Below are 72,089 nucleotides of genomic sequence, written 5' to 3' on the forward strand. Positions count from 1 at the left end.
TCATAAATCAGAGTTTGCCCCCCTTTCTTGCGGGGTGCCCCAAGGTTCAGTGCTTGGGCCTATCAGGTTTACGCTATACATGCTCCCTCTCAGAGATGTCATCAGCAATTTTGAAGGTATCTCATACCATATGTATGCAGATGACCTCCAGTTATATTTTTCTTTTAACCCTGATAGGACCGATGGAATTGACTCACTGTACGATTGTATGAATGTAATTAAGGACTGGATGTCTTCTAACTCCCTTCAGTTGAACGCAGCTAAAACTGAGATTTTAATTATTGCACCTGATGCCTCAGCATCTAAAGTGGCCAGCTGCTTAGGGTCCCTCAGTGCAAATGTGCGCCCCAAGTTGAGAAACCTTGGGGTCACATTTGATCAGGCCATGCTCTTCGATGACCACATCAAAACTGTCACTCGCTCCTGCTTTTTCCACCTCAAAAACATTTCCAAACTCAGATCCATGTTAACTTATTCCAAGCTAGAAATGATCATCCATGCTTTTATTTCCTCACGTCTGGATTACTGTAATTCTCTTTTCACCTGTCCAGGCTTCTGTCCAGATCTCATAAGTTCACTCACATCACTCCAGTCCTGGCATCCCTGCATTGGCTCCCTGTTAATTTCAGGATCCAGCACAAGATTCTAACCATCACTTACAGAGCCCTTCATGGTCAAGCACCTGCATACTTGACAGATCTGGTGTCCTTTCACTGTCCTGTCAGGTCACTGCGGTCCACTGAAGGCCACCTACTTACTGTCCCTCACACAAGATTAAAGACGAAAGGTGATAGAGCCTTTAAGGCTGTTGCACCAAAATGGTGGAATGCACTACCTCATGAGCTGAGAGCGGCCTCTTCCGTGGACATTTTTAAAAAGCAGTTAAAAACACATCTGTTTAGGCTTGCGTTCCATTAATTGTCCATTGTATCATCTCTGTATTTCGCTGCATTTTACTTTTTATTTGTTTTTGTGTATTTTGCATTGTTTCTGTTATTGTATTTTTTGTATTTTATCTTGTGAAGCACTTTGTGAGTCCTCTCTGTGAGGAGTGCTATATAAATAAATTTACTTACTTACTTACTTACTTATCACACAGTGGTGACAGCATTGATTATTTCTATGTTTCTCTACATAGTGGTCCATGAAAGAACGGTACAATTTTGTCACTGAAAAAAAAAAAATCATTTGGCTTCCTCCAAGTAAATACAGTTGTTACTGTTTGTGAGATTTTTCTAATATTTATAGTGTGACATAAAAAGGTTTCACACCAGGACACTGATTTTGTTTTGCTAGGCATCATGTTCATTCTCTTAGTGAAGGGATTAACATTAATTTAAACACTTTTGAGATAATGGAAAGCTCTAATGTCTGAAATTAATACTTGGCGTAAATTTGAAAAGCAGAGGAGAGTACACAGAAGAGCTGCTTCAGTTACTGTCCACATTATTAACTTGAGGAAGGAAAGCTGCAGGTTTTTTCATGTATAATTGAATATCATCTATGTAGAAGATGATTTTACTATGGTGTTACTTGAAGAGGATGTTTGAGATTTTTATATGTTTTACATCTTTTTAAAGTTTAATTGTTTAAGTGTTCAGATGTTTCTATTTTATCATCTGTTCAATCTGCCCTCAGAAATATAGGTGTCACTTTTGAACAGACATTGACTCTTGAGCAGCATTTGAAGTGTTTGATACACCTCTGTATTTTTCAGTCAAGATACAATATAAAATGTTGTGCAGGTGTGCCTCAGGCTTAGATGAAGATTTCAATGCACTTACGTATTTGTCCATTTACTCTGTTGTTACTGTTTTGCCATGTCTTTCACATCCATGCATCACTAACCAGTGGTCCAGTGGGCTGTCATATGGCCTTTGACCAGGTCCTTAAAAAGATCTTATATCACTGTCTTCATTTTTGTTGCTCGCTTCGTCCTACAGAAAAAATCCAGTTCAAGAAACTTGTGATCACTTTTAGAGGTCTACACAGTCAGGCACCCTCCTACAGTATATTAATGATGTTATACAGGCCTTAACACTAGGAGGTCAGAAACGTCTCATGATCAGGGCTTGTTGGTTTTCAAAGTATTGTTATACAACAGTTTGTGTGGTGTCTTGTGAAAACTCACATACGATGGTCTGTATCATATCTAACAACTTAGTGCTTAATGTTAAGTTATGTACATTAGGTTTAGAAAAGTAAAGTTATGTAGGTTAGGTTTAGGAAAATAAATATGTTGACAATGTGCCTTAAAATATCTCAAAGTTAATGTAAGAGCCAAATATGTCATTCCACTCAGCAGACATGAATTGTATTTACTATGGATGTACACTGGTGGCGCTGTGTTGGCACTTGGAGCACTAGTGTGTAAAGGTAGGAACAACACTGTTTCTGTCAGGTGTTTCAGCCCGGAAGGAGCAAAAGGCTTTTGACCACTGTTGTGCAGTACAGTGTACAACGTGCTGTGTGTTCAGTTTGAATAAAGGATAAACAAATGGACATTTATTGAACCTGTGTTTTGTTGAAATGAATAAACATGATGGTTGTTCTGCAACTGGAACCTACACTTTATTGTCTGAACTCGACACAGCCAAGGAAGTTGTGGCATCAACCGTGCAAATTGCATCAGCCAGGTCAAGCTGGGTGAAACATCCATTTAGCTCCTACAGTTCACTTGGTTTCACATGATACTGAACACTGGTTTCCTGGAGGACCAGTTTAAAAATAAGTGTATTTGTAGTGTTATATAGGTTTCGTTTGCTTGAAAAACAAAAGTGTCATGTGAAAAGATTTAGGAAAGTTACGGTTTTAAATCTAAATGTGTGTGTGTGTGTGTGTGTGTGTGTGTGTGTGTGTGTGTGTGTGTCCTCAGTGAAGTGTATCAGTCTCTGCAGTAGCTTCCAAGCTGCTGCAGTCAGTCCAGTTTCTGTTCAGTCTGACTGAGGGAGGTTTTTGTACGACGCTTTTTCACTGTGTGAAACAGCTTGACTGTTGATTTCATGATAACTCTGACAGTAGTAAACTGCTGCATCTTCAGTCTGGACTCCACTGATGGTCAGAGTGAAGTCAGAGTTTGATCCACTGCCTGTAAAACGACCTGGAATCCCTGATTCTCTATGAGAAGACCTGGTAATTAGTAATTTAGGAGTTTCTTCATCTCTCTTTTGGTACCAGGCTAAGGCATGGTAGTTGCTCCAAATATAAACAAAGAAATGCTCTGACTGACTCCAACAGGGACTTGGATTACTCTGATGATGCTGATTATCAACAGATCATTCAATTTATCAAAGTATTGATTAGGAATGTATCAGTGCTTATGAAAATGCATTTTTGGTTTGAGTTTGATGGACAAATATTTTGAAAATTCCTCCTTGTTCATTAACAAACAAGTGAATATCACTGTGGGACATATTTACACAAATCCATTTTTGAATTTTTTATGTTTTTGTTCATAATATACAGATGAGTGAATGATAACCATTTGTGTCTGGTAGAATTTATGGACTGAAAGATATACACTGGATTAAAAGTGTACCTTTTTTTTTATTAGTACTGTAACCTGCTGTCATGGTTCAGCAGTGACGCCTGTCTGTTGCCATGGTTACTGAGCTCCGAGAGGGAATTGAAACATTAAAGACCAGTTTCATCCAGTCTGAGGGAGACCAGCAGAACTAGTAGTCACTTCTGCTACAACCAAAAAGACAGAGTTTAGTTTATCTCATAAAATCCTTATTAATCTCTCTACCTGCAGTGGATCGTGCTGCCCCCCTCCAGTGAGGAGCTGCAGCAGGGGAAGGCCACGCTCATGTGTCTGGCCAACAAGGGCTTCCCCTCAGACTGGAGTCTGACCTGGAAGGTGGACGGCAGCAGCAGCAGCAGCAGCAGCAGCAGCAGCTGGGAGGAGAGCAGGAGCCCCAGGGTGCTGGAGAGGGACGGGCTCTACAGCTGGAGCAGCACCCTGAGGCTCCCTGCAGACCAATAGAGGAAGGTGGGTTCAGTGACCTGTGAGGCCACCCAGGGCTCCCAGACTCCGCTCTCAGAAACACTGAGGAGAGACCAGTGTTCCCAGTCCTGACCTGACTCACTGGGACTCTGCTACTGGTTTTACTCTGATACTGCTCTCAGTCTGCACTCTGCAATTCAGTCTTTCTATTTTCTTTTTGCTGTCACCCACTCTATAGCCCCTTTTCCACCGCAGGAACTTTTATCAATTACCCGGAATTTTGAAAAACCTCCATGTGTTTCCACTGAAATTACCCGGGTTAAATTTTTTTCTCTCAACCCCAAATTTACCCTGGAAAAAGTACCTAGTAGGGGGGTAGGACTTTTCAGATTACCTGGAATTCTTGAGGGGCGGGGCTGTTTGCAGAAGAACACTGATTGGTGGAGCACACACTTGCAGCCGCTGCAAACTGTATTTCATTTCTACAATCTCCACTTCGTTTCTGTTTTGATTAAGGATGGGTACCAAAACCCGGTACTAAATTAGCCCCGGAGCTAAATTATTAAAGACCGTAGTATTGATCAGCACTAACAGTATCGATTCTTTTGGGCCAGCGCTGATCTCCTCCACACACATACACACACACACTGACGTGACACGGTAACCGGTGAACAGCTGAGTGGCCGCGGTGGAAACAAAGTGAAGATAACTTGAAAATGACTTGAGTTGACGGCAGCTACACTCGTTACTGTAAGTGACATTAACCCTTAGTGAGTAACAAGCCAATAATTTATCAACACGTGTTCAGCAAGCGTAAACATGTAGACAGCGATATTCAATATGCTCCGCCCACAGTCTCTCATCCACCAACACTAAGTCTTACACAAGGACAGCACGCTAGTTTGGCTGATAGTGAATTGTTAGTAATGAGCTCAAATGACAGCTGTCTGTATGTAGACTAACTTACTTTGAAACTTATCGTAAAATACTTTTAAACAAACAGCCCCAACTCTCTACCAGCACGTAACCAGCCAAGCTGGAGGAGCCAAATACAGGGCACACACTAAATCATCTACGTCATCACGCTAATTTAAATAAATTTCCCAGAACTTTGAGGTGCTGTGGAAACGCAAACCACACAGATTACCAGGAATTATTTTATCCAGGTAAACAAATTCCTGGTAATAAAAGTTCCTGGAAATATTGGTGGAAAAGGGGCTTATCATAATATGTTTCATTGATAAAGTTTTGCTGTATGTTGTAACTTATTATATCAAAATGATAAAGACCTTTTCATCAAATCAATGGTTTTCATGTGTTCTTGTACAAGAACAGACTTGCTGTCTAAACAGTACCCTAAAATACAAAAAGATTTATCTCAGCTGAGTTTAAGATGTAAATATTGCTTGGAAGTGTCTTTAAACTATGAGTGAATGTAATGCCACAATATTAACACGATAGTAACAAAATATTCATCTGGTAATCATTATCAAATTATGACCCACACATGGTAGAAGTAAATTCAGTCTTTATTCCAGATTCCTTAAAGCTTTTGTTACTGCAGAAACTGTATTATTATACTAACTGTAGAAATGGTTTTAGAAATGTCTTTAAAGTTTAATGAATCTGAGTAAACTACAAATTCTGAGAAGAATGAATTGCATTCGGAATATGAAGTAGGATATCATCAGCATATTATATCATCATAGTATCAGCAGTGTAATCTCAAAAATATAACATAAGTAATGTTTTTTCCTATGAACACATGGTCATTTAAAACATATGTGTATAGGATTGTTGACAACTAAACAACTTTCATGTAAACAAACTGATTTTTAAATTAAAAGTAAAAGATTAATTTCCCCATTGACCAAAAAGTAAACATCCATATTGACTGACCACCCCCCTGTATCTGCATGAAATGGTTTGGTCCTGCGTTAGCGAACTGACGGTGACGGTCCCTAGTAGCAGTCAGCATTTGCGCTAGAACGCTACAGTCATCATCATGCTACCTAGTACTACAAGAAAATCCGGAGAGGGTGTCAATATGTGAGCCAGTTTTTCTCCAAGAAAGGTGGGTAGCCTGTAGTCTGTGAGTGGTAGAAATGAACCTGTTAGCTTAATGCCCATAGTGAAATAAGCTAGCTACAGACTAGTGTTAGCCTACATTTCACTCCTTTTTAACGTACATTTAAAATCAATATTAAATCAGTTGTCCCTGCCCCTTTTACCAGACTCAACAACAGATGAGTCAGAAGCAGCAGCCCTGTTTCCCCATAACTTTACCCCTCCCCGTCCCAGTGAAGGTGAGCAACATTGTGTTGAATGACATGCCAGTTAGCACCATTGCAGGGAGTCTGTGGGAATTTCTCTCTTTCTCTTGCTCTTTTTTACCATTACAAAAAAGAAAACGAAACATTTTTTAATGACAGAAATTGAAACAAATTATTTTTCCACATAATGATTATTATGAAACAAAAACAGCCTACACCTGTCTGTACTGGATGCTGGACAGTTGGAAACATTAAGTAGCCAATATTAAAATAATCCAGTTAGATGCTTTCATTTAGATTGAATTATGGCTGTTAAATGACATCTATAGATAGATAGATAGATAGACTTCATTCCAGATTCAGTCCATATAAAATACATACAAAAACACAGACAATACAATAAAAACAACACAACAAGTAGGTTTAAAACACATACAGGCATCTATTCCAGTGCTTCCAGAAGTATGACAAATATTCTGTGTCACTTGTGCAGGCACCGCTAGGGCCATAATGACTCAATTTTTTGACTGGCTAAGTTGACACATAAAACTGTAAATAAACTTTCTAAGAACAGCATGAAAAGTGGGCACATCACTGCTTACAAACATATGGCTTGCACTTATCCATCTTGGATGCCTGAGTAAAATCCTAAATGCATCATTATATGCCACCTGGATTTTTTTCATTTTTGCAGCACTGTACCTGCACCACAGGTGTGCAGTATACACTGAAGTACAATATGACCTAAACAAAGCTATCTTGACATCATCAGTACACTTGTTAATTTTCATGCAAGCATGTTGGCTTGTGCATAGAGTTTGCAGCACTGACGCTGGATGTCATCATCGTCACATAAATCATCTCTGATTATGTGGCCAAGATATCTAAATTTGTTCACAACTCCAAGCACTTGGTCTGCTAGAACAAAGGAAGCAAAGTGTGACTTCTTATCCTCCTTGGTTTTCACAATTAACACTCTTTGTCGAATTAAACATAATATCATACTGCACACCGTAGCAGGAACAGATTCTAAGCAATTGCTGCATACCAACACTAGAGGGAGACATAATGACCAGATCGTCAGCATATACCATGGGTGCATCCCAAATCCCTTAAATTTACTGCTAACCACCTAACCTAGCCACCTTACCTAACTGTTAGTCCCCTCCCACTTAGGGAAACATTTAAGAAGTCAGGAATTAGGAGTGAGGAGCGAGGATTGCTGATAAGAGACATGAGACGGCCTTACTCTGAAGCGTCACGTAAAGTGACGTCCTTTTATGATGACGGCGGCACAACTGGATCTGCTGCATAACGGAGTCAGCATTTGGCGTACATCCCAAGTCACATTATATTCGCTGATCAAAGCCGTAATGTAATAATTGGGCTGTCGGCATCCCTGTGGGGGTGATCGGGAAGTCTGAGTCAGCTACTGCTGTGACTCGACACTGGGGAGCATGCTGTGAATTCAGATCTAGAAGGGAGACGTCCTGTGATGGATCTTTAGAGTTCATTACGATCTGAATAAGACCAGTGTGTGGAACCTGTGTCTGGCGGGACGGTAAGACTCTGAGTGAAGGACTCAAGAGCAAATAGTGGGCGCGCATTGGGTGTATTATTAAGGGAGACGTCCTATACACTCATTAAAAAACAGACCCGACCAACCAAATTCAAGATGGTTCAGAGCCAGGGACAAGAGATCCTAGCTGAAATCTCTGACAGAGCCGGTTTTTGAAATTAAACTTAAATGTTGTCAAAGAGCACTTTTTGGTGGCAAGGAGTAGCAGGAGTGATATAGGTCATCACGGCCTGGACCCTTGGCCGTATAGCTTAGGCAGCTACACAAATGTTCTATAGTTTGTTAACGATAATGACTGTGTATGCAGTGCTCTTAGATGCAATGTATTGAGCCTGTTTTTATTTTATGTTACTATATTTTATTATCACTATCATTCTCAATTTCTATTTCCATTTTTAATTGACTGTTTTTATTGTTTTAAATTGTGTCTTGTTGCTTTTAATGTCTCTGTAAAGCACTTTGAATGACCTTGTGTTGAATTGTGCTATACAAATAAACTTGCCTTGCCTTGCCTATTACTGCTAGGCAGGCAGACATTAAAGTGCCATAACAAAGTCATGTCAATTAAAACTATAGTGACAGAATATGAAAATGGAAACATTCAGTATTTTTTAACCTGCTCTGAACAAAAGTAGTGCAGTACTACTACTAGAAAGCCATCTGAATGACATCAAATTATGAGGATAGAGTAGTCTTAATATTCATCAAATATACAGAACTTAGAACAATCGGACCATGCAACAACAACAAAATTAACAAATCAGAAATAATGTAAACTCAGTAACACACATTCCCTCACTCACAGATACACAGAGAGACACAGAGAGAGAGAGAGACAGAGAGAGAGAGAGAAAGGTGGGTAGAGATGTGTGTAAAAGAAAACCAAAATAAATAAAGCCCAGCCATTTCCCTGGAAGTCATAGAAAAACTCAAAAACACACATTCACTCAGTTTGTTCACGCCAGGTTGATAATCTTGACATCAAGGGGACCCTAACACTTTCTCAGAACAGGAGATGAGGAGAGGAAAGCTCTGCTTGTGCACTTTCATGTGATATGCGTGGCATTTCTGTGCGATCCTGCTTTCGCAAGTAATCCATCCAAAAGTAATGTGTGTGCAAAGCTGTATGAATGCTTTGTTATACATCATTTTAGTGTAACTTTATCTTTTTTTTTCGCTGTGGAAACATTGGACTACCGACAAGTGCTTGGTCTTGTCGGAAAGCCATGATTCTGCTGTTTCACGTGATATGTGTGGCTTAGAACAAACAGGCTACGGTCGCGGAGAAAATCCACAGAGAAGAACAATCAATCTCTTTACTTTTATTCGCTGTTTCCTCCGGTCACGCACGGGTCAGAGTCGGAGGCTGAGAGGCTGAGCTGCACGAGTCTGCTCTCACCTGCGCGCGCAGTTGCATGCAAAGGATTATGGGGAATGTAGTCGCACAGTCATATTACTGGCTCTGTAGGAGAACGCAGCTATATAACTACCGTGGCATTTCCACAACGGTATGGAGAATTTATTTTATCGCGACACCGCTAAATTCGATATATTGTTACATGCCTAACTAATACTACAGCAAGCATAGAGTCTGGTAATATTCCATGCATTAATAATCCAGTAAAACATAAAGCAATCAACACTGAGACTCTACTGCTAGCATATTTTAGATGCTCTGCTGCTATTTGATCAAGGCCACATGCTTTATTCAGTGATAATTTCTCTATAGCATACAATACCTCATCCAGTCTAATAACCACACCATCATGGTGAGGAACATCTCCAACAATACATACATCACCTCTAACACAATTAAAAATATAGATAATAGATACAGACTTATCAAAAATCTGCTGTTTTCATTATTTTGAGATGATGATCTTAATTTATTTTGATTGAAAAGTTAATGTATATTTAAGTTATTTGTTTTAAGTCTTTCATTAATGTTAAGAAATTTTCCATTTTGGGATTTTACAATAAAAATTGCATTTAGACTGTAAAAGATGGCCATCAGCACATTTTTTATGGCAGCTTTTTATCTTGCATCAAATAGTGAATTGCATACTGTATGCAGACTGTTGCATGTACAACTCACTAGCAGTACATATTGTACTGGTACTATTGAACTACAAGAAGCAAGACAGTTGCAAGCCTTCAAAGTTAGAGTTATGTAAAGCTTTTAATGCATCAGTTAGGTCCTAGAGATGTGGTGACAACAGCTGCGCAGCAGGGGCCCAATGTGATTTTTTTTCATGGGGCCCAAAATTCCTGACGGTGCCCCTGGGGGTCTTTGTTTTACAGGTGTGAAAGAGAAAATAATGACCAAAAAATATTCACTGCACTCTTAAGAGAGTGTGACAGAAAAGGTTTCATACCATGACACCCATTTTATTTTGCTAGATGTCCTGTTAATTCTTTTGGCAAAGAGATCTACGTTAATTTAAACACCTTAGAGAAAATGTAAACTCCGCAGTCTGTAACTGATCTTTTTTTGTAAATTTAAAAGCAGAACAGAATAAACAAAACACTGCTTCAATAAATATTCACATTATTTACTTAAAGAGACAAGACGCAGGTTTTTTCATGTTCAATGTAATATCATCAGTGTAGAAGATGATGTGACTGTGGTGTTACTTTAAGAAGATGCTTTATATGCTGATATGTTTCTAACATCTTATAAAAGTTTAATTGTTAAAGTGTTCAGATGTTTTCATTTTATCATATGTTCAATCTGCCCTCAGAAATATAGGTGTCACTTTTGACCAGGCATTGACTCTTGAGCAGCATTTGAAGTGTCTGATCCACTTCTGTATTTTCCAGTCAAGATATCGTACAATGTTGTGCTGTACTGTACTGTCCGGTTCTGCCTTCCAGCTGTTGCTGCTTGTTCTTGTGATATTTCGGCCGCGCTTTGGAAAGCAGAGTTAAATGGTAAACAAACATGGCACAGTTCAAACTCAGTCCCATGCAGATATTTGCGAGTGGAGTCTTCTGACAGAGTGCCATCTGGAGTTCCTTATTTCCATAAGCGATATAACTCTTTTTCACCGTTTGTACACAGTTCAGGTGTTTAAACCCATCTGAAAATCTTTGAGGTGTGTTTTGCTGTGGTTCTATGGCATGAGTGTGGTTTAAAAAATGGCTTCAATGAAATGTTCCTTTTATAAGTTACTGCCTCGCTACACTATGACAAATTTTATGATGTAAACGTAAAGTGAGCTTCCCCTGTTTGAAAGACTGGCATCTGCCACTGTGTGTGTGTGTGTCTGTGTGTGTGTGTGTGTCTGTGTGTGTGTGTGTGTGTGTGTGTGTGTGTGTGTGTGTCCTCAGTGAAGTGTATCAGTCTCTGCAGTAGCTTCCAGCTGCAGCAGTTCAGTTTCTGTTCAGTCTGACTGAGGGAGGTTTTTGTACAACGCTTTTTCACTGTGTGAACACAGCTTGACTGTTGATTTCATGATAACTCTGACAGTAGTAAACTGCTGCATCTTCAGTCTGGACTCCACTGATGGTCAGAGTGAAGTCAGAGTTTGATCCACTGCCTGTAAAACGACCTGGAATCCCTGATGCTCGAGTGCTGGCAGAGTAAATGAGCAGTTTAGGAGTTTCTCCATCTCTCTGTTGGTACCAGGCTAAGAAGTTAGAGTTATAAACATCCTGACTGGTCCTACATGTGATGGTGACGGAGCCTCCCACAGCAGAGCTCACTGCTCCAGGCTGAGTCACTGTGACCTGACCTCTGGACTCTGAGGATACAGAGACACAAACATAAAGCAGCATCATGGTTTTGTCAGCTTCATTTCAGAGGGACAGATGTTGATAGAGGAGAGGAGTTTGATTCTCTGGACTTTACCTGTGAAGCAGCAGCAGAGGAGAGTCCAGATGAGGACGGAGATCAAAGTCATGTTTTTGATGAGGAGGATTTCTGTGGCTTCTGTTGTCATGAAGGACAGCTGTCAGTCATCCAGTGTTCAACTCTCAGGACTATAAACTCTCCCAGAGCACTGGAGCATGGTGCTGCTGATGCAAAGTGGCTCTCTATGGAAATGCTCTGACTGACTCCAACAGGGACTTGGATTACTCTGATGATGCTGACTATCAATGGATCAATCACTTTACCAGAGTGTAGTTAGAAATATCTCCAATTTGATAAAATTTTAACGACTTGATGACTTTTGTTTCAAAATGTTTGATTTAGGCACCTAAGGGCCAGCTGGAACATTTCAAAAAGTCATTTATTCCCTGTTCCATGCAGGCATTGAACACAGAACAGCTGCATCAGGGAACATTTATTTAATAAGAACTGCTTTCTTGCATTATTATAGAACTTATTTTCTGCTACCTCATCCATTTGCACGACTGTATATTGTATGCTGAACACTCTGTATGTTTTTAAAGGTGTGCTGTGTGCATTGTATCTACCTTTGGTGCACTAGAAGCCAAATAGAAATTCTACGCAGGTTGCCAATGACATCATTCTAATCTTATCAAGTCTAAAATTTTTTGTATTATTTTAATTAACTGCTGGAGAAAATTAACAAAAATTGCATTTGAAATTAAAAAAACATATCAAAAACATGCATTCTGGAATTCTGTGGCTCTGTGTTATTGTCAGCTTTCATGTTTTTGGCAAGATCTTACAAACAGAGACTGATTTTGGTGAGTTTGTTTGTGTCAAAGTCAGAGAGCCGTGTCTCTCTACAGTGAGAGGTTTTTGTACGGCGGCTCAATGGGTTTATATCACTGTGGTGGACTTTTGGTGGAGGAACCAGACTGGATGTTGGACGTAAGTTTCTGCACAAATACTAGATAAACTGTTTTTAAAGTTATGTTTAGAAGTCTTTTTTGTAATGTCTGCAGTATTTATGTTATGTCATTGAAGTCAGAGCAGCTTTAATCAACATTTCTTTTTACATTTTCGTCATACTTGAAGTCAAACAGGTTGAAATGTAAAAAGATAAAACTGCAAACCAGTTTTACAAATGTTTATCAAGATTATATTCTTAATGTTTCACCTCAGTGATTACTATTTTTTTCTAATAAATTCAGAATCAGCTTTTTAAGAATAAACTAACGGTGACTGATTCATGTGGTTTCAAATTTTGAAAATCTTTTGAACAGTTTTAATGAGAATTGACATCAACATAAAGAACATTTGATTGTAGGAAGTGCAGTAATATATGCATTTGTTATGGCTGCCCAAAACAAACTGTAAAATGCATTTTACTAAAGTAATGTATCGTCAATGTTTGGGAGGAAAACGTTTAATAATTTGTCTAAATTCTGATATTTTATGTCCAGTGTAGTTTGATATATTTGAGGTCATTCTGTATGATGATTCTCTCTGTGCTGATTTGCATGAGAGGCTTCTTAAAGGGAAGTGAAACAATGTGTGAGTGAGTGACTGATGGAGCAGAAAAACCATCTGACAGAAACTCCTTAAAGGAGAAAATAGCTGTGTGGACCCTGTCCTCTAAGCTGATTGGTGTCTCCTAGGTGATGTCCGTCCCACCCTGACGGTGCTGTCCCCCTCCAGTGAGGAGCTGCAGCAGGGGAAGGCCACGCTCATGTGTCTGGCCAACAAGGGCTTCCCCTCAGACTGGAGTCTGGCCTGGAAGGTGGACGGCAGCAGCAGCAGCAGCAGCAGCAGCAGCTGGGAGGAGAGCAGGAGCCCTGGGGTGCTGGAGAAGGACGGCCTCTACAGCTGGAGCAGCACCCTGAGGCTCCCTGCAGACCAGTGGAGGAAGGTGGGCTCTGTGACCTGTGAGGCCACCCAGGGCTCCCAGACTCCACTCTCAGAGACACTGAGGAGAGACCAGTGTTCCCAGTCCTGACCTGACTCACTGGGACTCTGCTGCTGGTTTTACTCTGCTACTGCTCTCAGTCTGCTCTCTGTCTCTCTCATGATGTTTCAGTGTGAACATGTTCTTGCTTGTGTTGATGGTTTCAATATTTCAAAGCAATAAAGATTTGATCAAATGTATCATATGAGTTCCGTCATGTGACTACATTTCTTGGACATATGTTATATATTAGGAGCATTACTCAAACTAATGCACAAAAGCCACAACAGTAGTGAGCCTTTTTTTCAGACTAATTTTTCAGACTGTGGATAATCTTCTACTGCAGTTGCCAGTATGGATCAATCAATTTATTTTGTTAACAATACATATGGTAAGACATTTCTAATAGTAAAACACAAAGCTCTCTGTTATTACTGATGTCTGTCCTGGAAGAAATGTCACCTGTTAAGTTTATGTGTTGTTAAATTCTACCTATAAATTATACAGAAGATTTTAATTCAAAGCTCTTAATAATAAGAGGAACAGTGTATCATCTGCAAAAAGTCACATAACATGAATCTAATTTGAGATTTTCCACCAAATCACATTTAAATGAGACAGAGTAACTTCAACAAAGGACATGACATGAGAGAGATCAAAGGACAGTCTCTGTCTCTTAGTGTCTGCCAGCAGATTTGACACTTATGTAACACACTTATATGTGTAGATATAGTCAAAGTGTCAATTATGTCTTTTGTATTTTTATAATTCCAGGTCATATAAAGCCTATTTACATTTACATTTGCATGAGTGGCAGGAGCTCAGTTTGTTGGGACTTGGCTTGGGAACCAGAGGGTCCCCAGTTCAAGTGCCTGTACCGACTGAACACAGAGTGGGGACTGGGAGCTGAAGAGCTGTCATTGAGCAAGGTACCCAAGTCTCAACTGCGTCGGGCACTTTCCATGGACAGTCCCCTCATCTGTCCATTAATGCATATGTATGGGTCCTGTTTGTGTATGTGTGTGTATTTTGGGCCTCTGTGTGTGTGTGTGTGTGTGTGTGTGTCCTCAGTGAAGTGTATCAGTCTCTGCAGTAGCTTCCAGCTGCAGCAGTCAGTTCAGTTTCTGTTCAGTCTGACTGAGGGAGGTTTTTGTATGACGCTTTTTCACTGTGTCAACGAATACTGACTGTTGATGTAATGATAACTCTGACAGTAGTAAACTGCTGCATCTTCAGTCTGGACTCCACTGATGGTCAGATGTCTCCTCTCGTCCTAAATTTGTTTCAAGTGACTAGTGACAGAAAAATAATAGTTAGACACACCTAAAAGATTTTCACATGGGTTTAAACACCTGAACTGTGTACAAACGGTGAAAATGAGCTATATCGCTTATGGAAATAAGCAACTCCAGATGGCACTCTGTCAGAAGACTCCACTCACAAATATCTGCATGAGACTGAGTTCAAAATGTGAAGCACTGTCAATCACAAAGGGGTTCAGCCTTTTAGACAATTCCTCCAATCATCATGCATACACCGAGCGTCCTCTCCTGGCCACCGCTCCATTAGGTCCCACGGAAGTTAAAGGGAAATTTCAGTTTATTTCAAGCTGTCTCCTCCCGTCCTAAATTTGTTTCAAGTGACTAGTGACATAGAAATAATAGTTAACATGTTAGCCGTTAGCCTAGATACAGCCGGGGCGCATAGTAGCGTCAGACCTGTTAAAACGTAAGTGAACGGGCATCCTTTCAGGTGCAAAGTTAGTCCACTAAACAAGCTTTTCTTCCACAAAGACCGCCTCATATCGTTAGGATAAATGTCAGAGAACTTATAGAAAACGACATGTAAACGTGTTGTCTTACCTTACTGGTGTGCTGCCATGTTTGTTTACCATTTAGCTCTGCTTTCCAAAGCGCGGCCGAAATATCGCGAGAACAAGCAGCGATCTCATACCGTGCCTGAAATATCGCGAGAACAAACAGCAACAGCTGGAAGACAGAACCGGACAGTAGCCTGAAAAGTTCATTCATTTATTTTATGAAAGATTTATAGAATAATGGCTGACTTTTTGCCAGACTTCAACTTTGTGGAGGAGGAATTAGATTTTGCAGAGTTTGATGGCCACCCTTATTTATTTGAGCCAGAATACACTGAGGAAGAGCTTTGTGAAATTGAAGAATGGAGGAGGAGAGAGAGAGAGGCACAACAGGTAGAGGACGAGAGAGGAGGAATGGCTGCTGCAAGGCTGTGTAGCTCTGGAGATTGGTGGTGTACCTGTGAATGCTGTGCCCCAGTGCCCACAGAAGACGAATGCCTCTGTTGAAAGGAATGGGACCGGTTGCAGCCTTATTTTCAAGGTCTGGATGTGACCGAGGACGAGACACTAGAGGGCTGCATTGGGACTTTGCTGCGGGCGGGAACAGGCGGCTAAAAAAAAACACTGTGGGATCTTGGTGCACATGCATGAGCGTTTCCACTCTATATTTATTCATAAATGGACAAATATGCCCTGAACCAGCTTTCATACCAATTTGCCGCTTGCTCCACCTGTCTGTGTGTCTGTCTGTCTGTGTGTCTGTAAGCTCCATCTGTCATGAGACAAACATGAAAGAAGACGTGCAGTTTATTGTGTTTCACCGGCGACGCGCTGTCATTACGCCCATCTGCGTGCTCTTTATAACTCACTGTGTGAACCTATGTTGCATAATAAAGATTTGCCCCCTCGTAATTTTTAACCGCCCCCTCAGTAACTTCATCCTGGCGCCAGGCCTGCCTTAACCTCAATCACTGCGTGATTATATAAAGGTAGAAAAATAAATAAAATACAGAGGAGGAGAATAGAATATGAAACAGCCTTTATTTCATTAAAAACTAAATGAAAACAATGAAATAGGAGCACTACTCCTGACCAGTGCGTCAAAAGACATGCAGACCAGGGAAACGATACAAACAACCCCATGAATCTCTTTATTAATAGCCTATAAAATGACATGTTTTGTGCTGCGGGACGGGAGAAGACACAAAATCATCGATCTCTATTATTGTGCGGGCATAAATTCTCAGAGTTTTGTGGGTGCGGGCAGCAGTGGACATACACATTGCGGGAGCAGGCAGGAGTGTAATACACACGTTGCGGTTGCGGGCGGTAATGGTCAGAAATTCAGCGGGAGCGGGCAGGAGCGGGTTGAAGAAAACAGTCCCGTGCAGGGCTCTACGAGACACCTCCACCTGGAGTAGTATCCAGCTGGGCTTTATCTAGAGCTCGCGAGATTTCAGGCACGCTATGAGATCGCTACTTGTTGTCGCGATATTTCGGCCGCGCTTTGGAAAGCAGAGCTAAATGGTAAACAAACATGGCAGCACACCGGTAAGGTAAGACAACACGTTTACATGTCGTTTTCTATATGTTCTCTGACATTTATCCTAACGATATGAGGCGTTCTTTGTGGAAGAAAAGCTTGTTTAGTGGACTAACTTTGCACTTGAAGGTTGCCCGTTCACTTACATTTTAACAGGTCTGACGCTACTATGCGCCCCGGCTGTATCTAGGCTAACGGCTAACATGCTAACTATTATTTCTATGGCACTAGTCACTTGAAACAAATTTAGGACGAGAGGAGACAGGTTGAAATAAACTGAAATTTCCCTTTAACTTCCGTGGGACCTAATGGAGCGGTGGCCAGGACGCTCGGTGTATGCATGATGATTGGAGGAATTGTCTAAAAGGCTGAACCCCTTTGTGATTGACAGTGCTTCACATTTCGAACTCAGTCCCATGCAGATATTTGCGAGTGGAGTCTTCTGACAGAGTGCCATCTGGAGTTCCTTATTTCCATAAGCGATATAGCTCATTTTCACCGTTTGTACACAGTTCAGGTGTTTAAACCCATCTGAAAATCTTTGAGGTGTGTTTTGCTGTGGTTCTATGGCATGAGTGTGGTTGAAAAACTGCTTCAATGAAATGTTCCTTTTATAAGTTACTGCCTTGCTACACTATGACAAATTTTATGATGTAAACTTAAAGTGAGCTTCCCCTGTTTGAAAGACCAGCAGCCGCCACTGCTTTGTGTGTGTGTGTGTGTGTGTGTGTGTCCTCAGTGAAGTGTATCAGTCTCTGCAGTAGCTTCCAGCTGCAGCAGTCAGTTCAGTTTCTGTTCAGTCTGACTGAGGGAGGTTTTTGTATGACGCTTTTTCACTGTGTGAACACGTTCTGACTGTTGATTTCATGATAACTCTGACAGTAGTAAACTGCTGCATCTTCAGTCTGGACTCCACTGATGGTCAGAGTGAAGTCAGACTTTGATCCACTGCCTGTAAAACGACCTGGAATCCCTGATGCTCGAGTGCTGGCAAGGTATATGAGCAGTTTAGGAGTTTCTCCATCTCTCTGTTGGTACCAGGCTAAGGCATGGTTGCTGCTCCAAGTATAAACATCCTGACTGGTCCTACATGTGATGGTGACGGAGCCTCCCACAGCAGAGCTCACTGCTCCAGACTGAGTCACTGTGACCTGACCTCTGCACTCTGAGGATACAGAGACACAAACATAAAGCAGCATCATGGTTTTGTCAGCTTCATTTCAGAGGGACAGATGTTGATAGAGGAGAGGAGTTTGATTCTCTGGACTTTACCTGTGAAGCAGCAGCAGAGGAGAGTCCAGATGAGGACGGAGATCAAAGTCATGTTTTTGATGAGGAGGATTTCTGTGGCTTCTGTTGTCATGAAGGACAGCTGTCAGTCATCCAGTGTTCAACTCTCAGGACTATAAACTCTCCCAGAGCACTGGAGCATGGTGCTGCTGATGCAAAGTGGCTCTCTATGGAAATGCTCTGACTGACTCCAACAGGGACTTGGATTACCCTGATGATGCTGATTATCAATGGATCAGTCACTTTACCAGAGTATTGATTAGGTTAAGTAAGTAAGTTTCTTCACAAATACTAGATACCATATTGTTATGTTTTAAATTCTGATTTGTAATATTTGCAATACATTAAAAAAAACTGAGTTTATTATTCATGTTTTTATTTCTCCTCCTTAACCATGGAGAGTGACTCACAGTGGCTTCACAAAATTCCATCACACTGGGATTTAAAAAAAAAAGCTTGAAATATAGAGATGATAAAACTGCAAACTCACAAAACTGTTTTCCAAATGTTTTCTGAGATTATATCTTAAAGTTCCTGCTAAATAATACCTGTTTTTAGAACAAATTAAGAATCAGTTGTTAAATATTGTTGAACAGAGTGAAGATAAAAGTGGGTATTAGAAAATGTGCAAGATCACTTCATCTTGTCATCTAGTGTTTTAGATTTTGAAAATCTTTTTAACACTTTTTTTTAATGATGACTGAAATCCACATGAAGAACATTTGATTGTAATCTGTTTAATTTGTAATTTTGGTTCTGTTTCCACTAAATATGCCATTAATACGTAATGGTTAGTCAAGGTTTTGGATAAGAAAGAATTTTTCCAAATTCTGATATTTTATGTCCAGTGTAGTTTGATATGTTTGAGGTCATTCTGTATGATGATTCTCTCTGTGCTGATTTGCATGAGAGGCTTCTTAAAGGGAAGTGAAACAATGTGTGAGTGAGTGACTGATGGAGCAGAAAAACCATCTGACAGAAACTCCTTAAAGGAGAAAATAGCTGTGTGGACCCTGTCCTCTAAGCTGATTGGTGTCTCCTAGGTGATGTCCGTCCCACCCTGACGGTGCTGTCCCCCTCCAGTGAGGAGCTGCAGCAGGGGAAGGCCACGCTCATGTGTCTGGCCAACAAGGGCTTCCCCTCAGACTGGAGTCTGGCCTGGAAGGTGGACGGCAGCAGCAGCAGCAGCAGCAGCAGCAGCTGGGAGGAGAGCAGGAGCCCTGGGGTGCTGGAGAAGGACGGCCTCTACAGCTGGAGCAGCACCCTGAGGCTCCCTGCAGACCAGTGGAGGAAGGTGGGCTCTGTGACCTGTGAGGCCACCCAGGGCTCCCAGACTCCACTCTCAGAGACACTGAGGAGAGACCAGTGTTCCCAGTCCTGACCTGACTCACTGGGACTCTGCTGCTGGTTTTACTCTGCTACTGCTCTCAGTCTGCTCTCTGTCTCTCTCATGATGTTTCAGTGTGAACATGTTCTTGCTTGTGTTGATGGTTTCAATATTTCAAAGCAATAAAGATTTGATCAAATGTATCATATGAGTTCCGTCATGTGACTACATTTCTTGGACATATGTTATATATTAGGAGCATTACTCAAACTAATGCACAAAAGCCACAACAGTAGTGAGCCTTTTTTTCAGACTAATTTTTCAGACTGTGGATAATCTTCTACTGCAGTTGCCAGTATGGATCAATCAATTTATTTTGTTAACAATACATATGGTAAGACATTTCTAATAGTAAAACACAAAGCTCTCTGTTATTACTGATGTCTGTCCTGGAAGAAATGTCACCTGTTAAGTTTATGTGTTGTTAAATTCTACCTATAAATTATACAGAAGATTTTAATTCAAAGCTCTTAATAATAAGAGGAACAGTGTATCATCTGCAAAAAGTCACATAACATGAATCTAATTTGAGATTTTCCACCAAATCACATTTAAATGAGACAGAGTAACTTCAACAAAGGACATGACATGAGAGAGATCAAAGGACAGTCTCTGTCTCTTAGTGTCTGCCAGCAGATTTGACACTTATGTAACACACTTATATGTGTAGATATAGTCAAAGTGTCAATTATGTCTTTTGTATTTTTATAATTCCAGGTCATATAAAGCCTATTTACATTTACATTTGCATGAGTGGCAGGAGCTCAGTTTGTTGGGACTTGGCTTGGGAACCAGAGGGTCCCCAGTTCAAGTGCCTGTACCGACTGAACACAGAGTGGGGACTGGGAGCTGAAGAGCTGTCATTGAGCAAGGTACCCAAGTCTCAACTGCGTCGGGCACTTTCCATGGACAGTCCCCTCATCTGTCCATTAATGCATATGTATGGGTCCTGTTTGTGTATGTGTGTGTATTTTGGGCCTCTGTGTGTGTGTGTGTGTGTGTGTGTGTCCTCAGTGAAGTGTATCAGTCTCTGCAGTAGCTTCCAGCTGCAGCAGTCAGTTCAGTTTCTGTTCAGTCTGACTGAGGGAGGTTTTTGTATGACGCTTTTTCACTGTGTCAACGAATACTGACTGTTGATGTAATGATAACTCTGACAGTAGTAAACTGCTGCATCTTCAGTCTGGACTCCACTGATGGTCAGATGTCTCCTCTCGTCCTAAATTTGTTTCAAGTGACTAGTGACAGAAAAATAATAGTTAGACACACCTAAAAGATTTTCACATGGGTTTAAACACCTGAACTGTGTACAAACGGTGAAAATGAGCTATATCGCTTATGGAAATAAGCAACTCCAGATGGCACTCTGTCAGAAGACTCCACTCGCAAATATCTGCATGAGACTGAGTTCAAAATGTGAAGCACTGTCAATCACAAAGGGGTTCAGCCTTTTAGACAATTCCTCCAATCATCATGCATACACCGAGCGTCCTCTCCTGGCCACCGCTCCATTAGGTCCCACGGAAGTTAAAGGGAAATTTCAGTTTATTTCAAGCTGTCTCCTCCCGTCCTAAATTTGTTTCAAGTGACTAGTGCCATAGAAATAATAGTTAGCATGTTAGCCGTTAGCCTAGATACAGCCGGGGCACATAGTAGCGTCAGACCTGTTAAAACGTAAGTGAACGGGCATCCTTTCAGGTGCAAAGTTAGTCCACTAAACAAGCTTTTCTTCCACAAAGACCGCCTCATATCGTTAGGATAAATGTCAGAGAACTTATAGAAAACGACATGTAAACGTGTTGTCTTACCTTACTGGTGTGCTGCCATGTTTGTTTACCATTTAGCTCTGCTTTCCAAAGCGCGGCCGAAATATCGCGAGAACAAGCAGCGATCTCATACCGTGCCTGAAATATCGCGAGAACAAACAGCAACAGCTGGAAGACAGAACCGGACAGTAGCCTGAAAAGTTCATTCATTTATTTTATGAAAGATTTATAGAATAATGGCTGACTTTTTGCCAGACTTCAACTTTGTGGAGGAGGAATTAGATTTTGCAGAGTTTGATGGCCACCCTTATTTATTTGAGCCAGAATACACTGAGGAAGAGCTTTGTGAAATTGAAGAATGGAGGAGGAGAGAGAGAGAGGCACAACAGGTAGAGGACGAGAGAGGAGGAATGGCTGCTGCAAGGCTGTGTAGCTCTGGAGATTGGTGGTGTACCTGTGAATGCTGTGCCCCAGTGCCCACAGAAGACGAATGCCTCTGTTGAAAGGAATGGGACCGGTTGCAGCCTTATTTTCAAGGTCTGGATGTGACCGAGGACGAGACACTAGAGGGCTGCATTGGGACTTTGCTGCGGGCGGGAACAGGCGGCTAAAAAAAAACACTGTGGGATCTTGGTGCACATGCATGAGCGTTTCCACTCTATATTTATTCATAAATGGACAAATATGCCCTGAACCAGCTTTCATACCAATTTGCCGCTTGCTCCACCTGTCTGTGTGTCTGTCTGTCTGTGTGTCTGTAAGCTCCATCTGTCATGAGACAAACATGAAAGAAGACGTGCAGTTTATTGTGTTTCACCGGCGACGCGCTGTCATTACGCCCATCTGCGTGCTCTTTATAACTCACTGTGTGAACCTATGTTGCATAATAAAGATTTGCCCCCTCGTAATTTTTAACCGCCCCCTCAGTAACTTCATCCTGGCGCCAGGCCTGCCTTAACCTCAATCACTGCGTGATTATATAAAGGTAGAAAAATAAATAAAATACAGAGGAGGAGAATAGAATATGAAACAGCCTTTATTTCATTAAAAACTAAATGAAAACAATGAAATAGGAGCACTACTCCTGACCAGTGCGTCAAAAGACATGCAGACCAGGGAAACGATACAAACAACCCCATGAATCTCTTTATTAATAGCCTATAAAATGACATGTTTTGTGCTGCGGGATGGGAGAAGACACAAAATCATCGATCTCTATTATTGTGCGGGCATAAATTCTCAGAGTTTTGTGGGTGCGGGCAGCAGTGGACATACACATTGCGGGAGCAGGCAGGAGTGTAATACACACGTTGCGGTTGCGGGCGGTAATGGTCAGAAATTCAGCGGGAGCGGGCAGGAGCGGGTTGAAGAAAACAGTCCCGTGCAGGGCTCTACGAGACACCTCCACCTGGAGTAGTATCCAGCTGGGCTTTATCTAGAGCTCGCGAGATTTCAGGCACGCTATGAGATCGCTACTTGTTGTCGCAATATTTCGGCCGCGCTTTGGAAAGCAGAGCTAAATGGTAAACAAACATGGCAGCACACCGGTAAGGTAAGACAACACGTTTACATGTCGTTTTCTATATGTTCTCTGACATTTATCCTAACGATATGAGGCGGTCTTTGTGGAAGAAAAGCTTGTTTAGTGGACTAACTTTGCACTTGAAGGTTGCCCGTTCACTTACATTTTAACAGGTCTGACGCTACTATGCGCCCCGGCTGTATCTAGGCTAACGGCTAACATGCTAACTATTATTTCTATGGCACTAGTCACTTGAAACAAATTTAGGACGAGAGGAGACAGGTTGAAATAAACTGAAATTTCCCTTTAACTTCCGTGGGACCTAATGGAGCGGTGGCCAGGACGCTCGGTGTATGCATGATGATTGGAGGAATTGTCTAAAAGGCTGAACCCCTTTGTGATTGACAGTGCTTCACATTTCGAACTCAGTCCCATGCAGATATTTGCGAGTGGAGTCTTCTGACAGAGTGCCATCTGGAGTTCCTTATTTCCATAAGCGATATAGCTCATTTTCACCGTTTGTACACAGTTCAGGTGTTTAAACCCATCTGAAAATCTTTGAGGTGTGTTTTGCTGTGGTTCTATGGCATGAGTGTGGTTGAAAAACTGCTTCAATGAAATGTTCCTTTTATAAGTTACTGCCTTGCTACACTATGACAAATTTTATGATGTAAACTTAAAGTGAGCTTCCCCTGTTTGAAAGACCAGCAGCCGCCACTGCTTTGTGTGTGTGTGTGTGTGTGTGTGTGTCCTCAGTGAAGTGTATCAGTCTCTGCAGTAGCTTCCAGCTGCAGCAGTCAGTTCAGTTTCTGTTCAGTCTGACTGAGGGAGGTTTTTGTATGACGCTTTTTCACTGTGTGAACACGTTCTGACTGTTGATTTCATGATAACTCTGACAGTAGTAAACTGCTGCATCTTCAGTCTGGACTCCACTGATGGTCAGAGTGAAGTCAGACTTTGATCCACTGCCTGTAAAACGACCTGGAATCCCTGATGCTCGAGTGCTGGCAAGGTATATGAGCAGTTTAGGAGTTTCTCCATCTCTCTGTTGGTACCAGGCTAAGGCATGGTTGCTGCTCCAAGTATAAACATCCTGACTGGTCCTACATGTGATGGTGACGGAGCCTCCCACAGCAGAGCTCACTGCTCCAGACTGAGTCACTGTGACCTGACCTCTGCACTCTGAGGATACAGAGACACAAACATAAAGCAGCATCATGGTTTTGTCAGCTTCATTTCAGAGGGACAGATGTTGATAGAGGAGAGGAGTTTGATTCTCTGGACTTTACCTGTGAAGCAGCAGCAGAGGAGAGTCCAGATGAGGACGGAGATCAAAGTCATGTTTTTGATGAGGAGGATTTCTGTGGCTTCTGTTGTCATGAAGGACAGCTGTCAGTCATCCAGTGTTCAACTCTCAGGACTATAAACTCTCCCAGAGCACTGGAGCATGGTGCTGCTGATGCAAAGTGGCTCTCTATGGAAATGCTCTGACTGACTCCAACAGGGACTTGGATTACCCTGATGATGCTGATTATCAATGGATCAGTCACTTTACCAGAGTATTGATTAGGTTAAGTAAGTAAGTTTCTTCACAAATACTAGATACCATATTGTTATGTTTTAAATTCTGATTTGTAATATTTGCAATACATTAAAAAAAACTGAGTTTATTATTCATGTTTTTATTTCTCCTCCTTAACCATGGAGAGTGACTCACAGTGGCTTCACAAAATTCCATCACACTGGGATTTAAAAAAAAAAGCTTGAAATATAGAGATGATAAAACTGCAAACTCACAAAACTGTTTTCCAAATGTTTTCTGAGATTATATCTTAAAGTTCCTGCTAAATAATACCTGTTTTTAGAACAAATTAAGAATCAGTTGTTAAATATTGTTGAACAGAGTGAAGATAAAAGTGGGTATTAGAAAATGTGCAAGATCACTTCATCTTGTCATCTAGTGTTTTAGATTTTGAAAATCTTTTTAACACTTTTTTTTAATGATGACTGAAATCCACATGAAGAACATTTGATTGTAATCTGTTTAATTTGTAATTTTGGTTCTGTTTCCACTAAATATGCCATTAATACGTAATGGTTAGTCAAGGTTTTGGATAAGAAAGAATTTTTCCAAATTCTGATATTTTATGTCCAGTGTAGTTTGATATGTTTGAGGTCATTCTGTATGATGATTCTCTCTGTGCTGATTTGCATGAGAGGCTTCTTAAAGGGAAGTGAAACAATGTGTGAGTGAGTGACTGATGGAGCAGAAAAAACATCTGACAGAAACTCCTTAAAGGAGAAAATAACTGTGTGGTCCCTGTCCTGTAAGCTGATTGGTGTCTCCTAGGTGATGTCCGTCCCACCCTGACAGTGCTGCCCCCCTCCAGTGAGGAGCTGCAGCAGGGGAAGGCCACGCTCATGTGTCTGGCCAACAAGGGCTTCCCCTCAGACTGGAGTCTGGCCTGGAAGGTGGACGGCAGCAGCAGCAGCAGCAGCAGCAGCAGCTGGGAGGAGAGCAGGAGCCCTGGGGTGCTGGAGAAGGACGGCCTCTACAGCTGGAGCAGCACCCTGAGGCTCCCTGCAGACCAGTGGAGGAAGGTGGGATCTGTGACCTGTGAGGCCACCCAGGGCTCCCAGACTCCACTCTCAGAGACACTGAGGAGAGACCAGTGTTTCCAGTCCTGACCTGACTCACTGGGACTCTGCTGCTGGTTTTACTCTGCTACTGCTCTCAGTCTGCTCTCTGTCTCTCTCATGACGTTTCAGTGTGAACATGTTCTTGCTTGTGTTGATGGTTTCAATATCTCAAAGCAATAAAGATTTGATCAAATGTATCATATGAGTTCCGTCATGTGACTTCATTTCTTGGACATATGTTATATATTAGGAGCATTACTCAAACTAATGCACAAAAGCCACAACAGTAATGAGTCTTTATTTTTCAGAATACTTTTTCAGACTGTGGATAATCTTCTACTGCAGTTCCCATGATAGATCAATCAATTTATTTTGGTAACAATACACATGGTAAGACCATCTTAATAGTGAAACCCAAAGCTCTCTGTTATTACTGATGTCTGTCCTGGAAGAAATTTCTCCAGTTAAGTTTGTGTGTTGTTAAATTCTGCCTATAAATTATACAGAAGATTTTAATTCAAAGCTCTTAATAATAAGAGGAACAGTGTATCATCTGCATAAATTGACATAACATGAATCTAATTTGACATTTTCCACCAAATCATATTTAAATGAGACAGAGTAACTTCAACAAAGGACATGACATGAGAGAGATCAAAGGACAGTCTCTGTCTCTTAGTGTCTGCCAGCAGATTTGACACTTATATGTATAGATATAGTTAAAGTGTCAATTATGTCTTGTAATAATAATAATAATAATACATTTTATTTGAAGGCGCCTTTCTTGGCACTCAAGGACACCGTACAGATACACAAAATGACATTAAAAAGACATTAAAAAGAAACAACAATTTAAAAACAAAAACAAAAAAAAAACAATAGAAAGTGACAGAGCAATTGGCATCAGATGGAATAGGCAGTTTTAAACAGATGTGTTTTGAGTTGTGATTTGAAATGGGGTAGTGAATCGATGTTTCTTTCGTACATGAGTGGCAGGAGCTCAGTTTGTTGGGACTTGGCTTGGGAACCAGAGGGTCCCCAGTTCAAGTGCCTGTACCGACTGAACACAGAGTGGGGACTGGGAGCTGAAGAGCTGTCATTGAGCAAGGCACCAAAGCCTCAACTGCTAATGCTATTAATAATAATGAGTATAAAAAGTAATAATGTGATTTATTTAATAGCACCAATAAACCCAATGTGTTTTAAATATAGAACAACCAGGTTCATGTATTTATAAGCAAACAATCTTAAATATTAGGCCTAAATATTTTTTGAATGTACATGATAAACTGATTCACTGAACAAGACTGGCTTACAATTATTTTTGATGTGTTGTTAGATAGCTAACAAACAAACAAGCAAACTACAGCAGGGCTATTCAATTAGGCTACTATTTCAACTGGGCCGCATTTCAAAACCAGATAATGTCAATGAGCCACATTTTTAGCAGCGAGCAACCGATCCTCTTTTTATTTTTTTTTTGCATACATTTACAGGCATGGCCCTCCTCAACATGATGCAGAAACAGACTAAAAAGAGCTATCAATGCACAGAAGCATAATAAGTGACATTAACAGTATCTAATAACACACACTATCTCTACCAGCATCTCACTCTCCCCTTTCCTCCACACACACACACGCACACATGCACACACCTCACCTCCTGATGCTTTCCTTATAGGCCAGTTACACAGGATATAGTTTTATACAGTCCATGGCAGCAACAGTCATGTTTACAACAACACCAAAGTCACTATTTAAAACCCAATAATATCTGACTGGAATATAAATATTCCTCCTGACATCACAATACTGAGTGAAGAAAGTCACGTTATCTCAGCATGAAGACAAACATCAGTATCAGTCATTCATCCTGCTCTCTGTCCCTCCTCTACTGAGGACACTCACTGTCTGCAGGTCGGCTGCCTCAGGTACATGTTCAGATAAAGTGTTAGCCTACACACAGACAGCTTTCATTTAGTTTGTCTTTAACACTTTGCTGTTAGCACCACGAGCGCGATGTGCTTGTGTCGACCGCGATCGTAAATCATAATAGCGGTGAATGAGAGACTGCGGACAGAGCTGACTGAAATGTGGCTTTCTACATGCTGATCACATGTATTGATAAAGTATTGGCTTGGCTGGCAGAGGTTTTATTGCACTTACTCACAATAACAAGTGTAGCTGTCGTTAACTAGAGTCATCTTGAAGTTATATTCTCTTCATCTGTACTGCTGCACAATGATGATACATGAAACCGAAACTTTAAAAAGTGACGCAGATAATACCGGAGCTTACTGTTATTACGGTGTTGATTAAACTTGCCTTGGGTTGTTTAATACCGGGTCTCGGTACAGATCCCTGCTCAGGCGTTTGATGAAGTCTCCTGGTCGGCCGGTGATAGACTGGTGTCAAGCTGTCTTTACAGCCCGTTCATGCCAGGCTCGAATCAAACTCACCACTGGTGATGTAGGCATCGTCTCATTTGATGTTGCTCAATAAGAGTCCACAATGTCATCGCATTTTTTTTCTCAACAGAGCAGGTGTCAAAGCCGTGTTGACAGGAAAGAGGCACAGGAGAAAACCGCAAAATCACCTGGGGCAGTGCGGGCGGGGCATCAAGGCCACTGTGGCCTTAGGGCAGATATTTTTTTCAAGGGCACAGGGCCAAATGAGGAGGGCACAAGAGCCATGGCCCTCGTGGCCCTCGTGAAATTCCTGCCCTGCACAGTGGTGACAGCATTGGTAATATCAATGTTTCTTAATATAATAGGGTATGAAAGGATGGTAAAATTTTCATTTGGCTTCCTCCACGTTAATGCAGTTGATTCTGTTCATAAAATTGTTAGAATATTTATAGTGGGGTCTTTGTTTTACAGGTGTGAAAGAGAAAATAATGACCAAAAAAATATTCACCACCTCTTAAGAGAGTGTGACAGAAAAGGTTTCATACCATGACACCCATTTTATTTTGCTAGATGTCCTGTTAATTCTTTTGGCAAAGAGATCTACGTTAATTTAAACACCTTAGAGAAAATGTAAACTCCACAGTCTGTAACTGATCGTTTTTTGTAAATTTAAAAGCAGAACAGAATAAACAAAAAACTGCTTCAATAAATATTCACATTATTTACTTAAAGAGACAAGACGCAGGTTTTTTCATGTTCAATGTAATATCATCAGTGTAGAAGATGATGTGACTGTGGTGTTACTTTAAGAAGATGCTTTATATGCTGATATGTTTCTAACATCTTATCAAAGTTTAATTGTTAAAGTGTTCTGATGTTTCTATTTTTTTCATCTGTTCAATCTGCCCTCAGAAATATAGGTGTCACTTTTGACCAGGCATTGACTCTTGAGCAGCATTTGAAGTGTCTGATCCACTTCTGTATTTTCCAGTCAAGATACATCGTACAATGTTGTGCTGGTGTGCCTGGAGGTAAAATCAAGATTCTAATACACCGATATATTTTGTCCAATTACTCTGTTGTAACTTTGTTTTGCCATGTCTTTCACATCCATGCATCACTAACCAGTGGTCCAGTGGACTGTCATATGGCCTTTGACCAGGTCCTTAAAAAGATCTCACATCACACTTGTCTTCATTTTTGTTGCCCACTTCCCATTCAATAAAAAATCTAGTTTAAACTAGTTTTCACTTTTAGAGGTCTACACAGTCAGGCACCCTCCTACATTAATGATGCCATGCAGGCCTATGACACAAGGAGGTCAGAAACGTTTTATGATCAGGGCTTGTTGGTTTTCAACGTATCGTAATACAAGAGTTTGGTGGATTTCTTGGGAAAATGCACAAACAATGTTTTCTATCATATCTAACAACTTAGGGCCGGATCTACTAAGATCCTAATGTGCGTGTGCTAATTTGCCTGCGCAATCTAGAATTTTGCGTGTAGGGCTGAACTGCGGTTTGCAGGTGATTTACTAAGAGTGATTGCGTAAATGACAAGAGGTGCAAACATGTTGGAGACACCCTATTTAAATGAGGGTTTTGCATGTTTTATGGTTTGCAGCATTGTGAGTTTGGAGAGAGAGCGCAAAGTGAAATTCGACCCTATGGAATTAGAGGTGTTGGTAGATGAGGCCAATAAACACTTAAATGAGCTACAGCAAAGAAACCTGACTGTCTCACAAAGGAACGCTACATGGGAAGAAATCTGTGACCAACAGCCAGGGACCGGAGAGGGAGGAGAGGTGCGCACGGTGGGCAAGTTCCACCTGCGTAAAAGGAAACACAAATAATACACTCAATTGTCACGTTTAAGTTTTCTTATATTGGCTGTGAATATTCATTTTGTGTAAAACAGGCTATACCATAAAGAACTGTTTATTTTTGTTTTTTTGCCACGATAAATATTAGAGCTATAGCCTAATATATTTTGTGACTGAAACAATGTGTCTTTAATATGATGTTGCGTGGCTTAACATAATTAGACGTTAATGAGACTGAGTATTTCGTTTGATAATAATGTTTGGAATCTAGAAAGTGATTTCAATCATCTTTTTTTTCAGTAAAAGTTGATTTGCTTAACTTTGCAATGCACTGCAGTTTATTGGGTCACACTAGCACTCATATTCTAATCTACAGCATTATGTTTAATCAAGGTGTATTTCTGCATTACATATTATTGAATGAAAATAGAAAAATAAATGCATATACCAAACAGCTCACAAGAAGTGACTTCGAATGAGATTGCTGAGTGTCTGCATCCCTGCAGCATTGGGTTGTTGCTCCGTACTATGTTAAGCAGAGATTTAACAAAGTTCATTCATTCATTCACAAGTTCTGTTTGGACTACATTTTATCATGAATATTTCTGATGCTGCTCTGTGTGTCGATGTTTTCTTGTAACTGGACAGAGTTGAGATGGCTGCAATCCAGTATGAGGTCAAAGGTCGTGACCAAGTCTTTTCTAATTTAAAGTCTGAACTTGTTTCCTCTTTATTAACTGGCAAATCAATCAAATAAGGAAAAGAGATTTTAATTAAAATTGTGTGTGCACAGTTTGTGTCAGGGGCGATTGCTCTGAGACAACAAGGGAGGTTGAACTTCCCCTAAAATTTCATAGAAGAAATGGTCAAATATGCACTATTGAATTTACATTAAAATAAGAATTTATATTGCATTAAATGTGCTCTAGGATGCGTTGAACACCATGACTATGATGTTCAAACGTCAGCTGTTTATCACCAGTTTTCAAACGCGACCTCCCTTTTATACATTCTCGTGTCAGCACAGCGGACGCGGATGCTTCATGCATTTCTATGACACAGCGTTGAGCAGGTTTTTTTCATGCAGCAAAGCGAGACGGTCATTGGATAAATGCAACAAAATCGTCACTTCCAGGGAGGCTCAGCTTCCCTGGGTCCTAATGGAACGGTATGCGTGAGAGGACGCTCGGTGTATGCATGATGATTGGAGGAATTGTCTACAAGGCTGAACCCCTTTGTGACTGACAGCACTTCACATCTCGAGCTCAGTCCCATGCAGATATTTGCGAGTGGAGTCTTCTGACAGAGTGCCATCTGGAGTTGCTTATTTCCATAAGCGATATAGCTCATTTTCACCGTTTGTACACAGTTCAGGTGTTTAAACCCATATAAAATCTTTGAGGTGTGTTTTGCTGTGGTTCTATGGCATGAGTGTGGTTGAAAAACTGCTTCAATTAAATGTTCCTTTTAAAAGTTACTGCCTCGCTACAATATGACAAATTTTATGATGTAAACTTAAAGTTAGCTTTCTCTGTTTGAAAGACCAGCAGCTGCCACTGCTTTGTGTGTGTGTGTGTGTGTGTGTGTGTGTCCTCAGTGAAGTGTATCAGTCTCTTCAGTAGCTTCCAGCTGCAGCAGTCAGTTCAGTTTCTGTTCAGTCTGACTGAGGGAGGTTTTTGTACGACGCTTTTTCACTGTGTGAACACGTTCTGACTGTTGATGTAATGATAACTCTGACAGTAGTAAACTGCTGCATCTTCAGTCTGGACTCCACTGATGGTCAGAGTGAAGTCAGAGTTTGATCCACTGCCTGTAAAACGACCTGGAATCCCTGATTGTCGAGTGCTGGCAAGGTATATGAGCAGTTTAGCAGTTTCTCCATCTCTCTGTTGGTACCAGGCTAAGTAGTTAGAGCTATAAACATTCTGACTGGTCCTACATGTGATGGTGACGGAGCCTCCCACAGTAGAGCTGATTGCTCCAGGCTGAGTCACTGTGACCTGACCTCTGGACTCTGAGGATACAGAGACACAAACATAAAGCAGCATCATGGTTTTGTCAGCTTCATTTCAGAGGGACAGATGTTGATAGAGGAGAGGAGTTTGATTCTCTGGACTTTACCTGTGAAGCAGCAGCAGAGGAGAGTCCAGATGAGGACGGAGATCAAAGTCATGTTTTTGATGAGGAGGATTTCTGTGGCTTCTGTTGTCATGAAGGACAGCTGTCAGTCATCCAGTGTTCAACTCTCAGGACTATAAACTCTCCCAGAGCACTGGAGCATGGTGCTGCTGATGCAAAGTGGCTCTCTATGGAAATGCTCTGACTGACTCCAACAGGGACTTGGATTACTCTGATGATGCTGACTATCAGTGGATCAATCACTTTACCAGAGTATTGATTAGGAATGTGTTACTTCCTTTTTATAAAAAGTTTTGGTTTGAGTTGGATGAGTTGATTTACTTGCAGAATATTATTGTGAATTCCCACTTATTCACAGCCACACAAATCAACATCACTGTGGGATGTATTCAGACAAAATGTATTTTCATTTATCATAATCTACGATAAACATAGGTTCATGATAATTATATATATCAGGATTATTAATGGCAGGATTTATAGGACAGTTTTCCTTTGGAATTTTTACATTTATTTGAATTTGTTTTACTGGAGGAGAAATTAATACTGCTTGTAGATGTTTGAAGTTTCACATAGAAAATGTTGTGTATATATTCAAAGTTTGTGAATCAGTCTCTAAACAGTTAAACCAGTTATTACACAATCTGGGTAAACTGGGAATATTTTTGGTGAGTTTGTTTGTGTCAAAGTCAGAGAGCCGTGTCTCTCTACAGTGAGAGGTTTTTGTACAGCGGCTCAATGAGTTTGTATCACTGTGGTACACGTTCGGTGGAGGAACCAGACTGGATGTTGGAAGTAAGTTTCTGCACAAATACTAGATAAACTGTTTAGTTTGTTTTGTAATGTCTGCAGTATTCATGTTATTTCTTATGTTTGAAGTCAGAGCAGCTTTAATCAACATTTCTTTGTACATTTTCATCATACTTGAAGTCAAACAGGTTGAAATGTAAAAAAAACTGCAAACCAGTTTTACAAATGTTTATCAAGAGTATTTTCTTAATGTTCCACCTCAGTGATAACTATTTTTTTCTAATAACTTCAGCATCAACTTTTTAGGAATAAACTAACGGTGACTGATTCATGTGGTTTCAAATTTTGAAAATCTTTTGAACAGTTTTAATGAGAATTGACATCAACATAAAGAACATTTGATTGTAGGAAGTGCAGTAATACATGCATTTTTTATGCACAAAAAAACATGTAAAATGCATTTTACTAAAGTAATGTATCGTCAATGTTTGGAAGGAAAACATTTAATAATTTGTCTAAATTCTGATATTTTCTGTCCAGTGTAGTTTGATATATTTGAGGTCATTCTGTATGATGATTCTCTCTGTGCTGATTTGCATGAGAGGCTTCTTAAAGGGAAGTGAAACAATGTGTGAGTGAGTGACTGATGGAGCAGAAAAACCATCTGACAGAAACTCCTTAAAGGAGAAAATCAACTCTCACACAGTAAAGGTGTCCAAGTGTCTGATGGTTGATTGACAGCTGTGTGGTCCCTGTCCTCTAAGCTGATTGGTGTCTCCTAGGTGATGTCCGTCCCACCCTGACGGTGCTGCCCCCCTCCAGTGAGGAGCTGCAGCAGGGGAAGGCCACGCTCATGTGTCTGGCCAACAAGGGCTTCCCCTCAGACTGGAGTCTGGCCTGGAAGGTGGACGGCAGCAGCAGCAGCAGCAGCAGCAGCTGGGAGGAGAGCAGGAGCCCTGGGGTGCTGGAGAAGGACGGCCTCTACAGCTGGAGCAGCACCCTGAGGCTCCCTGCAGACCAGTGGAGGAAGGTGGGCTCTGTGACCTGTGAGGCCACCCAGGGCTCCCAGACTCCACTCTCAGAGACACTGAGGAGAGACCAGTGTTCCCAGTCCTGACCTGACTCACTGGGACTCTGCTGCTGGTTTTACTCTGCTACTGCTCTCAGTCTGCTCTCTGTCTCTCTCATGACGTTTCAGTGTGAACATGTTCTTGCTTGTGTTGATGGTTTCAATATTTCAAAGCAATAAAGATTTGATCAAATGTATCATATGAGTTTCATGTGACTTCATTTCTTGGACATATGTTATATATTAGGAGCATTACTCAAACTAATGCACAAAAGCCACAACAGTAGTGAGTCTTTTTTTCAGACTAATTTTTCAGACTGTGGATAATCTTCTACTGCAGTTGCCATTATGGATCAATCAATTTATTTTGTTAACAATACACATGGTAAGACATTTCTAATAGTAAAACACAAAGCTCTCTGTTATTACTGATGTCTGTCCTGGAAGAAATGTCACCTGTTAAGTTTGTGTGTTGTTAAATTCTACCTATAAATTATACAGAAGATTTTAATTCAAAGCTCTTAATAATAAGAGGAACAGTGTATCATCTGCAAAAAGTCACATAACATGAATCTAATTTGAGATTTTCCACCAAATCACATTTAAATGAGACAGAGTAACTTCAACAAGACATGAGAGAGATCAAAGGACAGTCTCTGTCTCTTAGTGTCTGCCAGCAGATTTGACACTTATGTAACACACTTATATGTGCAGATATAGTTAAAGTGTCAATGACGTCTTTTGTATTTTTATAATTCCAGGTCATATAAAGCCTGTTTATATTTACATGAGTGGCAGGAGCTCAGTTTGTTGGGACTTGGCTTGGGAACCAGAGGGTCCCCAGTTCAAGTGCCTGTACTGACTGAACACAGAGTGGGGACTGGGAGCTGAAGAGCTGTCATTGTGCAAGGTACCCAAGTCTCAACTGCGTCGGGCACTTATCCATGGACAGTCCCCTCATCTCCCGATTAATGCATATGTATGGGTCCTGTTTGTGTATGTGTGTGTATTTTGGGCCTGTGTGTGTGTGTGTGTGTGTCCTCAGTGAAGTGTATCAGTCTCTGCAGTAGCTTCCAGCTGCAGCAGTCAGTTCAGTTTCTGTTCAGTCTGACTGAGGGAGGTTTTTGTACGATGCTTTTTCACTGTGTGAACAACCACTGACTGCTGATGTAATGTGCACTCTGACAGTAGTAAACTGCTGCATCTTCAGTCTGGACTCCACTGATGGTCAGAGTGAAGTCAGAGTTTGATCCACTGCCTGTAAAACGACCTGGAATCCCTGATTCTCGAGTGCTGGCAGAGTATATGAGCAGTTTAGCAGTTTCTCCATCTCTCTGTTGGTACCAGCCTAAGTAGTTAGAGTTATAAACATTCTGACTGGTCCTACATGTGATGGTGACGGAGCCTCCCACAGCAGAGCTCACTGCTCCAGGCTGAGTCACTGTGACCTGACCTCTGGACTCTGAGGATACAGAGACACAAACATAAAGCAGCATCATGGTTTTGTCAGCTTCATTTCAGAGGGACAGATGTTGATAGAGGAGAGGAGTTTGATTCTCTGGACTTTACCTGTGAAGCAGCAGCAGAGGAGAGTCCAGATGAGGACGGAGATCAAAGTCATGTTTTTGATGAGGAGGATTTCTGTGGCTTCTGTTGTCATGAAGGACAGCTGTCAGTCATCCAGTGTTCAACTCTCAGGACTATAAACTCTCCCAGAGCACTGGAGCATGGTGCTGCTGATGCAAAGTGGCTCTCTATGGAAATGCTCTGACTGACTCCAACAGGGACTTGGATTACTCTGATGATGCTGACTATCAATCACTTTACCAGAGTATTGATTAGGAATGTGTTACTTCCTTTTTATAAAAAGCTTTGGTTCGAGTTGGATGAGCTGATTTACTTGCAGAATATTATTGTGAATTCCCACTTATTCACAGCCACACAAATCACCATCACTGTGGGATGTATTCAGACAAAATGTATTTTCATTTATCATAATCTACGATAAACATAGGTTCATGATAATTATATATATCAGGATTATTAATGGCAGGATTTATAGGACAGTTTTCCTTTGGAATTTTAACATTTATTTGAATTTGTTTTACTGGAGGAGAAATTAATACTGCTTGTAGATGTTTGAAGTTTCACATAGAAAATGCTGTGTATATATTCAAAGTTTGTGAGTCAGTTGGAAGTACGTCAAATGTTTAAAATGTTTATTTTTTCAGCAGCCATGTTTTCTATATATTATATATTTAACAGGCAAGAAATAGTAGTTGCCTTTCCATTTTGTTTTTAGACATATTTTGCATTAAAGGACAAAGTTAGCTTTTGAATGAGAAAATCAAAAGTCCATTGTAATTAAAATAAAACATGAAGCTAGAAGATAAATCTTTATTTCTTACTTTAATGGTTAAGTTTCATCTTGAGGGCTTGTAGGTTTAGTTCAGTGTGTCAAAGTCAGAGAGCCGTGTCTCTCTACAGTGAGAGGTTTTTGTACGGCGGCTCAATGAGTTTGTATCACTGTGGTGGACTTTTGGTGGAGGAACCAGACTGGATGTTGGAAGTAAGTTTCTGCACAAACACCAGATAAACTGTTTTAAAGTTTTGTTTAGAAGTCTGTTTTGTAATGTCTGCAGTCGATAAAAATGTTTTAATTGTAAAACTTAATTTTTTTTGTCTCTCCTTCTTTATCATGGAGACTAAGTCAGAGCAGCTTTAATCAACATTTCTTTGTACATTTTCATCATACTTGAAGTCAAACAGATTGAAATGTTAAAGAGATAAAACTGCAAACCAGTTTTACAAATGTTTATCAAGATTATATTCTTAATTGATTGATTCATGTGGTTTCAAATTTTGAAAATCTTTTGAACAGTTTTAATGAGAACTGACATCAACATAAAGAACATTTGATTGTAGGAAGTGCAGTAATATATGCATTTTTTAAGCACAAAAAAAAAGTAAAATGCATTTTACTAAAGTAATGTATTGTCAATGTTTGGAAGAAAAACATTTAATAATTTGTCTAAATTCTGATATTTTCTGTCCAGTGTAGTTTGATATATTTGAGGTCATTCTGTATGATGATTCTCTCTGTGCTGATTTGCATGAGAGGCTTCTTAAAGGGAAGTGAAACAATGTGTGAGTGAGTGACTGATGGAGCAGAAAAACCATCTGACAGAAACTCCTTAAAGGAGAAAATCAACTCTCACACAGTAAAGGTGTCCAAGTGTCTGATGGTTGATTGACAGCTGTGTGGTCCCTGTCCTCTAAGCTGATTGGTGTCTCCTAGGTGATGTCCGTCCCACCCTGACGGTGCTGCCCCCCTCCAGTGAGGAGCTGCAGCAGGGGAAGGCCACGCTCATGTGTCTGGCCAACAAGGGCTTCCCCTCAGACTGGAGTCTGGCCTGGAAGGTGGACGGCAGCAGCAGCAGCAGCAGCAGCAGCAGCAGCTGGGAGGAGAGCAGGAGCCCTGGGGTGCTGGAGAAGGACGGCCTCTACAGCTGGAGCAGCACCCTGAGGCTCCCTGCAGACCAGTGGAGGAAGGTGGGCTCTGTGACCTGTGAGGCCACCCAGGGCTCCCAGACTCCACTCTCAGAGACACTGAGGAGAGACCAGTGCTGGTTTTACTCTGCTACTGCTCTCAGTCTGCTCTCTGTCTCTCTCATGACGTTTCAGTGTGAACATGTTCTTGCTTGTGTTGATGGTTTCAATATCTCAAAGCAATAAAGATTTTATCATATGTTATATATTAGGAACATTACTCAAAGTAATGCACTGAAGCCACAACAGTAATAAGTATTTTTTAATGGGCTTCACACTGTGGATATGAGTTCCCATTATAGATCAGTTCATTTATTTTGGTGACAATACACATGGTAACACCATTTTAATAGTAAAACACAAAGCTCTCTGTTATTACTGATGTCTGTACTTGAAGAAATTTCACCTGTTAAGTTTGTGTGTTGTTAAATTCTACCTGGAAATTATTCTGATTTAAATTCAAAAGTCTTAATAGTAAGAAAGTATTGGGGATTAGAAATAACAAGCAGTCTATCAGCTGCATAAAGTGACACAACATGAATCCAATTAAAGATTTTCCACCAAAATAAATTTAAGTGAGACTGATCAACTTCAGCAAAGGACATTCATTCATTCAATCATTTAAGCCTTTATTCAAGATTCAGGAGATGAATTGATGGAGACCCATATTTTCAATGATGCTGAGCATGAATAAAGACATAAAACAATCAATAAGCAAACACATAACTATCATGCATATCAATTAAAACAGAAATGAAATCATTCAAAACAACAATAATAAATGAGCTCGTAAAGTAGAAATACAGGGTGATGACCTGCTAAGGCGTAGATAAAAGCATGTGCGCTCAATTAAAACAAGATCAGAAATAAGGCACTTATACAGTCAAAAGGTGGCAGAGTGTCCAAGTTTAAGGTCTTTTGTAGATTATTCCATGTATAAGGTGAACTGTAAGAAAATAACATTCTTTCTAGTTCTGTTCTGATTAAAGGAGTGTGAGACAACAACCTATTCTCTGAATGAGTACCAAGAATTTGTGAGGACAGAGTTAAGAGTGATGACTCGTAGGGTGGAAACATCTGAAACCAAGCTTTATAAATGAACAAATACCAGAACTGTTACCGCCTCACAGCCAAATGTGGCCAGCCAACCTTCTGGTAAACTTGGCAGTGGTAGGTGCTGTAACAATCACCTGATATGAACCTTAGGGCTGAGTGGTAGGCAACGTCTAGTGATTTTAGTGTACAGACAGCAGCTTTTCCATATATAACATCCAAAACAGACCAAAATACACTCTACAATTCTTTTCCTATGTACTAAAGGAAAATGGCTCTTGTTTCTGTACAGAAAGCCAAGTATTATCTTCAATTTGGCAGTCAAAATTTCGGTATGGTGCTTAAAATTAGGACTGTCATCCAGCCAGATACCAAAGTATTTGTAGTGTTTGACTCCCTCTATGGATGAGCCGTTTGCAGAATGAATATTGAAAGACTCAGTACGAGTAGCCTTGGTGAATAGCATCCATTTGGTTTAGTCTAGGTTAAGTACTAACTTATAGTTACGTAACTGAAATTGAAGTGAATCAAAAGACAATTGTAGACTTTGAATGGCTGATTGAGCAGATATTGCAATACAATATAAATTTGTGTCGTCTGCATACAGCTAACATTTACATGATTCAAAACAATATTGGCCCAAACACTGAGCTCTGTGGGACACCTTTAATATTTAAAAAATTGGAATGAACATCACACATCTTTACACATTGCAGTCTATTGGAGAGGTAGTTTTCAAAAGACAGGCAGCTGACAAAATCAAAACCAATTTGGGACAGTTTATTTAAAAGTAACAAATAGTCAACTGTGTCAAATACCTTAGACAAGTCTATAGACAGAGCAGCACATGACATTTTGCTATCCAAGGCTAATGTAATGTCATGTACAACCAGGGTGGTTGCATATATGGTAGTGTGTATAGGCCTAGAGCCAGACTGTGAGTGAGTACAGAAAACAAATAGATTACAATTGACAGCAATTGTCAACAGATTGAAATTGTCGATAAAACACAAGTTGTGTGATGGACAAACTGACTGCAACCATGTGTGCAACCGGGGCGATTGCTCTGAGACAACAAAGGAGGTTGAACTTCCCCTAAAATTTCACAGAAAAAATGGTCAAATATGCACTATTGAATTTACATTAAAATAAGAATTTACATGGCATTAAACGTACGCTAGGATGCGTTTAACATCATGACGATGATGTTCAAACATCAGCTGTTTATCACCAGTTTTCAAACGTGACCTCCCTGTCATACATTCTCATGTCAGCACGGTGGACGCGGAGCCTCCAAGCATTCCTATGCGACAACACTGAGCAGGTTTTTTTCATGCAGCAAAGCGAGACGGTCATTGGATAAATGCGACAAATCATCACTGACAAGGAGGCTCAGCTTCCCTGGGACCTAATGGAGCGGTAGGCGGGAGAGGACGCTCGCTGTATGCATGATGATTGGAGGAATTGTCTACAAGGCTGAACCTTTTTGTGATTGACAGTGCTTTTGAAATACACACCAGCATCGTTGCATTTCGAGCTCAGTCCCATGCGGATATTTGTGAGTGGAGTCTTCTGACAGAGTGCTGAAACCACCATTTTAGCACCATGTATGCAATGGGTCACTGTAGTTTTGGATTTAATATTTCTTACAATGGAGTCACCAGCAACCAGAGATGTAGGAGTGAGCAATAGAGACTTGCTGTCAGAAGTTGAGCACACAGCCCGGGCAGCTATGTATCTCTCAGCTGATTTTGGGGGAGTGGCAGCCAGGTTGGGTCAGTGGCTGTAGGAAGTAACCTGACAGCCTGACAGAGCACCTGGAACAGGGGACACTGGTGCACGTCGGGGTAATGGCATCAGGGACGAGCTGCGATGGTGTTCTGAAAGCAGGGGGAAGTTCTCTTCATCCAGGATATTGAACCGGTTTGTGAACTGAATTTCACTGGGAGGAGGAGGATGCAGGGGAGCCTATTTCCCTGGGCAGCTGGGAAAATAGAGTTGGTAAAGGTTGGAAATGTGTCCTTCCAGCTTGGCAACTTTTTGACTCAGATGAAGGCAGCGGTCACACCCGGATGGCATGGTGAGTGGTGGCATGCTGGGTTCAGATGGAAGCTGGGGAAACAGAGAGAAATGGCTACAGCAGCAAAGACGTAGTGTGTGTTGAAATCAAGCTACTCCAGGTTTAGCTATTGATTAGCAGAGGCACAGGATAAAAGCTTACATGTGAGGACTCCACAGCGTTATCTTCATTATCATATATCCTGGCTTGGGCAGAGATCAGAGCAGATTTAGGTCCTCCAAAGAGTGAAACTTACTGGCAGGAGCCCAAGACTTGGCCCACTGAGATGAATGGGAATTGGACAAGTTTTCAGTGATGATGGTGTCCGCCAGGCATAGAAATGTTTCAATGACTCTATTTATACCAAATCTAGACGTCCGATGACTGAAATTGTTTAACCGGGTCAGATAAGCAGGTAAAATCGACAAATGTCTAAAAATGCAACATAAAAGTATGTCTTATAAGAGGATAAAATGTCAATTTTGACAGAGCTTTTCTGGCAGGCAAGCAACACGTTGATGCATGCCTGTGTCACCAATGACATGAAAGAGATGAGAGGACAGTCTCTGTCTCTTGCTGTCTGCCAGCCGATTTAACACTTATGTAACACACATACACTTGTATGAATGTGGTTACATTAAGTGGGTCATTTATGTCTTTTGTATTTTTATGATTCTAGGTGATATAAAGCTTTTTTTCATAACATATGTTTACATTTACATGAGAGTTAGTCACTCAGTCTGTGGGGACTTGGCTTGGGAACCAGAGGGTCCCCAGCTGAAGTCCTCTACGGACTGAACAAGGAGTGGGGACTGGGAGCTGAAGAGCTGTTGTGAGCAAGGCACAAAACCTTTAACTGCTAGTAATGCCTGTCCATGGGCAACCCCCTCGATGTGACACCTCTCCATTAATGTATGTGTGTGTGTGTGTGTGTGTGTGTGTCTGTGTGTGTGTGTGTGTGTGTGTGTGTGTGTGTGAAATCTGTAAAATAACAACAGAGTGAAAAAAATGAATTTTCCAATTTGGATGACTTTTGATCATGAATGTTTCTGATGCTGATCTGTGTATTTGTGATTCCTTTTAATTTGATAAAGTTCAAATAGCTGTGATGCAGTATGAAGCTGAGGTCAAAGGTCATGACCAAGTCTCTTCTCATTAACTGTCAGGAGATTATACTGGGTTAGAAACTGTGATTGAGAAATTAATTTGATTTCCACCAAGATCATTTTTTGTTTCACTTGACATTGTGTCTTTCTCTTTCTCTCTCTCTCTCTCTCTCTGTCTGTGTGTGTGTGTGTGTGTGTGTGTGTGTGTGTGTGTGTGTGTATGTGTGTGTGTCCTCAGTGAAGTGTATCAGTCTCTGCAGTAGCTTCCAGCTGCAGCAGTCAGTTCAGTTTCTGTTCAGTCTGACTGAGGGAGGTTTTTGTACATCGCTTTTTCACTGTGTGAACAACCACTGACTGTTGATGTAATGTTCACTCTGACAGTGGTAAACTGCTGCATCTTCAGTCTGGACTCCACTGATGGTCAGAGTGAAGTCAGAGTTTGATCCACTGCCTGTAAAACGACCTGGAATCCCTGATTCTTGAGTGCTGGCATAGTATATGAGCAGTTTAGGAGTTTCTCCATCTCTCTTTTGGTACCAGGCTAAGTCGTTAGAGCCATGAACATCCTGACTGGTCCTACATGTGATGGTGACGGAGCCTCCCACAGCAGAGCTCACTGCTCCAGGCTGAGTCACTGTGACCTGACCTCTGGACTCTGAAGATACAGAGACACAAACATAAAGCAGCATCATGGTTTTGTCAGCTTCATTTCAGAGGGACAGATGTTGATAGAGGAGAGGAGTTTGATTCTCTGGACTTTACCTGTGAAGCAGCAGCAGAGGAGAGTCCAGATGAGGACGGAGATCAAAGTCATGTTTTTGATGAGGAGGATTTCTGTGGCTTCTGTTGTCATGAAGGACAGCTGTCAGTCATCCAGTGTTCAACTCTCAGGACTATAAACTCTCCCAGAGCACTGGAGCATGGTGCTGCTGATGCAAAGTGGCTCTCTATGGAAATGCTCTGACTGACTTAATGTGAGCAATAAGATTCAGTGGAGTTCATGTTAAAATGACCTTTGATGAATCTACAGCAGCCTGAACATTCTTTTAGAGCATCAATGCCATCTTAAATGCTTTTGATTAACTTTAATATAGAAAATATTCACATTCAAGTGTTTTTGCAAAACCTGAGGCTGAGAGGAAAAACAAAAAGATGACAAAGGTGGAGACCTCATTGGTTACTGTTTATAAAGTGGATGGAAACATTTTGCAAGAAACTTGAAAGAAAATGTCAGGATCCATTTTCCTAACCCTATAAAAGAGTCACAATTGAGTATAAATTCAGCAATACAGTTCAACACTGTTTATGTTTTTCAGACACATCAAGAAAATAATCTCACAAAACCCTGAGCAAATAATTGGGGAAAAAATGTATTGATGTAAGATCATCTATATTAACCTGCCTGTTGAAGAGCTGACATCAACCTCTGACCGTGTTTGAGTAAAACTTTGACAAAGAAGATTGTCAGTCAGATCAGTTCCTCTTTAGCTGTCGGAGGTTTATGTATGGCGTTGTATCACTGTGTGAACGGGCGGCTGTTATGCTGCTGACAGTAATAAACTCCTGCATCTTCAGTCTGAACTTCTCTGATGGTCAGAGTGAAGTCAGTCTGACGTGCCGTTGCACTAAAACGATCTGAAACTCTGGACTGGCGGGCTGTTGTATCATAAATTAGGAGTTTAGGAGCTTCTCCAGGTTTCTGAAGGTACCGGTTAATATCATCACCTATAAGTGTACTGCTTTTACATGTGATAGAGACAGTCTGTCCTGGAACAACAGACTGAGATCCAGGAGACTGAGTCAGGATGATTTCTCCTGATGAATCTGGAAAACATGAAAAAAAGCAGAAGGGTTATTGAGACAAATCCAGTTTGGAGAAAGATGATCAACATCCAGACAGAAGAGTATCATTTCTTTAACATGGAGAACAGATGGAAGAAGGTAAATGCTGCTTGTTTCAGTGTTTCTCCATCATAGCAGAACATCATTGAGGTGAACCTGGTTGCATCCTGAAGCAAAGTTTTCAGAAGAGAGTCTCACCCTGAACAAGGAGCCCCAGGGTGGCCAGCAGTAGAATCAGTGACATCATCATTGTGCTGTCAGCGTGTCAGTGGCTCTGAAAGGCCTGGACAGCCACTGATCAACACTGGTCTCTTAACAGCTGGGAGCAGAGAGGCAGGTTGAGTGTTGAGGAATTCCCTCTGCTGCAAACTGTCCATTCTCCTCCTGTTTGCCCTTCGACTGATTCACTGCCAGCAGCCCGGGGGGTTGTGGGGTCTGTTTTGGGACCCCCGTTCAGGTCCGCGAACTCCTCCTCCAGGCGCAGGATCGTGAAGGAGGCTGCTCTCAGGGCGAGACGTTCCAGCGGTCTTCCATGCCGTGAAGGGTCGTGTGAGCCCCCAGCCACTGCTGAGGTTGTGACCTCTCCGCAACCTCTGCAAACAGTCCCCACAGAGCAGCGGCGCTCGCCCCCTCGTCCTCGGCCACTGTTCCCCCCAACCACCGCCATAGTGGGTGACTCCATAACCAGGAACATTCGCTTTTTTAATTCCACCACCCACTGTTTTCCAGGAGCCACCGTCACAAAAATCAGAGGTAAACTCCCGGACCTACTGCAAACATTTCCACACTCCATTAAACGTCTGATCTTGCACATCGAAACCAACGACGTGGTCCGGGGTCAGTCTGAGAGTCAGTCTTAAAAGACTGCGGGATGTCAATCTTCATCAGCGGCCCTCTTCCCACACTCGGCCTCGGCGCAGAGCAGTTCAGTAGGCTCCTCCAGCTCCATTCTTGGCTCCGAGCTGCCTGTACTATCCACGGTTTTTATTTTGTAGACAATTTTAACTTATTTTGGAATCGCCCCTCCTTTTATCGACATGACGGACTTCACCCGCGGAAGCTGCGTGTTAGCAGCCAACATACAGCATACCGTACACACAACGCCACTCACACATGCGTGACTGTTTACGTGCCACACCCCCTTCTCAGTGCCTGCCTCTTCTTCTACGGAGCATTCTATAGACATTGCCTCCCGTAGCTCCCCCTACAGGCTCCAGCTGCCACTAACCTCTACAGACAATCCCTCCTGCTTTCCTATTGCCCCAACTACTGGGCTAGTCTCTACTGTCCCACAATCTCCCACCTTCATACCCGTAGTAATGAACAACAGACATCACAAACGTCAAAACCACACAACCCACAATTTCCGGTATCTGCAACCACTGTCACAATCACAATCTGTCTGCAAAGCTGGTCCCAAGTCTCTTAAGCTGGCATTGTTGAATGCTCACTCGATCAATAACAAATCATTCACGCTGAATGATTTTTTCATCGCTAGAGATTTAGATTTCATGTTTTTCACCGAGACCTGGCAAAGGGATGAAGATTATGTGTCCATGAAGGAGCTATGCCCGCCTGATTGCGCATTCATATGTGCCCCAAGGACCACTGGCCGCGGTGGTGGCCTTGCTTTGTTGTACAAAGACAGTTTCTCCTCGAGGAGAGTGAATTGTGGAACTTTTACCTCATTTGAACTGCTTATTTCTAAAGTTGGCCGCTCTAACCCGTTTTATTGTATTTTAATTTATCGCCCTCCTGGTATTAATGGCGCCTTCCTGGCTGAATTCAGTGACTTTTTGGCTTCCATCACTAAATTTCAAGGAATTTTAATGCTTGGGGATTTTAATGTGCCTGTAAATGACACCACAAACTCCTTTGCTAATAATTTTATAAATCTCACCGAATCTTTTCATTTTGTGCAACATGTCAATGGCCCGACACACATTAAGGGAAACACGCTGGGCCTTGTTTTTACACTTGGTTTGGACATTGGTTGTATCGTCTCTGAGGAGCTGCCCGTCACTGATCACAACTGCATTCTGTTTAATTTGTCTGTTATTTCTGATTGTTCAACCAGCAAGTGTACAAAACTCACCCGTATGTTAAATAACCTCTCTGCTGAGAAATTGTCATTCGCTTTTAACAGTGTGGCGCAGCCTGTTAGTATTAATGTTGACGCTGACTCCCAAGTTTTAACTTTTAACTCACACTGCTCTGCTATTCTTGATAAGATTGCTCCTTTAAAGCCTCGAACTATCCCCACAGCTAATCCCACTCCCTGGCTGAACGACGACATCCGCTGCCTTCGTCGTAAATGTCGGAGAGTTGAGTGCTTGTGGAAATCAAGCAAGCTTCATGTACATCGTCTTTATTTTAAAGAACTGTTAGCTGAATTCAGTTCTGTTGTTAGGGTAGCCAGAGCCTCTTATTTTAAAAATCTCATCATCTCCAACAAGAGAAATCCCAGTGTCATTTTTGACACTATAAGTAGCATTACTGGTGCGCAACCGCCTGCTCTACCTGTGTCCTCTGATGAGGACTGTAGCAATTTTTTAATGTATTTTGTGAATAAGGTTGCCAGTGTCAAGGCCAGTATAACACCCTCCTCCTCCCTTCCTGATCCTCCCAAACAACAGTCAATTATTGACAATTTCTCACCTGTGTCCTTACAAGACTTAGCAGATCTTGTGTGCACTATGAAGATCTCTTCTAGTCCGCTGGATATCCTGCCCACAACTTTGCTGAAAAATGTTTTCAGCACTATTGGTCCATCTCTGCTCTCCATAATCAATAGCTCACTGGTCTCTGGTCGTGTCCCGTCCCATTTCAAGCAAGCGGTTGTTCAGCCGCTTCTCAAAAAGCCCAATCTGGACCCCGATGTTCTTAGTAACTACCGGCCCATTTCCAAGTTGCCCTTTGTATCTAAGATTCTAGAAAAAGCAGTTGCAAACCAGTTAGTGACAGCATTGAACAGTTACAATATCTTAGATAAGATATCAGTCCGGTTATCGTCAGTTACATTCCACAGAAACTGCTCTTCTCAGGGTCTCCAATGACATCATGATGGCCTCCGATGCCGGTAAATCCACTATCCTGGTTTTGCTTGATCTCAGTGCAGCCTTTGACACTGTTGATCACCACATCCTTTTAGACAGGCTGAGGGACAGGGTAGGAATCTCAGGGACCGCTCTTCATTGGTTTAAATCCTATCTGTCTGATCGATCCTTTTCTGTGGCTGTTGGCCCTCATAAATCAGAGTTTGCCCACCTTTCTTGCGGGGTGCCCCAAGGTTCAGTGCTTGGGCCTATCCTCTTTACGCTATACATGCTCCCTCTCAGAGATGTCATCAGCAATTTTGAAGGTATCTCATACCATATGTATGCAGATGACCTCCAGTTATATTTTTCTTTTAACCCTGATAGGACCGATGGAATTGACTCACTGTACGATTGTATGAATGTAATTAAGGACTGGATGTCTTCTAACTCCCTTCAGTTGAACGCAGCTAAAACTGAGATTTTAATTATTGCACCTGATGCCTCAGCATCTAAAGTGGCCAGCTGCTTAGGGTCCCTCAGTGCAAATGTGCGCCCCAAGTTGAGAAACCTTGGGGTCACATTTGATCAGGCCATGCTCTTCGATGACCACATCAAAACTGTCACTCGCTCCTGCTTTTTCCACCTCAAAAACATTTCCAAACTCAGATCCATGTTAACTTATTCCAAGCTAGAAATGATCATCCATGCTTTTATTTCCTCACGTCTGGATTACTGTAATTCTCTTTTCACCTGTCCAGGCTTCTGTCCAGATCTCATAAGTTCACTCACATCACTCCAGTCCTGGCATCCCTGCATTGGCTCCCTGTTAATTTCAGGATCCAGCACAAGATTCTAACCATCACTTACAGAGCCCTTCATGGTCAAGCACCTGCATACTTGACAGATCTGGTGTCCTTTCACTGTCCTGTCAGGTCACTGCGGTCCACTGAAGGCCACCTACTTACTGTCCCTCACACAAGATTAAAGACGAAAGGTGATAGAGCCTTTAAGGCTGTTGCACCAAAATGGTGGAATGCACTACCTCATGAGCTGAGAGCGGCCTCTTCCGTGGACATTTTTAAAAAGCAGTTAAAAACACATCTGTTTAGGCTTGCGTTCCATTAATTGTCCATTGTATCATCTCTGTATTTCGCTGCACTTTACTTTTTATTTGTTTTTGTGTATTTTGCATTGTTTCTGTTACTGTATTTTTTGTATTTTATCTTGTGAAGCACTTTGTGAGTCCTTTCTGTGAGAAGTGCTATATAAATAAATTTACTTACTTACTTACTTACTTATCACACAGTGGTGACAGCATTGATTATTTCTATGTTTCTCTACATAGTGGTCCATGAAAGAACGGTACAATTTTGTCACTGAAAAAAAAAATTCATTTGGCTTCCTCCAAGTAAATACAGTTGTTACTGTTTGTGAGATTTTTCTAATATTTATAGTGTGACATAAAAAGGTTTCACACCAGGACACTGATTTTGTTTTGCTAGGCATCATGTTCATTCTCTTAGTGAAGGGATTAACATTAATTTAAACACTTTTGAGATAATGGAAAGCTCTAATGTCTGAAATCAATACTTGGCGTAAATTTGAAAAGCAGAGGAGAGTACACGGAAGAACTGCTTCAGTTAGGGTCCACATTATTAACTTGAGGAAGGGAAGCTGCGGGTTTTTTCATGTATAATTGAATATCATCTATGTAGAAGATGATTTTACTATGGTGTTACTTGAAGAGGATGTTTGAGATTTTTATATGTTTTACATCTTTTTAAAGTTTAATTGTTTAAGTGTTCAGATGTTTCTATTTTATCATCTGTTCAATCTGCCCTCAGAAATATAGGTGTCACTTTTGAACAGACATTGACTCTTGAGCAGCATTTGAAGTGTTTGATACACCTCTGTATTTTTCAATCAAGATACAATATAAAATGTTGTGCAGGTGTGCCTCAAGCTTAGATGAAGATTTCAATGCACTTACGTATTTGTCCATTTACTCTGTTGTTACTGTTTTGCCATGTCTTTCACATCCATGCATCACTAACCAGTGGTCCAGTGGGCTGTCATATGGCCTTTGACCAGGTCCTTAAAAAGATCTTATATCACTGTCTTCATTTTTGTTGCTCGCTTCCTCCTACAGAAAAAATCCAGTTCAAGAAACTTGTGATCACTTTTAGAGGTCTACACAGTCAGACACCCTCCTACAGTATATTAATGATGTTATACAGGCCTTAACACTAGGAGGTCAGAAATGTCTCATGATCAGGGCTTGTTGGTTTTCAAAGTATCGTTATACAACAGTTTGTGTGGTGTCTTGTGAAAACTCACATACAGTGGTTTGTATCATATCTAACAACTTAGTGCTTAAAGTTAAGTTATGTACATTAGGTTTAGAAAAGTAAAGTTTCGTAGGTTAGGTTTAGGAAAATAAATATGTTGACAATGTGCCTTAAAATATCTCAAAGTTAATGTAAGAGCCAAATATGTCATTCCACTCAGCAGACATGAATTGTATTTACTATGGATGTACACTGGTGGCGCTGTGTTGGCACTTGGAGCACTAGTGTATAAAGGTAGGAACAACACTGTTTCTGTCAGGTGTTTCAGCCCGGAAGGAGCAAAAGGCTTTTGACCACTGTTGTGCAGTACAGTGTACAACATGCTGTGTGTTCAGTTTGAATAAAGGATAAACAAATGGACATTTATTGAACCTGTGTTTTGTTGAAATGAATAAACATGATGGTTGTTCTGCAACTGGAACCTACACTTTATTGTCTGAACTCGACACAGCCAAGGAAGTTGTGGCATCAACCGTGCAAATTGCATCAGCCAGGGTGAAACATCCATTTAGCTCCTACAATTCACTTGGTTTCACATGATACTGAACACTGGTTTCCTGGAGGACCAGTTTAAAAATAAGTGTATTTGTAGTGTTATATAGGTTTCATTTGCTTGAAAAACAAAAGTGTCATGTGAAAAGATTTAGGAAAGTTACGGTTTTAAATCTAAATGTGTGTGTGTCTGTGTGTGTGTGTGTGTGTGTGTCCTCAGTGAAGTGTATCAGTCTCTGCAGTAGCTTCCAAGCTGCTGCAGTCAGTCCAGTTTCTGTTCAGTCTGACTGAGGGAGGTTTTTGTACGACGCTTTTTCACTGTGTGAAACAGCTTTACTGTTGATTTCATGATAACTCTGACAGTAGTAAACTGCTGCATCTTCAGTCTGGACTCCACTGATGGTCAGAGTGAAGTCAGAGTTTGATCCACTGCCTGTAAAACGACCTGGAATCCCTGATTCTCTATGAGAAGACCTGGTAATTAGTAATTTAGGAGTTTCTCCATCTCTCTTTTGGTACCAGGCTAAGGCATGGTAGTTGCTCCAAATATAAACATCCTGACTGGTTCTACATGTGATGGTGACGGAGCCTCCCACAGCAGAGCTCACTGCTCCAGACTGAGTCACTGTGACCTGACCTCTGGACTCTGAGGATACAGAGACACAAACATAAAGCAGCATCATGGTTTTGTCAGCTTCATTTCAGAGGGACAGATGTTGATAGAGGAGAGGAGTTTGATTCTCTGGACTTTACCTGTGAAGCAGCAGCAGAGGAGAGTCCAGATGAGGACGAAGATCAAAGTCATGTTTTTGATGAGGAGGATTTCTGTGGCTTCTGTTGTCATGAAGGACAGCTGTCAGTCATCCAGTGTTCAACTCTCAGGACTATAAACTCTCCCAGAGCACTGGAGCATGGTGCTGCTGATGCAAAGTGGCTCTCTATGGAAATGCTCTGACTGACTCCAACAGGGACTTGGATTACTCTGATGATGCTGATTATCAACGGATCAATCACTTTATCAAAGTATTGATTAGGAATGTATCAGTGCTTATGAAAATGCATTTTTGGTTTGAGTTTGATGGACAAATATTTTGAAAATTCCTCCTTGTTCATTAACAAACAAGTGAACATCACTGTGGGACATATTTACACAAATCCATTTTTGAATTTTTCATGTTTTTCTCCATATTATATTATACAGATGAGTGAATGATAACCATTTGTGTTTGGTAGAATTTATGGACTGAAAGATATACACTTGAGTAAAAGTGTACCTTTTTTTTTATTAGTACTGTAACCTGCTGTCATGGTTCAGCAGTGACGCCTGTCTGTTGCCATGGTTACTGAGCTCCAAGAGGGAATTGAAACATTAAAGACCAGTTTCATCCAGTCTGAGGGAGACCAGCAGAACTAGTAGTCACTTCTGCTACAACCAAAAAGACAGAGTTTAGTTTATCTCATAAAATCCTTATTAATCTCTCTGCCTGCAGTGGATCGTGCTGCCCCCCTCCAGTGAGGAGCTGCAGCAGGGGAAGGCCACGCTCATGTGTCTGGCCAACAAGGGCTTCCCTCAGACTGGAGTCTGACCTGGAAGGTGGACAGCAGCAGCAGCAGCAGCAGGAGCCCCAGGGTGCTGGAGAGGGACGGGCTCTACAGCTGGAGCAGCACCCTGAGGCTCCCTGCAGACCAATAGAGGAAGGTGGGCTCTGTGACCTGTGAGGCCACCCAGGGCTCCCAGACTCCGCTCTCAGAAACACTGAGGAGAGACCAGTGTTCCCAGTCCTGACCTGACTCACTGGGACTCTGCTGCTGGTTTTACTCTGATACTGCTCTCAGTCTGCACTCTGCAATTCAGTCTTTCTATTTTCTTTTTGCTGTCACCCACACTGTAGCCCCTTTTCCACCGCAGGAACTTTTATCAATTACCCGGAATTTTGAAAAACCTCCATGTGTTTCCACTGAAATTACCCGGGTAAATTTTTTTCCCTCAACCCCAAATTTACCCTGGAAAAAGTACCTAGTAGGGGGGTAGGACTTTTCAGATTACCCGGAATTCTTGAGGGGCGGGGCTGTTTGCAGAAGAACACTGATTGGTGGAGCACACACTTGCAGCCGCTGCAAACTGTATTTCATTTCTACAATCTCCACTTCGTTTCTGTTTTGATTAAGGATGGGTACCAAAACCCGGTACTAAATTAGCCCCGGAGCTAAATTATTAAAGACCGTAGTATTGATCAGCACTAACAGTACCGATTCTTTTGGGCCTGATCTCCTCCACACACATACACACACACACTGACGTGACACGGTAACCGATGAACAGCTGAGCGGCCGCGGTGGAAACAAAGTGAAGATAACTTGAAAATGACTCGAGTTGACGGCAGCTACACTCGTTACTTTAAGTGACATTAACCCTTAGTGAGTAACAAGCCAATAATTTATCAACACATGTGTTCAGCAAGCGTAAACATGTAGACAGCGATATTCAATATGCTCCGCCCACAGTCTCTCATCCACCAACACTAAGTCTTACACAAGGACAGCACGCTAGTTTGGCTGATAGTCAATTGTTAGTTATAAGCTCAAATGACAGCTGTCTGTATGTAGACTAACTTACTTTGAAACTTATCGTAAAATACTTTTAAACAAACAGCCCCAACTCTCTACCAGCACGTAACCAGCCAAGCTGGAGGAGCCAAATACAGGGCACACACTAAATCATCTACGTCATCACGCCAATTTAAATAAATTTCACAGAACTTTGAGGTGCTGTGGAAACGCAAACCACACAGATTACCAGGAATTATTTTATCCAGGTAAACAAATTCCTGGTAATAAAAGTTCCTGGAAATATTGGTGGAAAAGGGGCTTATCATAATATGTTTCATTGATAAAGTTTTGCTGTATGTTGTAACTTATTATATCAAAATGATAAAGACCTTTTCATCAAATCAATGGTTTTCGTGTGTTCTTGTACAAGAACAGACTTGCTGTCTAAACAGTACCCTAAAATACAAAAAGATTTATCTCAGCTGAGTTTAAGATGTAAATATTGCTTGGAAGTGTCTTTAAACTATGAGTGAATGTTATGCCACAATATTAACACGATAGTAACAAAATATTCATCTGGTAATCATTATCAAATTATGACCCACACATGGTAGAAGTAAATTCAGTCTTTATTCCAGATTCCTTAAAGCTTTTGTTACTGCAGAAACTGTATTATTATACTAACTGTAGAAATGGTTTTAGAAATGTCTTTAAAGTTCAATGAATCTGAGTAAACTACAAATTCTGAGAAGAATGAATTGCATTCGGAATATGAAGTAGGATATCATCAGCATATTATATCATCATAGTATCAGTCTCAGCAGTGTAATCTCAAAAATATAACATAAGTAATGTTTTTTCCTATGAACACATGGTCATTTAAAACATATGTGTATAGGATTGTTGACAACTAAACAACTTTCATGTAAACAAACTGATTTTTAAATTAAAAGTAAAAGTTTAATATCCCCATTGACCAAAAAGTAAACATCCATATTGACTGACCACCCCCCTGTATCTGCATGAAATGGTTTGGTCCTGCATTAGCGAACTGACGGTGACGGTCCCTAGTAGCAGTCAGCATTTGCGCTAGAACGCTACAGTCATCATCATGCTACCTAGTACTACAAGAAAATCCGGAGAGGGTGTCAATATGTGAGCCAGTTTCTCTCCAAGAAAGGTGGGTAGCCTGTAGTCTGTGAGTGGTAGAAATGAACCTGTTAGCTTAATGCCCATAGTGAAATAAGCTAGCTACAGACTAGTGTTAGCCTACATTTCACTCCTTTTTAACCTACATTTAAAATCAATATTAAATCAGTTGTCCCTGCCCCTTTTACCAGACTCAACAACAGATGAGTCAGAAGCAGCAGCCCTGTTTCCCCATAACTTTACCCCTCCCCGTCCCAGTGAAGGTGAGCAACATTGTGTTGAATGACATGCCAGTTAGCACCATTGCAGGGAGTCTGTGGGAATTTCTCTCTTTCTCTTGCTCTTTTTTACCATTACAAAAAAGAAAACGAAACATTTTTTAATGACAGAAATTGAAACAAATTATTTTTCCACATAATGATTATTATGAAACAAAAACAGCCTACACCTGTCTGTACTGGATGCTGGACAGTTGGAAACATTAAGTAGCCAATATTAAAATAATCCAGTTAGATGCTTTCATTTAGATTGAATTATGGCTGTTAAATGACATCTATAGATAGATAGATAGATAGATAGACTTCATTCCAGATTCAGTCCATATAAAATACATACAAAAACACAGACAATACAATAAAAACAACACAACAAGTAGGTTTAAAACACATACAGGCATCTATTCCAGTGCTTCCAGAAGTATGACAAATATTCTGTGTCACTTGTGCAGGCACCGCTAGGGCCATAATGACTCCATTCTTTGACTGGCTAAGTTGACACATAAAACTGTAAATAAACTTTCTAAGAACAGCATGAAAAGTGGGCACATCACTGCTTACAAACATATGGCTTGCACTTATCCATCTTGGATGCCTGAGTAAAATCCTAAATGCATCATTATATGCCTGGATTTTTTTCATTTTTGCAGCACTGTACCTGCACCACAGGTGTGCAGTATACACTGAAGTACAATATGACCTAAACAAAGCTATCTTGACATCATCAGTACACTTGTTAATTTTCATGCAAACATGTTGGCTTGTGCATAGAGTTTGCAGCACTGACGCTGGATGTCATCATCGTCACATAAATCATCTCTGATTATGTGGCCAAGATATCTAAATTTGTTCACAACTCCAAGCACTTGGTCTGCTAGAACAAATGAAGCAAAGTGTGACTTCTTATCCTCCTTGGTTTTCACAATTAACACTCTTTGTCGAATTAAACATAATATCATACTGCACACCGTAGCAGGAACAGATTCTAAGCAATTGCTGCATACCAACACTAGAGGGAGACATAATGACCAGATCGTCAGCATATACCATGGGTGCATCCCAAATCCCTTAAATTTACTGCTAACCACCTAACCTAGCCACCTTACCTAACTGTTAGTCCCCTCCCACTTAGGGAAACATTTAAGAAGTCAGGAATTAGGAGTGAGGAGCGAGGATTGCTGATAAGAGACATGAGACGGCCTTACTCTGAAGCGTCACGTAAAGTGACGTCCTTTTATGATGACGGCGGCACAACTGGATCTACTGCGTAACGGAGCCAGCATTTGGCGTACATCCCAAGTCACATTATATTCGCTGATCAAAGCCGTAATGTAATAATTGGGCTGTCGGCATCCCTGTGGGGGTGATCGGGAAGTCTGAGTCAGCTACTGCTGTGACTCGACACTGGGGAGCATGCTGTGAATTCAGATCTAGAAGGGAGACGTCCTGTGATGGATCTTTAGAGTTCATTACGATCTGAATAAGACCAGTGTGTGGAACCTGTGTCTGGCGGGACGGTAAGACTCTGAGTGAAGGACTCAAGAGCAAATAGTGGGCGCGCATTGGGTGTATTATTAAGGGAGACGTCCTATACACCCATTAAAAAACAGACCCGACCAACCAAATTCAAGATGGTTCAGAACCAGGGACAAGAGATCCTAGCTGAAATCTCTGACAGAGCCAGTTTTTGAAATTAAACTTAAATGTTGTCAAAGAGCACTTTTTGGTGGCAAGGAGTAGCAGGAGTGATATAGGTCATCACGGCCTGGACCCTTGGCCGTATAGCTTAGGCAGCTACACAAATGTTCTATAGTTTGTTAACGATAATGACTGTGTATGCAGTGCTCTTAGATGCAATGTATTGAGCCTGTTTTTATTTTATGTTACTATATTTTATTATCACTATCATTCTCAATTTCTATTTCCATTTTTAATTGACTGTTTTTATTGTTTTAAATTGTGTCTTGTTGCTTTTAATGTCTCTGTAAAGCACTCTGAATTACCTTGTGTTGAATTGTGCTATACAAATAAACTTGCCTTGCCTTGCCTATTACTGCTAGGCAGGCAGACATTAAAGTGCCATAACAAAGTCATGTCAATTAAAACTATAGTGACAGAATATGAAAATGGAAACATTCAGTATTTTTTAACCTGCTCTGAACAAAAGTAGTGCAGTACTACTACTAGAAAGCCATCTGAATGACATCAAATTATAAGGATAGAGTAGTCTTAATATTCATCAAATATACAGAACTTAGAACAATCGGACCCTGCAACAACAACAAAATTAACAAATCAGAAATAATGTAAACTCAGTAACACACATTCCCTCACTCACAGATACACAGAGAGACACAGAGAGAGAGAGAGACAGAGAGAGAGAGAGAGAGGTGGGTAGAGATGTGTGTAAAAGAAAACCAAAATAAATAAAGCCCAGCCATTTCCCTGGAAGTCATAGAAAAACTCAAAAACACACATTCACTCAGTTTGTTCATGCCAGGTTGATAATCTTGACATCAAGGGGACCCTAACACTTTCTCAGAACAGGAGATGAGGAGAGGAAAGCTCTGCTTGTGCACTTTCATGTGATATGCGTGGCATTTCTGTGCGACCCTGCTTTCGCAAGTAATCCATCCAAAAGTAATGTGTGTGCAAAGCTGTATGAATGCTTTGTTATACATCATTTTAGTGTAACTTTATCTTTTTTTTTCGCTGTGGAAACATTGGACTACCGACAAGTGCTTGGTCTTGTCGGAAAGCCATGATTCTGCTGTTTCACATGATATGTGTGGCTTAGAACAAACAGGCTACGGTCGCGGAGAAAATCCACAGAGAAGAACAATCAATCTCCTTACTTTTATTTGCTGTTTCCTCCGGTCACGCACGGGTCAGAGTCGGAGGCTGAGAGGCTGAGCTGCACGAGTCTGCTCTCACCTGCGCGCGCAGTTGCATGCAAAGGATTATGGGGAATGTAGTCGCACAGTCATATTACTGGCTCTGTAGGAGAACGCAGCTATATAACTACCGTGGCATTTCCACAACGGTATGGAGAATTTATTTTATCGCGACACCGCTAAATTCGATATATTGTTACATGCCTAACTAATACTACAGCAAGCATAGAGTCTGGTAATATTCCATGCATTAATAATCCAGTAAAACATAAAGCAATCAACACTGAGACTCTACTGCTAGCATATTTTAGATGCTCTGCTGCTATTTGATCAAGGCCACATGCTTTATTCAGTGATAATTTCTCTATAGCATACAATACCTCATCCAGTCTAATAACCACACCATCATGGTGAGGAACATCTCCAACAATACATACATCGCCTCTAACACAATTAAAAATATAGATAATAGATACAGACTTATCAAAAATCTGCTGTTTTCATTATTTTGAGATGATGATCTTAATTTATTTTGATTGAAAAGTTAATGTATATTTAAGTTATTTGTTTTAAGTCTTTCATTAATGTTAAGAAATTTTCCATTTTGGGATTTTACAATAAAAATTGCATTTAGACTGTAAAAGATGGCCATCAGCACATTTTTTATGGCAGCTTTTTATCTTGCATCAAATAGTGAATTGCATACTGTATGCAGACTGTTGCATGTACAACTCACTAGCAGTACATATTGTACTGGTACTATTGAACTACAAGAAGCAAGACAGTTGCAAGCCTTCAAAGTTAGAGTTATGTAAAGCTTTTAATGCATCAGTTAGGTCCTAGAGATGTGGTGACAACAGCTGCGCAGCAGGGGCCCAATGTGATTTTTTTTCATGGGACCAAAAATTCCTGACGGTGCCCCTGGGGGTCTTTGTTTTACAGGTGTGAAAGAGAAAATAATGACCAAAAAATATTCACCACACTCTTAAGAGAGTGTGACAGAAAAGGTTTCATACCATGACACCCATTTTATTTTGCTAGATGTCCTGTTAATTCTTTTGGCAAAGAGATCTACGTTAATTTAAACACCTTAGAGAAAATGTAAACTCCACAGTCTGTAACTGATCTTTTTTTGTAAATTTAAAAGCAGAACAGAATAAACAAAACACTGCTTCAATAAATATTCACATTATTTACTTAAAGAGACAAGACGCAGGTTTTTTCATGTTCAATGTAATATCATCAGTGTAGAAGATGATGTGACTGTGGTGTTACTTTAAGAAGATACTTTATATGCTGATATGTTTCTAACATCTTATAAAAGTTTAATTGTATAAGTGTTCAGATGTTTTCATTTTATCAAATGTTCAATCTGCCCTCAGAAATATAGGTGTCACTTTTGACCGGGCATTGACTCTTGAGCAGCATTTGAAGTGTCTGATCCACTTCTGTATTTTCCAGTCAAGATATCGTACAATGTTGTGCTGTACTGTACTGTCCGGTTCTGCCTTCCAGCTGTTGCTGCTTGTTCTTGTGATATTTCGGCCGCGCTTTGGAAAGCAGAGCTAAATGGTAAACAAACATGGCACAGTTCAAACTCAGTCCCATGCAGATATTTGCGAGTGGAGTCTTCTGACAGAGTGCCATCTGGAGTTCCTTATTTCCATAAGCGATATAACTCTTTTTCACCGTTTGTACACAGTTCAGGTGTTTAAACCCATCTGAAAATCTTTGAGGTGTGTTTTGCTGTGGTTCTATGGCATGAGTGTGGTTTAAAAAATGGCTTCAATGAAATGTTCCTTTTATAAGTTACTGCCTCGCTACACTATGACAAATTTTATGATGTAAACGTAAAGTGAGCTTCCCCTGTTTGAAAGACTGGCATCTGCCACTGTGTGTGTGTGTGTGTGTGTGTGTGTGTGTGTGTGTGTGTGTGTGTTTGTGTCCTCAGTGAAGTGTATCAGTCTCTGCAGTAGCTTCCAGCTGCAGCAGTTCAGTTTCTGTTCAGTCTGACTGAGGGAGGTTTTTGTACAACGCTTTTTCACTGTGTGAACACGTTCTGACTGTTGATTTCATGATAACTCTGACAGTAGTAAACTGCTGCATCTTCAGTCTGGACTCCACTGATGGTCAGAGTGAAGTCAGAGTTTGATCCACTGCCTGTAAAACGACCTGGAATCCCTGATGCTCGAGTGCTGGCATAGTATATGAGCAGTTTAGGAGTTTCTCCATCTCTCTGTTGGTACCAGGCTAAGAAGTTAGAGTAATAAACATTCTGACTGGTCCTACATGTGATGGTGACGGAGCCTCCCACAGCAGAGCTCACTGCTCCAGACTGAGTCACTGTGACCTGACCTCTGGACTCTGAGGATACAGAGACACAAACATAAAGCAGCATCATGGTTTTGTCAGCTTCATTTCAGAGGGACAGATGTTGATAGAGGAGAGGAGTTTGATTCTCTGGACTTTACCTGTGAAGCAGCAGCAGAGGAGAGTCCAGATGAGGACGGAGATCAAAGTCATGTTTTTGATGAGGAGGATTTCTGTGGCTTCTGTTGTCATGAAGGACAGCTGTCAGTCATCCAGTGTTCAACTCTCAGGACTATAAACTCTCCCAGAGCACTGGAGCATGGTGCTGCTGATGCAAAGTGGCTCTCTATGGAAATGCTCTGACTGACTCCAACAGGGACTTGGATTACTCTGATGATGCTGATTATCAATGGATCAATCACTTTACCAGAGTGTAGTTAGAAATATCTCCAATTTGATAAAATTTTAACGACTTGATGACTTTTGTTTCAAAATGTTTGATTTAGGCACCTAAGGGCCAGCTGGAACATTTCAAAAAGTCATTTATTCCCTGTTCCATGCAGGCATTGAACACAGAACAGCTGCATCAGGGAACATTTATTTAATAAGAACTGCTTTCTTGCATTATTATAGAACTTATTTTCTGCTACCTCATCCATTTGCACGACTGTATATTGTATGCTGAACACTCTGTATGTTTTTAAAGGTGTGCTGTGTGCATTGTATCTACCTTTGGTGCACTAGAAGCCAAATAGAAATTCTACGCAGGTTGCCAATGACATCATTCTAATCTTATCAAGTCTAAAATTTTTTGTATTATTTTAATTAACTGCTGGAGAAAATTAACAAAAATTGCATTTGAAATTAAATAAACATATCAAAAACATGCATTCTGGAATTCTGTGGCTCTGTGTTATTGTCAGTTTTCATGTTTTTGGCAAGATCTTACAAACAGAGTCTGATTTTGGTGAGTTTGTTTGTGTCAAAGTCAGAGAGCCGTGTCTCTCTACAGTGAGAGGTTTTTGTACGGCGGCTCAATGAGTTTGTATCACTGTGGTGGACTTTTGGTGGAGGAACCAGACTGGATGTTGGACGTAAGTTTCTGCACAAATACTAGATAAACTGTTTTTAAAGTTTTGTTTAGAAGTCTTTTTTGTAATGTCTGCAGTATTTATGTTATGTCATTGAAGTCAGAGCAGCTTTAATCAACATTTCTTTTTACATTTTCGTCATACTTGAAGTCAAACAGGTTGAAATGTAAAAAGATAAAACTGCAAACCAGTTTTACAAATGTTTATCAAGATTATATTCTTAATGTTTCACCTCAGTGATAACTATTTTTTTCTAATAAATTCAGAATCAGCTTTTTAAGAATAAACTAACGGTGATTGATTCATGTGGTTTCAAATTTTGAAAATCTTTTGAACAGTTTTAATGAGAATTGACATCAACATAAAGAACATTTGATTGTAGGAAGTGCAGTAATATATGCATTTGTTATGGCTGCCCAAAACAAACTGTAAAATGCATTTTACTAAAGTAATGTATCGTCAATGTTTGGGAGGAAAACGTTTAATAATTTGTCTAAATTCTGATATTTTCTGTCCAGTGTAGTTTGATATATTTGAGGTCATTCTGTATGATGATTCTCTCTGTGCTGATTTGCATGAGAGGCTTCTTAAAGGGAAGTGAAACAATGTGTGAGTGAGTGACTGATGGAGCAGAAAAACCATCTGACAGAAACTCCTTAAAGGAGAAAATAGCTGTGTGGTCCCTGTCCTCTAAGCTGATTGGTGTCTCCTAGGTGATGTCCGTCCCACCCTGACGGTGCTGCCCCCCTCCAGTGAGGAGCTGCAGCAGGGGAAGGCCACGCTCATGTGTCTGGCCAACAAGGGCTTCCCCTCAGACTGGAGTCTGGCCTGGAAGGTGGACGGCAGCAGCAGCAGCAGCAGCAGCAGCTGGGAGGAGAGCAGGAGCCCTGGGGTGCTGGAGAAGGACGGCCTCTACAGCTGGAGCAGCACCCTGAGGCTCCCTGCAGACCAGTGGATGAAGGTGGGCTCTGTGACCTGTGAGGCCACCCAGGGCTCCCAGACTCCACTCTCAGAGACACTGAGGAGAGACCAGTGTTCCCAGTCCTGACCTGACTCACTGGGACTCTGCTGCTGGTTTTACTCTGCTACTGCTCTCAGTCTGCTCTCTGTCTCTCTCATGACGTTTCAGTGTGAACATGTTCTTGCTTGTGTTGATGGTTTCAATATCTCAAAGCAATAAAGATTTTATCAAATGTATCATATGAGTGACGACATGTGACTCCATTTCTTGGACATATGTTATATATTAGGAGCATTACTCAAACTAATGCACAAAAGCCACAACAGTAGTGAGTCTTTTTTTCAGACTAATTTTTCAGACTGTGGATAATCTTCTACTGCAGTTCCCATGATAGATCAATCAATTTATTTTGGTAACAATACACATGGTAAGACATTTCTAATAGTAAAACACAAAGCTCTCTGTTATTACTGATGTCTGTCCTGGAAGAAATTTCTCCAGTTAAGTTTGTGTGTTGTTCAATTCTGCCTATAAATTATTGTGCAGATTTTAATTCAAAGCTCTTAATAATAAGAGGAACAGTGTATCATCTGCAAAAAGTCACATAACATGAATCTAATTTGAGATTTTCCACCAAATCACATTTAAATGAGACAGAGTAGCTTCAACAAAGGACATGACATGAGAGAGATCAAAGGACAGTCTCTGTCTCTTAGTGTCTGCCAGCAGATTTGACACTTATGTAACACACATATATGTGTAGATATAGTTAAAGTGTCAATTATGTCTTTTGTATTTTTATAATTCCAGGTCATATAAAGCCTGTTTACATTTACATGAGTGGCAGGAGCTCAGTTTGTTGGGACTTGGCTTGGGAACCAGAGGGTCCCCAGTTCAAGTGCCTGTGCCGACTGAACACAGAGTGGGGACTGGGAGCTGAAGAGCTGTCATTGAGCAAGGCACCAAAGCCTCGACTGCTTCGGGCACCTATCCATGGACAGTCCCCTCATCTCCCGATTAATGCATGTGTATGTGTGTGTATTTTGGGCCTGTGTATGTGTGTGTGTGTGTGTGTGTCCTCAGTGAAGTGTATCAGTCTCTGCAGTAGCTTCCAGCTGCAGCAGTCAGTTCAGTTTCTGTTCAGTCTGACTGAGGGAGGTTTTTGTACGACGCTTTTTCACTGTGTGAACAACCACTGACTGTTGATGTAGTGTTGACTCTGACAGTAGTAAACTGCTGCATCTTCAGTCTGGACTCCACTGATGGTCAGAGTGAAGTCAGAGTTTGATCCACTGCCTGTAAAACGACCTGGAATCCCTGATTCTCGAGTGCTGGCAAAGTATATGAGCAGTTTAGGAGTTTCTCCATCTCTCTGTTGGTACCAGGCTAAGCGGTTAGAGTAATAAACATTCTGACTGGTCCTACATGTGATGGTGACGGAGCCTCCCACAGCAGAGCTCACTGCTCCAGACTGAGTCACTGTGACCTGACCTCTGGACTCTGAGGATACAGAGACACAAACATAAAGCAGCATCATGGTTTTGTCAGCTTCATTTCAGAGGGACAGATGTTGATAGAGGAGAGGAGTTTGATTCTCTGGACTTTACCTGTGAAGCAGCAGCAGAGGAGAGTCCAGATGAGGACGGAGATCAAAGTCATGTTTTTGATGAGGAGGATTTCTGTGGCTTCTGTTGTCATGAAGGACAGCTGTCAGTCATCCAGTGTTCAACTCTCAGGACTATAAACTCTCCCAGAGCACTGGAGCATGGTGCTGCTGATGCAAAGTGGCTCTCTATGGAAATGCTCTGACTGACTCCAACAGGGACTTGATATTTTCCTGATCATAATGAGGCTGACAACGTTTTTCATAAAATAAAGACATTTTTCTGTTTTAGAGTATGTCATTACTTGCACATAAAGTTTATTCTAATTAACATCTACAAATATTTAACTAAGCTAGACAATAATTATGACATTTCCTATTCATGGGAGGCAATTTTATTAAAATAAAAAGTTAAAAACAACTCTTTTGTCTCTGTCAATACATGATGGCTTCATTTTACAGTGGAAAACTAAGTAGGCAGGATTAATGTGAGCAATAAGATTCAGTGGAGTTCATGTTAAAATGACCTTTGATGAATCTACAGCAGCCTGAACATTCTTTTAGAGCATCAATGCCATCTTAAATGCTTTTGATTAACTTTAATATAGAAAATATTCACATTTAAGTGTTTTTGCAAAAGCTGAGGCTGAGAGGAAAAAGAAGAAGATGACAAAGGTGGAGCCCTCATTGGTTACTGTTTATAAACTGGATGGAAACATTTTGCAAGAAACTTGAAAGAAAATGTCAGGATCCATTTTCCTAACCCTATAAAGGAGTCGCAATTGAGTATAAATTCAGTGACACAGTTCAACACTGTTTGTTTTTCAGACACATCAAGAAAATAATCTCACAAAACCCTGTGCAAATAATTGGGGAAAAAATGTATTGATATAAGATCATCTATATTAACCTGCCTGTTGAAGAGCTGACATCAACCTCTGACCGTGTTTGAGTAAAACTTTGACAAAGAAGATTGTCAAAATGTAATGATGAAGCCTGTTTTAGTTTTTTGGTTTCTCTGCAGCTGTTGAGTCAGATCAGTTCCTCTTTAGCTGTCGGAGATTTATGTACGGCGTTGTATCACTGTGTGAACGGGCGGCTGTTATGCTGCTGACAGTAATAAACTCCTGCATCTTCAGTCTGAACTTCTCTGATGGTCAGAGTGAAGTCAGTCTGACGTGCCGTTGCACTAAAACGATCTGAAACTCCGGACTGGCAAGCTGTTGTATCATAAATTAGGAGTTTAGGAGCTTCTCCAGGTTTCTGAAGGTACCAGTCAATATCATCACCTATAAGTGTACTGCTTTTACATGTGATAGAGACAGTCTGTCCTGGAACAACAGACTGAGATCCAGGAGACTGAGTCAGGATGATTTCTCCTGATGAACCTGGAAAACATGAAAAAGAGCAGAAGGGTTATTGAGACAAATCCAGTTTGGAGAAAGATGATCAACATCCAGACAGAAGAGTATCATTTCTTTAACATGGAGAACAGACAGAAGAAGGTAAATGCTGCTTGTTTCAGTGTTTCTCCATCATAGCAGAACATCATTGAGGTGAACCTGGTTGCAGCCTGAAGCAAAGTTTTCAGAAGAGAGTCTCACCCTGAACAAGGAGCCCCAGGGTGGCCAGCAGTAGAATCAGTGACATCATCATTGTGCTGTCAGCGTGTCAGTGGCTCTGAAAGGCCTGGACAGCCACTGATCAACACTGGTCTCTTAACAGCTGGGAGCAGAGAGGCAGGACACATATGCAAACACACAGAGTCAGTCAGCTGTAGCTGTCCTCAACATATCATGGTGTTTATCACACAGTGGTGACAGCATTAATCATTTCTATGTTTCTCTACATAGTGGGGCATGAGAGAATGGTTCACTAGCAAGGACCACACCACAACGATATGCAGTTTAAAGATTTAATAAAGATGTAATTGTTAGAGAAATTGTTGTGAATGGGGTGGTGATGAATGGGGGAGTGCAGATTTGCAGGTGAATGAACGGGATGGAGATGACGTCATCGGAGGGTTGGACTGGGTAAGGTGTAGATGTGGGCGGAGAGACTCAGTGTTGGGAGTGTTAGGAAGCCCCCCAGTCGATGCGTAGAATAAGATGAGGAGAGGTACACAGCAGATTGACAAGAGAGAGGAACAGAAGGGGAGGGAGGGTGGGTTCGAGAGATCTGAGAGGCCTGTGGTAGAGCTGTGCTGGTATATATACAGTACAGGCCAAAAGTTTGGACACACCTTCTCATTCAATGTGTTTTCTTTATTTTCATGACTATTTACATTGTAGATTCTCACTGAAGGCATCAAAACTATGAATGAACACATGTGGAGTTATGTACTTAACAAAAAAAGGTGAAATAACTGAAAACATGTTTTATATTCTAGTTTCTTCAAAATAGCCACCCTTTGCTCTGATTACTGCTTTGCACACTCTTGGCATTCTCTCCATGAGCTTCAAGAGGTAGTCACCTGAAATGGTTTTCCAACAGTCTTGAAGGAGTTCCCAGAGGTGTTTAGCACTTGTTGGCCCCTTTGCCTTCACTCTGCGGTCCAGCTCACCCCAAACCATCTGGATTGGGTTCAGGTCCGGTGACTGTGGAGGCCAGGTCATCTGCCGCAGCACTCCATCACTCTCCTTCTTGGTCAAATAGCCCTTACACAGCCTGGAGGTGTGTTTGGGGTCATTGTCCTGTTGAAAAATAAATGATCGTCCAACTAAACGCAAACCGGATGGGATGGCATGTCGCTGCAGGATGCTGTGGTAGCCATGCTGGTTCAGTGTGCCTTCAATTTTGAATAAATCCCCAACAGTGTCACCAGCAAAACACCCCCACACCATCACACCTCCTCCTCCATGCTTCACAGTGGGAACCAGGCATGTGGAATCCATCCGTTCACCTTTTCTGCATCTCACAAAGACACGGCGGTTGGAACCAAAGATCTCAAATTTGGACTCATCAGACCAAAGCACAGATTTCCACTGGTCTAATGTCCATTCCTTGTGTTTCTTGGCCCAAACAAATCTCTTCTGCTTGTTGCCTCTCCTTAGCAGTGGTTTCCTAGCAGCTATTTGACCATGAAGGCCTGATTCGCGCAGTCTCCTCTTAACAGTTGTTCTAGAGATGGGTCTGCTGCTAGAACTCTGTGTGGCATTCATCTGGTCTCTGATCTGAGCTGCTGTTAACTTGCCATTTCTGAGGCTGGTGACTCGGATGAACTTATCCTCAGAAGCAGAGGTGACTCTTGGTCTTCCTTTCCTGGGTCGGTCCTCATGTGTGCCAGTTTCGTTGTAGCGCTTGATGGTTTTTGCGACTCCACTTGGGGACACATTTAAAGTTTTTGCAATTTTCCAGACTGACTGACCTTCATTTCTTAAAGTAATGATGGCCACTCGTTTTTCTTTAGTTAGCTGATTGGTTCTTGCCATAATATGAATTTTAACAGTTGTCCAATAGGGCTGTCGGCTGTGTATTAACCTGACTTCTGCACAACACAACTGATGGTCCCAACCCCATTGATAAAGCAAGAAATTCCACTAATTAACCCTGATAAGGCACACCTGTGAAGTGGAAACCATTTCAGGTGACTACCTCTTGAAGCTCATGGAGAGAATGCCAAGAGTGTGCAAAGCAGTAATCAGAGCAAAGGGTGGCTATTTTGAAGAAACTAGAATATAAAACATGTTTTCAGTTATTTCACCTGGTCCTGCTCCTGAACCTAAGTTAAACAATTGGAAAGCAGAGTTTAATGGTAAACAAACATGGCAGCACACCAGTAAGGTAAGACAACACGTTTACGTGTCGTTTTCTATATGTTCTCTGACATTTATCCTAACGATATGAGGCGGTCTTTGTGGAAAAAAAGCTTGTTTAGTGGACTAACTTTGCACTTGAAGTATGCCCGTTCACTTGCGTTTAAACAGGTCTGACGCTACTATGCGTCCCGGCTGTATCTAGGCTAATGGCTAACATGCTAACTATTATTTCTATGTCACTAGTCATTTGAAACAAATTTAGGACGATAGGAGACAGGTTGAAATGAACCGAAATTTCCCTTTAATGTTAAGTAATGTACATTAGGTTTAGAAAAGTAAAGTTTTGTAGGGGTTAGGGTTTAGGAAAAATAAATATGTTGACAATGGGCCTTAAAATATCTCAAAGTTCATGTAAGAGCCAAATATCTCATTCCACTCAGCAGACACGAATTGTGTTTACCATGGATGAACACTGGTGGCGCTGTACTGGCACTTGGAGCACTAGTGTATAAAGGTAGGAACAACATTGTTTCTGTCAGGTGTTTCAGCCCAGAAGAGCAAAAGGCTTTTGACCACTGTGGCGAGGTATAATGTACAACGTGCTGTGTGTTCAGGTTGAATAAAGAATAAAGAAATGAGGATGAGGGGGATTTCTGTGGCCTCTGTTGTCATGAAGGACAGCTGTCAGTCATCCAGTGTTCAACTCTCAGGACTATAAACTCTCCCAGAGCACTGGAGCATGGTGCTGCTGATGCAAAGTGGCTCTCTATGGAAATGCTCTGACTGACTCCAACAGGGACTTGGATTACTCTGATGATGCTGACTATCAATGGATCAATCACTTTACCAGAGTATTGATAAGGAATGTGTTACTTCCTTTTTATAAAAAGCTTTGGTTCGAGTTGGATGAGTTGATTTACTTGCAGAATATTATTGTGAATTCCCACTTATTCACAGCCACACAAATCAACATCACTGTGGGATGTATTCAGACAAAATGTATTTTCATTTATCATAATCTACAATAAACATAGGTTCATGATAATTATATATATCAGGATTATTAATGGCAGGATTTATAGGACAGTTTTCCTTTGGAATTTTTACATTTATTTCAGAATCAGAATCAGAAATACTTTACTGATCCCTGAGGAGAAATTGTTGTGTTACAGGTGCTCCTTGCAAGAGAGGAAAGATACATGAAAATATAAGAAATTTAAACAATAGTATTTACAAATATGTAGTTAAAATAAACAGGAATTATTAACAAAAATAAAAAGTGAATAAATATACATATACATATATATATATTGTAACCTAAACAAGATTATTTACACAAACAGAATATATACAGTCAGGGTGAAATGGGGTTATTGCACAAGTTATATTGGATTATTGCAGTGTGTGTGAAAAAGTCTCAGGGCCACTCAGAGGGAGGAGTTGTACAGTTTGATGGCCACAAGGAGGAATGATTTCCTGTGGCGCTCAGTGGTACATCTTGGTGGTATGAGTCTCCCACTACAAGTACTCTTGTGCCTGACCAGCACATGGTGGAGTGGGTGTGAGACATTGTCCAAGACAGTTCGTAGCTTAGACAGCATCCTCCTCTCTGACACCACCATCAGAGAGTCACACTCCGTTCCCACAACGTCACTGGCCTTGCGGATCAGTTTGTTAAGTCTGTTGGCGTCCGCCACCCTCAGCCTGCTGCCCCAGCACACAACAGCATAGAGGATAGCACTGGCCACCACAGACTCATAGAAGATCCTGAGCATAGTCCGGCATATGTTGAAGGACCTCAGTCGCCTCAGAAAATAGAGACGGCTCTGGCCCTTCCTGTAGAGAGCGTTAATGTTCTTAACCCAGTCCAGTTTATTGTCAATGTGTACCCCAGGTACTTATAGTCCTCTACAATGTCCACACTGACCCCCTGGATGGAAACAGGGGTCACCGGTGTCTTGGTCCTCCTCAGATCCACCGCCAGTTCCTTTGTCTTTGCCACGCTGAGCTGCAGATGGTTCTGCTCACACCATGTGACAAAGTTATCCACAACAGCCCTGTACTCATCCTCATCACCCTTGGTGATACATCCAGCTATAGCAGAGTCATCAGAAAACTTCTGAAGATGGCAGGTCTCAGTGCAATAGCTGAAGTCCGTGGTGTAGAGGGTGAAGAGGAAGAGAGAGAGGACAGTCCCATGCGGGGCCCCGGTATTGCTGACCACTCTGTCTGACACACAGCGTTGCAAGCGCACATACTGTGGTCTGCCAGTCAAGTAGTCTACAATCCAGGACACCAGGGGGGCATCCACCTGCATTGCTGTCAGGTTGTCACCCAGTAGAGCTGGACGGATGGTGTTAAACGCACTAGAGAAGTCAAAAAACATGACCCTCAAATGGACGTAGATGCGGTTGAGCAGGTAGATGATGGTGTCTTCAACTCCAAGTCAGGGCTGATAGGCAAACTGGAGGGGGTCCAAAAGTGGCTTGACCATGGGCCGGAGCTGCTCCAAGACGAGTCTCTCCAGGGTCTTCATGAGGTCAATGCCACGGGTCTGTAGTCCTTGGAGCCACTGGGACGCGGCGTCTTTGGCACAGGAACGCGGCAGGATGTCTTCCACAGCAAGGGGACCCTCTGGAGACTCAGGCTCATGTTGAAGACATGCTGAAGTACTCCACATAGCTGGGGGGCACAGGCTTTGAGCACCCTGAGGCTGACACCATCAGGGCCTGCAGCCTTATTTGAGTGGTCTCATCAGCTGTCTTCTCATATGGTCAGCAGTGAAGCACATTGTGGAGGTGACGACACGTGGGGGAGGGGTGTAGTCCTCATGATGGACAGTGCAGTCAGTCTGGCCACGAGGGGAGGAGAAGTGAGGCGGAGGAGGGGGGGGAGGGGTCAAGCAGGAGGGTGTTGGGGTGTGAGAGGGAGGAGTGGGGGAGGAGGGCGGAGTGCGAGATGGTTGACCAAGACAGACAGCAGAAGATTCGGGGGGGGGGGGGGTTGTAGCTGTATGCATCTTTGGCATTTGCATACAGCAAGTCCAGTGTTCTCTGCTGTCTGGTAGGACAGCTCACATACTGTGTAAATGTGGGCAAAGTTGTTTCCATGGTGACATGGTTGAAGTCACCCGAGATAGCTATGAAGGCACTCGGGTGTTTAGTCTGTAGGCGGGCTATGGTGGAGTGAATGACGTCACATGCCGACGTCGGGTTGGCAGAAGGGGGGGATGTAAACAGTTACAATAATGGCATGTGAAAACTCCCTGGGCAAATAATATGGCCTGAGTCCAACAGCAAACAGTTCAATGTCCGGGCAACAGATTTGTTCTTTAATGGAAATATGGTCAGGACTGCACCAGCGGTTATTTACTAGAACAGCAAGCCCTCCTTTGTGCTTACCACTCTCGGTGCAGTCCCAGTCGGCCCGAACAGTCTGAAAGCCGCTGATGGAGACGTTGTTCTCGGGAATGTCCTGGTGAAGCCATGTCTCAGTGAAGCACATCAGACTACGTTCCCGGTACTCCTTCTGACTCCTGGCGACCGCTGTTAGCTCGTCCATCTTATTTGCCAGTGACCTCACGTTGCCCATGACGAGAGAGGGGAGACACGGCTTATATCTTCTCTTCTCCATAAGCCTCCGTTGTCTCAAATCTGCTTTTTTGCCGCCGCTGTTTACTTCTTCCCCTGCATGCTCTGTGTGTTTTCCTCCACAATTCAGCTGGTATCTCCGATGTTCCGACCGCCAAGCCGTCCAGCCTCAGCGCGATCAGCTGATCTCTGGAGTAAACAATGCGGCCATGAAGTTGTTGTGCAATGGTGCCGGGTCCGAATGAAAAAAGTAATTCCAGAGTGAGGAAAATGAGCACAACTCTCTCAATCAGCATGTTTAGAGAGGGCGTAGTTTCAAAATGCCAGTCATAAAAAAGCAAGCACAAATACCAAACTTAATAAAGCAAAACAGTAGGAAAACTAAGAAAACAAGCAGGAGCGACTGCAACAGGCTGCACGTGCGGGCGCATGCGCACTATATGAATTTGTTTTACTGGAGGAGAAATTAATACTGCTTGTAGATGTTTGAAGTTTCACATAGAAAATGTTGTGTATATATTCACAGTTTGTGAATCAGTCTCTAAACGGTTAAACCAGTTATTACACAATCTTGGTAAACTGGGAATATTTTTGGTGAGTTTGTTTGTGTCAAAGTCAGAGAGCTGTGTCTCTCTACAGTGAGAGGTTTTTTGACTTTTGGTGGAGGAACCAGACTGGATGTTGGAAGTAAGTCAGTGTTTAAAATGTTTATTTTTTTCAGCAGCCACATTTTCTTTATATTATATATTTAACAGGCAAGAAATAGTAGATGCCTTTCCATTTTGTCTGTAGACATATTTTGCATTAAAGGACACAGCTAGCTTTTGAATGAGAAAATCAAAAGTCCATTGTAATGAAAATAAAACATGAAGCTAGAAGATAAATCTTTATTTCTTATTTTAATGATTAAGTTTCATCTTGAGGGCTTGTAGGTTTAGTTCAGTGTGTCAAAGTCAGAGAGCCGTGTCTCTCTACAGTGAGAGGTTTTTGTATGGCGGCTCAATGAGTTTGTATCACTGTGGTGGACTTTTGGTGGAGGAACCAGACTGGATGTTGGACGTAAGTTTCTGCACAAACACTAGATAAACTGTTTCAAAATTAAGTTTAGAAGTCTGTTTTGTAATGTCTGCAATAGATAAAAATGTTTTAATTTTGAAAGTAAAACTTAACTTTTATGTTTGAAGTCAGAGCAGCTTTAATCAACATTTCTTTGTACATTTTCATCATACTTTAAGTCAAACAGGTTGAAATGTAAATGAGATAAAACTGCAAACCAGTTTTACAAATGTTTATCAAGATTATATTCTTAATGTTCCACCTCAGTGATAACTATTTTTTTCTTACAAATTCAGAATCAACTTTTTAGGACTAAACAAACAGTGATTGATTCATGTGGTTTCAAATGTTGAAAATCTTTTGAACAGTTTTAATGAGAATTGACATCAACATAAAGAACATTTGATTGTAGGTAGTGCAGTAATATATGCATTTGTTATGCTTGCACAAAAAAAAATGTAAAATGCATTTTACTAAAGTAATGTATCGTCAATGTTTGGGAGGAAAATGTTTAATAATTTGTCTAAATTCTGATGTTTTATGTCCAGTGTAGTTTGATATATTTGAGGTCATTCTGTATGATGATTCTCTCTGTGCTGATTTGCATGAGAGGCTTCTTAAAGGGAAGTGAAACAATGTGTGAGTGAGTGACTGATGGAGCAGAAAAACCATCTGACAGAAACTCCTTAAAGGAGAAAATCAACTCTCACACAGTAAAGGTGTCCAAGTGTCTGATGGTTGATTGACAGCTGTGTGGTCCCTGTCCTCTAAGCTGATTGGTGTCTCCTAGGTGATGTCCGTCCCACCCTGACGGTGCTGTCCCCCTCCAGTGAGGAGCTGCAGCAGGGGAAGGCCACGCTCATGTGTCTGGCCAACAAGGGCTTCCCCTCAGACTGGAGTCTGGCCTGGAAGGTGGACGGCAGCAGCAGCAGCAGCAGCAGCAGCAGCTGGGAGGAGAGCAGGAGCCCTGGGGTGCTGGAGAAGGATGGAGTGGTAATTTTATTTCTCCCAATTATAAATAGCAATGTGTGTAACTGTCTATCATAACCCAACAATAGCTTAATTAAGCTAGGCTATAAAATAAAACATCTTCTGTCACTTTAGCACACTGTGCTTAGCTTAGCTTAGTTCAGCTTTTACAGCCAAGCATCAATCTAGCAGGCATCATGTAATTTTTTGGCATGTTAATGAATATACGAGGCCCCACCATCATCAATATTAGACTAAAGTAAAAATTTCACCCATGTATTATTAGTTAAATTTAACCAGGCCTAAACATATCTGCAAGTCTTTTAACTTTTTATGAGGATCATGCCAACACACAACATTAGTAACAGACTATCCTGTAATCTGCTCAGATGTCAGATAACTGTTCATAACACAGAATTCGCATCTATTAAAATTCAGTTTAGTCACATTGTGAATGAGAATGTCCTTACACAGGTGCACCTGTGAAGAATGCATTACGATGCCCACAGAGGAGCAGAATGTTTGCTGCAAATAAGTAAATGCAGTAAGTAAATAACACATATATGAATACACAACCAGCAGAGTACTAGATAGCTCTAAAACAGCATATATCACATATGCCAACAGGTCCAGAATAGATGTGGAGAGCTGCCCAAAGAGCCGAGGT

At 41.3% G+C, this 72,089-nt stretch overlaps 1 long non-coding RNA gene and 5 pseudogenes across 2 annotated transcripts in view; all 6 read left to right on the forward strand.

Moving 5' to 3' along the window:
- The first annotated feature begins 13,297 nt into the window (after positions 1-13,297).
- Positions 13,298-13,642, forward strand: LOC144467441 (Ig kappa-b4 chain C region pseudogene; annotated as a pseudogene).
- Positions 13,643-19,284: 5,642 nt separating this feature from the next.
- LOC144467321 (Ig kappa-b4 chain C region pseudogene) lies at positions 19,285-19,621 on the forward strand (annotated as a pseudogene).
- A 5,634-nt stretch (positions 19,622-25,255) lies between these two features.
- On the forward strand, positions 25,256-25,706 carry LOC144467319 (Ig kappa-b4 chain C region pseudogene; annotated as a pseudogene).
- A 7,742-nt stretch (positions 25,707-33,448) lies between these two features.
- Positions 33,449-33,826, forward strand: LOC144467320 (Ig kappa-b4 chain C region pseudogene; annotated as a pseudogene).
- A 26,378-nt stretch (positions 33,827-60,204) lies between these two features.
- Positions 60,205-60,682, forward strand: LOC144467378 (Ig kappa-b4 chain C region pseudogene; annotated as a pseudogene).
- Positions 60,683-71,249: 10,567 nt separating this feature from the next.
- The window catches only part of LOC117263964 (uncharacterized), a 2,404-nt gene continuing 1,564 nt past the window's right edge, over positions 71,250-72,089 (forward strand). For both annotated transcript variants that reach the window (XR_013493579.1, XR_013493580.1), the window contains exons 1-3: positions 71,250-71,446; positions 71,897-71,966; positions 72,050-72,089. The exon at positions 72,050-72,089 is cut by the window's right edge. This is a non-coding gene — a long non-coding RNA (uncharacterized LOC117263964). The remainder of the gene's footprint in view (positions 71,447-71,896; positions 71,967-72,049) is intronic.

The sequence above is a fragment of the Epinephelus lanceolatus genome, chromosome 16, assembly GCF_041903045.1.
Source record: "Epinephelus lanceolatus isolate andai-2023 chromosome 16, ASM4190304v1, whole genome shotgun sequence".
In the NCBI taxonomy this organism is placed as follows: Eukaryota; Metazoa; Chordata; class Actinopteri; order Perciformes; family Serranidae; genus Epinephelus; species Epinephelus lanceolatus.